This window comes from Neomonachus schauinslandi, chromosome 1 (assembly GCF_002201575.2).
Source record: "Neomonachus schauinslandi chromosome 1, ASM220157v2, whole genome shotgun sequence".
In the NCBI taxonomy this organism is placed as follows: Eukaryota; Metazoa; Chordata; class Mammalia; order Carnivora; family Phocidae; genus Neomonachus; species Neomonachus schauinslandi.
Window position 1 is genome coordinate 61,305,273 of NC_058403.1, and position 72,089 is coordinate 61,377,361.

The following is a 72,089-nucleotide window of genomic DNA, read 5'->3' on the forward strand; positions in this document are numbered from 1 at the left end:
GATAATCCACACTGTATATGTTTTAAGCAAGCCTATAAAAAATCTACACCTGTAACTTAAGCAGTAAATTTGCAGTATCCTACAAAAGAGTGCTTAAAAGGAGTCAGGTCACAGATTGTTTGAATAGATTGTTCGGTAGTCCAAATTTTGGTGTTTGAAAGTTTTTGTGGAAAACTGGCCATGTCATTCATAGAAAATATCCTTCTGTCCTTGGGCCAGCTCAGATGGAAATAACATGAATTTCTCTTCTTCTCTGACCCTAGATGCACACTCCATCTGCAGGGCTCTGACTGATGGCTCAGTCTCACCAGCAATGTGACATGGACCCAGGTCCTGGGAAGGTATTAATAAAGAACTCCAATCTCAGAAGAGATGGCTCAGGAACAGATTCAGTTTGAACTCAGTTTTCTTGCTCTTGGTCCAGAATCATTTCCCGTATTCTGACCCCTTCCACCTGGACACTCAAGATCTGTTTATTTCTCCTATTGCCTTCCTTCTCCAGGTCTATATCCCGGCCCCATATTTCCAGTTTCTGGACTCTCAGAGGAATAGCCTGAATTCTGTGGGGCCTACACCTGAACTTATGTCTCAGGTTTGAAGACCACACAATGGTTACTGTGGATAAGAATTTAAGAGTCAAATTTAAGAGAAACATGGACTAGAGGAGTCTAGTGACTTATCCTACAGTGACTCTGAAACTGGTGCCAGGGAAAGAGCTAGAACAAAACTCCCTTGTCTCCATGTCTAATCCTTTCCCACTGTATCATGGAGACCTGGTTACCCTGTCCCTATGAATCCCAGACTATAGACCCTACCTTCCTCACCTGGCTAACATGCCAAGTCCCGAGTGACTTCCTATCATGTTCCAGGCTAAGCAGGACTTGCATATCACCCCACTCTTCTGGTTTTTCTCAACAGCTGGGCCTGCTCTCTTTTTTCCCTACTAGATAGTCTTTCAAAGATTTGGCACTGACACACCTCTCCCACCTCCAAGTCTCAGGTAAATGAGCAACCAGTGTGTAAGTAGGAGATGCAGAATTTGTCAAGTCTGACAAATATTGGAGTGCTTGTCATGGACATAGTTCTGACTTAATTTAGCTAAAGAGAATTCTCAAGGGAACATATACTCTCTTATCTCTCACTGATTTTTTACATTTATTTGAATGACTTGCCTGGTTTTGGGCTTTAATATTCCAAATCTCAACTTCTGGGCATTTATTTACGCAATTTCTCCATGCTTTATCTTGACCTACTACTATTTACGCACCTCTCTGTATTTCAAACCACGCATTGTTACATACTAGTAAATTATACAATCAATTTAGCAGGTTTCAATAAATTTTTTAAAGAAATGGAATAGAAAGGAAGGGAAGAATAGAATATGTCATGCACAGAACTGTCAACACTGCTTTGTGAAACTTTAAAATGTGTGTGTGTATACGTATGTTTCTGTGTATCTGGCTCCTAAGCAGTATGTGTTTTTGTTTGTTTGGTTGGTTGGTTTTTTATTACAGGTCATGGTCAGAAACACTTGAAAGCCACTGAACCTAGAATGTATTTACTTCTAATGACAGACTAAAATATTGGCATGCCATTTTTCTTAAAAACTATTCTGTACTTTATTTTTTTTAAAGATTTTATTTATTTATTTATTTGACAGAGAGAGACACAGCGAGAGAGGGAACACAAGCAGGGGGAGGAGTGGGAGAGGGAAAAGCAGGCTTCCTGCAGAGCAGGGAGCCCGATGCGGGGCTCGATCCCAGGACCCTGGGATCATGACCTGAGCCGAAGGCAGACGCTTAACGACTGAGCCACCCAGGCGCCCCTATTCTGTACTTTAAAAAGAAAAAAAGAAAATGACACTTGTAAAAAAGAAAAAGAAAAACTTCAGTGATGTTTATACTCAAGTCTTAAAATCAAGTATATTTGCAGAAACAGGAGGAGTAAAGTAGGAGTCACAATCCCCGCTTTAGCTTTCAGATGCACAGAAAATGTATGGTCAAATTTCTAATGCTATTCCAGTGAACCAAACACCTAAATCCATTTTTAAGGATATGATTTATATGTAACTTTCCAGAACACCAGGTACTATATAGAGAAGATACATGGTACTTGCTAGCCTGCTTCAGTTAACACCTGCAGATAAGTTAATTCCTAGCTCTCTTTGGTGCTTTTCTTCTTTGCATATTGTTTGCTACTCTTTTACTACATTAAAACCTTAAACTATTTTTTTTTAAGATTTTTTATTTATTTGCGAGAGAGAGAATGAGAGAGAGCATGAGAGGGACGAGGGTCAGAGGGAGAAGCAGACTCCCCGCTGAGCAGGGAGCCCGATGTGGGACTCGATCCCGGGACTCCAGGATCATGACCTGAGCCGAAGGCAGTCTCTTAACCAACTGAGCCACCTAGGCGCCCAAACCTTAAACTATTTGACTAGTATCCCTGGAGCATATAATGACTGTGGATGTGTGCTTGAAATACACTTACCTACTTTGAGGTAGGTGCAAGCAAAAGAGATGAAGAGAAAAACTGCTGCGTAAATCCTTTATGCATCTGAAAGGTACATTAGTGAAGAAGGAAGAGAAGAAGAATAAAGAATGTTCTGAGACTGAGGATTTTAAAATCAGAAAATAAAATATCTCCCAATCATCTAGAGTGTTTGTAAAGTTTTTGATATTTTGTTTTCTTATATTTAAAGGAATAATAGACACACAAAATATAAGATAGAGTAAACAGGAATGACCTTTTTTGGAAGACTAGCAATAGAGAGGAATGCAGATATAATTAAAAATCTCAGAGAAGGAGGTGCTTGTAAATCTAGTCACTTCCATCATACTCAGTGTGATTTATGAATCATTACAGCTACTTCTGGCAACAGACCAAGAATGGCTTGGGAAATGTCCTCCTCCACTTGTTTTATCACATTTGTTTGTTTCAGTTTGAGAGACATTTCTTTTTCGCTACTTGTTACAACAAAACTTCACGAACCAGAAAATGGATGAATCCCAGATAGATCCTAGAGCACACATCCCGCCAAACAAGAAATTCAAACCCATGCCCCCCAGATCAGCTCTCTCTAGCTCTCACAGGCTCTCAAACAATTCTTAATCTTTTAAAAAAATATTTTTATCTTAGTTTTCTTTTTATTTTATTTTACTGGATAAGAACACGCAACATGAGATCTAACGCTGTAACAAATGTTTAAAGGGCAGTCCATCATTGCTGACTCTAAGTCCAGGGCTGTGCACCAGATCTCTAGAGCTTATTCAGGCTGCTCAACAGAAACTTTATGCCCCTTGATCTAGAAACTCCGCATTCCCCCCGCTCCTCCCCACCCATCGCAACCGCCATTCCACTCTGATTGTGTGAATTTGAGGCTGAGCTGATTCTTAAGCTTCCTCAAGAAGGGGGATTCTTGTGTTATTCTACCACCCAGCCCAAAAGAGGAAGAGTCGTAGAGTCCAGAGAGGTAGAGGACCTCAGACGTCATCTATCCAACTTCCTTATTTGGTCAGTAAGGACACTGGGGCTGAGAGAAGTGAAAGCACCTGTCCAAATTTACACTGGTTTCAATGGTAATGCCAACCCTTACCACCCTTCGGCCAGTTCTACAAAACCACCACCACCCCAGACTTGTCTGGATAAACATTTTAACTCTGATAGTGCACCTACAAATTTTAAAGGAAAAGCTCATGTTTTGAATTAACCAAAACCAAAGATCATGTTCCCCACTGTCATTAAAACTGAAAGGATAGGGGCGCCTGGGTGGCTCAGTCATTACGTGTCTGCCTCCGGCTCAGGTCATGATCCCGGGGTCCTGGGATCGAGCCCTGCATCGGGCTCCCTGCTCAGTGGGGACCCGGCTTCTCCCTCTGCCACTCCCCCTGTGTGCGTTCCCTCTCTCGCTGTTTCTGTCAAAAAAATAAATAAAATCTTAAAAAAAAACAAAACTGAAAGGACATTTTGCAAAAGAGACATTCATTCTAATGCCAAGCAAGCCCAGGGTTCCACGTTAAGACCACTAGTTTTCTCACACTGGTCAGCAATGTTTACTCATTTGCCCAAGTTCACACTCAAAGTAAGGGGTGGAGTTTGGGACTACAGTATTATTTGATTCCAAAGGCTATTCTTTAACCTCCGTGCTGTTCTGCAAAGGTGATATTAGCAATAGCAGAGCTGAGAAATAAAGTGCAGATACAAGCATAATCTATCTCCTAAAACTTCAGTTTTACAGTCAGATGTGCCTACAGTGAGAGAGAGCACCTTTGTGAACTGACATTCATTGAATGTGATTCTCATTATGGATTTTACAAGCTAGGGTCCACATGTTTGAGTTGCGTGCAACAGACAGCCCTTAAATTGTGTGGCAACTGGAAATGCATGGATTTTCCTGAGTGACTTCTTGGTATTTACTGCGGTCACAAATGCAAACCTCATTTCAGTGGACTGACCATACTTACAAACCTAGGTACCATTTTAGGGACTGCCTCCTTGATTATAAATGGTGCCCCTTCTCTGCTTCATTTCTTATGAGCAAAGAGGGGCTTTCTCTTAAAGGTCTCCTGTCTGTCTTCATCTCCGAAGATCCCCTTAAATCCCAACAGCAACTTGTCTACAAATGACTTCAGTCTTAAATAGTGACTATTTACTCCTAACATGAGGTCTACTCTTTTCTAAACAAAACACAATAAGATATAATTGAAAGAGAAAATAAACTTCACAGTGACCTAAGTTGATCCTTCATTATTCTTAGGGGGATATTTTCTCTGATCAAAGCTGTTGTCCCTTTGGCCATAGAACAGGGTCCTCTATTCCAGCTAGCAGGCTAGACTGTCAATTATTTTTTCTGGTCCTTCTAGTATCTGTCTTCAAGTCAGTGAGATGAAAGTGTTTCACTTAAACAAATATCAGAGTGGCACCATCACCATGGCAACTAGAAACAAGAGCTTTTTAACATGGAAAAAAAAATGAATGAGGGAAGGAGAGGTGTTATTATTTATTTTACATTAAATAAAATACATGCAAGTTTAATAGTTGAAAATAGCCTACAATACCACAAAGAGATAATAGACTATCCTCCCTCAACCCGACCCTCACACTTTACCTGCTTTCCGTTATTATGAACAAAATAAGAATGATCCAGTGGAAGAATTCCGCTTCCTTTGATAAGGAATTCCAAATGATATCCATTATTTCAAGCCATTTATTATTAAAAATCTTACAGAGTTCATTTGGAAAATAAATGGGCATATGCCCTACATTTTCAGAAAAGAGAAACCGATAATAAGAACATGAGACTGTCAGTGGAGTTCTTAAAAATCCAGTTCTGAATCTTATATAGATTATCAGTCAATGTGTGGATCTTAGTAACCTCGTTTGAGGATGAAGAAAGGGATTTACATTTGCCAGCAGAGCTGTTTTTGAGAGCACATTTCAGAGGTTAGTAGGCATTAACTCTGAACACCTTAATGGCTGGATATCAACCACTTTAAACTTGTTTTAATCCAAGTTGCATATTTCATACGCTTGCATCTTTCACCTGTTTTTCTCCTCTAAATTTTCTAACATACATACATGCTTAAATGTATTTAATGCACTTGCCAGCACATTTCTTGAAATATTGATAATGAAAGAGTTTTATTGTTTAGTCATGTAATACAGATATTTAGAAAAAAGCTCAATCTTTATATTGTTAGAATGTCATTATTTTCATTGTCCTGGAGAAATTAAAGGTAAAACTGGAAGTACTAGTGAAAAAATTACTGACTTTGCTTTTCCTTGAAAATAGAGTTGTGTGACTACCTCTGTGTGAGACAAGGACCCTGCTGTCTTAGTGACAGAACAGGGGGTGAAAAATAAGGGGATCGTTTCCTCTCGTTTGTTCTTTGGGATTCTCTAGACACTGTTTTTTGGTGCCATGAAAATTTCTAAATGAGGGAGTCTGAGACAGACTTCACAGAAACCATCTCCACCTGCTGATTTGGGGAGCAGAATAGTCTTGGCCTAAAACAAAGACTGAAAAAAGAAATTGGCTGGCAATTCAATATTCCCATGCTTTATTTTGTCTGAGTGGAACAAGACCTGCTATTTCCAAATAAAGTTTTTAGTTTACATACAGCTCACCAGCAAGTGTAAAGCGGATTCCTCTAACGACCTTCGCGGATACTCCGTGCTTTATATAGAACCTTCAGTCATGTAAGCACTGTCTTTGAAGGAAATGTCTCTAGAAGAAGAAACAATAAATTCTGGCAAATTCTTTCCTGGTCAGAATTAGGCCAAGGGACTTTGTTGTCCTAGAAATTCTTGCCCGGCAGCCTGTGGTGGGAGTTTTAGACTTGTCATCATAAAGCAGCACAAAAAAAGATCGGATTAGTCTTGGTGCATGGTAAAGCAATGGACAAGGAGTTAAGAAACCCAGCTTCTCATTTCCCTTCCTCCATGCTGTTCTCTGTGAATGTTCAAGGGTAACATCTTTCAAAGCAGAGAGGATGTTAGAGCTGCTAGGAATTTAAGAGATTATCTATTTCAGGGTTTCTCATTGGTTTTTTTAACATAAGAATTTCATGAGGTGTTAGTTACTAGAAGATTAATATGCAAAAGAATTCTGAAGCAGATGACTTTGGGAAATGCTAGGTGACCCAAAGTTAAACAGGGCTCTTTACTAGAAGAATTCTCAGAACTTTTAATATGATACTTACATGCAATTCTCCAGGAGGGAATTAAATACTTCATTTTCCACAACCATATATATAAGATATAGTATATATAATATCATATTATATATAAAATATATCTATTTTAAGGACCTTGGAAAGACTGTATTTCTAATATAATTTGACAAGCCTGATCCCACGTAAACTTTTTACCTTACCGAGATGGAAACTGAATCCTAAAAGGATTAAATAAAATGATTTGTTCAAGGTCCTCTAGTACTTGAATTAAGAAGACATGACTACAACCCTGTGCTCCTAACCCCAGTTTTGGTATTCTGTCTGCTAGCCCATGCTGTCATTCTAAGCTTTGTTGAGCTCCATTTTCTGCTACTATAAAATGGGGAAATTAAATTTTTTTCTGACTCCCGGACAGAGATACTATGACTAAAATGAGAAAAAGTATATAAAAGATCCTATGTGAATTAGTATGTGAAAAATACAAGTATTTCCCATTAGTATATGAAGTATGTGAAAAAAAGTATGTGAAAGTATGTGAATTAGTTAGCCTAACACAAATGCATAATTTTAAAACTGGTGACTGTTATTACGGAAAATCTATCCACTTATAAGTCACTCATTTTGGAAGCTCCAGATTTTCCTGGTGAGGATGAGTTGTAGTCTCTCCTTCATGCCGTGTAATTTGCATAGAAAAAAGAGGTCTCTTGAGCACTAGGGAGTCCATGGACAAGCCTGAGGGTGACCCAGACCATTCTGAAATTGTATTTTTAATTCTTTGATCATATGTGTGCTTCCCAGATTGTAAGGGACACTGATTTTTCCCCCCAATTTTATGGGAGCTATAATTAAATAGAACCTGAAGCAAGGAACAAACAGCTCTGAGTGCTCCAATTCTGAGTCAAGTCATTTCCTCATAAAACTTGCTGAAAAGGTGTTATTTCAGCTGAACCAGCAATACTGCCCCTTTCCCCCATGGTAAAGAAGTCTACAGTTATATGATCCACTTATTTTTCTCCTAGGTATTTACCTAAGAGAAAAAAAAAAAAAGCACTATCCCATATAAACACTTGTACATGAATATGCATATCAACTTTCTTTGAAATAGTCCCAAACTGGAAACAACCCAAATGTCTATCATTAGATGAATGGATCAACAATACATGGTATATATCCATACAGTAGAACAGAACTCAGCAATGAAAAGAATGGACTCTTGAAATGTGCAATAACATGGATGCATCTCAAAGTAATTATATTGAGTGAAAAAAGCGAGACCAAGAGAGTACATACTGTAAGATTTAATTTATATAAAATTGTAGAAGATTCAGACTAATCTATAGGAAAAGAAAGCAGATGAGTGGTTGCTCTGAGATAGGAGATAACAGAGAAGGTGGGGATGGGGTGGATTATAAAGAGGCATGAAGAAACATTGTGTGGGGGGGTGATGTCTGTGTTCATTAACTTGATTGTGCTATGGTTTCACAAGTGTGTAAACATGTCAAAATTTATCAAATTATAGACTTTAAATATGTGCAGTTTGTTGTATATCAATTACACTTCAGTAGACTTTATTGAAAAAGGAAAATAAAAAAGAAAGAAAACTAAGCTTCCTTTGCCAAAACTGGGAAGACCACTGGGGAAAGAATGATACATTTTTTTTTTAAGATTTTATTTATTTATTTGACGGAGAGAGAGAGAGCGAGAGAGGGAACAAGCAGGGGGAGTGGGAGAGGGAGAAGCAGGCTTCCCTGTGAGCAAGGAGCCCAATGCAGGACTCGATTCCAGGACCCTGGGATCATGACCTGAGCTGAAGGCAGACACTTAATGACTGAGCCACCCAGGTACCTATACTTTTTGTGAATTATAAAGCTTGAGCAGTCTCCTTCTCCCCCACGACAGGCTGCCCACATTACGTCCTGTGCCTTTCAGCAAACCCCCAGAGCCAGGAGAACCCCTCTTTTTCCGTCCCTATTCTGGAGGACACAGTGTCTACAGAACAGAACTGTTGATCCTCTTTTTCTAAATGGTGTCTCTAGGAATTACTGCAGTATATACATAAAGGCAGCTCTCTTAGCAATTAGTTCTCTGGTGTGCTCCCAGCTCTAACCTTTCTTCCTGTGAAATTTCATTGTTGCTCAAAAGCTTTAAAGCTGCTGTGTCCAGGAATATTTTTGCCAGTAGCATCCAAACATAAAAGAGCTTCTAGTGCTCAAAGGAATGACTCCAAGATATGTTTTCTTCCTAATTGACATAGTTACTGAGCATCATCAGATTTTAGAAATTCTGTTGAAAGTGCCTGTTTTCCACACTTATATGGTGTTCTCAGTGTGGGAGCACTAACAAGATAGAAATTTTGCATTATTAAACTCAGAACATATTTTTATTCATATTATTTGTGGCATGTTTTTAAATGAAATGAATCCTTTTAATAAAGCAACTTTAAATTAATGCACGAGGCTAGGTTTTTACTATTATTCCTATTCTGCTGGATGGAATACACAGTAGCATACTTGAAGATGTTAACTCTCACAAAACCTCCAAAAGGAAGACAATTTACAAAGAAATAGCAAAGTCCAGAAAAGGCAATGTTGAAGTGGAAAGTGCATGAATCAGGGGTCTGAAGAGCTGAGTCCGAACCCTAACTTTGGATTAATTAACTGTAAAACTTTGGCAAAAAAACAATCCTCACTGGGACATGGATCCCTTAGCAATTGAATAAAGGGTTATAATAGATGTTCCAAAGATACTTTCCAGCTTTCCACTAAAGGTCAGTACCTTCCTTGTGGCATAAAGCGGGACAAGGAAAAAAGTCAAACTGTCCTTAATTGTAGGTTCCTTTTATTTATACCACCGTATAAAACCATATAGTTTTCTTCTTGTATTACTTAGAGCAAGAACAAGTGTCCTTTCTTACTGATGTTTCTAGAGTAAGGTACTTCTACCATTTGGTACTCTGCACTAGAAGTTATTTATGCAAATATGTCTTTATATATGCATAAATATAAATGTCTTATAGTAAATACTCTGGCAATACTGAGTGTGGTACCCATTAGCTATAGTTGAGGTAATTTAGGACAAATGTCCACACTGCACTGACAAAATGAAGTTTACTATAGGAACAGTAAAATAAACATGACAAGCCCTTATTAAACAACAGCCTAGCAGGTACTTTCATTAGATGATTTCAGGTTTGAAATAATACCATCAACTGGGAACTGCAATCTGGGAACACCGGATGACAATTCAATGCCTGGAGCTTAGAATTAATGTTTGTTTGTTTGTTTTTTTTTCCCCTTGGTATATGGTGTTTGTACGTACACGCTGCAGAGACTCTAAAAGATGCATACAGTCTAGTCTATTTTTATTCCTATGACCCATGATAAAGTAAAACTTCTTTGCTTTAAGGACCTTATTATTTAGGTTTTTTTTAAAGATTTTATTTATTTGACAGAGAGAGACACAGCGAGAGAGAGAACACAAGCAGTGGGAGTGGGAAAGGGAGAAGCAGGCTTCCCGCCGAACAGGGAGCCTGATGTGGGTTTTGATCCCAGGGCCCTGGGATCACGACCCAAGCCAAAGGCAGATGCTTAACGACTGAGCCACCCAGGCACCCCTATCCCTATTATTTAGTTTTTGATCATTAATGTTACCTATGCAGTAAATTTCTTTTTTCAATGGAATGGTAAAAACACTTTCCTGAGTACAGTGATGGATGGACATGACAGAGAAAATGCCAGAAAAGTGATCACAGATTGTCCTTACATGACACCCAGTGAATAAATGAATGACCCACCTCTTGAACCTAGGGTTTTAATCTAGAGAAGAGGACTTGGAGAGGTACATGAGAGAGGTCTAGATATCCCGAACTACTGTCATTACCATTACCATTATCTTCATCCCCGAAGTTTTCCAATAGCCATCAGGAATTCAGAGAGCAGTAAAAGAATTTTAGTAGACTCCTTCTTCATAATTGACCATTTCTTTCTAAGAATCTCTAAGGCATGAATCACCTGGCTTTTCAGAATCTCTTTCTTATTGTTATCATTAGAAAATTTTTAAAACTTTCCATTTTATATGATTATTTTCCAGAACTCCCTAGGTAAGAATCTGCTGTACAAGAGAATTTGAAACAATGCCCCTCAGGTGGTCTGCACCCTCCTGTTGGCCCTGGTTTCTTCTCGGCATCCTTACAGATTAAGCCTGTATGCTGGGCCTTGAAAGCCCTGCTTTTTGTTTATTGTTCAAACAAACTCTCTTTAATAGCAGCACATGTAAAAGAAGACTTTAGAATTTAATTTATTCCAGTGTAATGAGGCTGCCAAGAAGAGATCAAGGTAAAAGTCAACCTTCCTTTTTTCTTTTTTTTTTTAAGAGTCTGTAAGAGCCTGACTCTCTCTCCAGCCTCCTCTGTAGCCTCCCTCTGACAAGGCAGCTTATATTCCATCCATACTAAACCACTTACAGTGCCCGTCAAGTGCCTCTTGTTTCATGCACATGTGCTATTTAAAATGCCATTCTCCTCTTCCTCTCCTTTTCTCCCAGCTACCTCTAACTTGTCTTCCAAGCCTTGATTCAGGGCTACCTCCTGGGAAAGTCTCAGTCTTCCCCGAGGGCCCACCACCAGCTCTGCTGGGAAAAGATGTGTTTGTGTCTTGCACTGTATTCTCATTTTGTACATATGAAAATCACAGCGCTTGTCTCTCTGTGAAGATCTGCATCACCCGAACAGAGAAGGATCTCCTGTAGATCTGGGATTATTTGTTCCTGGCTCACCTCTAGAACTCACCATACACCTGGCCCCTAGCAGTCACCCGTCAATGTTGGATGAGTGAATAAATGAATGACCCACCTCCTGAACCTAGGGTTTTAATCTAGAGAAGAGGACTTGGAGAGGTACATGAGAGAGGTCTAGATATCCCGAACTACTGTCATTACCATAATAATAGCTAATCTTTATTTATTGCTTAATAACTGCCACGCTATCTTTCAAGTTTTTCATATCTATCAAGTCATTTATTCCCGGCCAAGACCCAATCTGGTGGTATTATTACCACCCTCATTTTGCACATGGAAAATCGGAGGCACACCGAAATTAGGTAACCTGCATAACCTTGAACAGTACAGGGTGGATTTAGGTTTCAAACCAGATCGATGACCCCAGAGGCCATACTCTCAACCACCAATACAGAGAATCTGACTAGGCTGCAACTGCAGAAGAAGAGATTATCTCCACCATCTGAGCCCAAAGCTGGCATATACTGTAAGCTCAGTAACTGTCTCTGTGATTTGTTCGGAGTGTTCTAAAGGTTGGAATCCCATTGAATTGGCAATGGCTTTTGTCTCAATAGGAAAAAAAAAAAATAGAGTTATCCAACAATGGAATGGGCTAGCTCTGAAGTCACTCATTTGTAAAACTGTTTAAGCAGAGACTGAGCTACCACTTGGTGGGACATTTTGGAACTAGAATGCATACCTCCGAGAAAGAGTAGATATTGGTGAGTTGTCAACATTCATGCCAGTGTAGTGATGCTTTGGTCAGCCACATGCTGAGATACAGTGACTACAATATGAGAGTTGTCCAGATGAAGTCACTGAACTCTTTCAAATAACCAAGACGCTATTCGAGCCCAAATCAAAAATTTTCTAATAGTAAGGATATAAGGCACTGTGGAAAGCACATAGACTAAAAGGGTAGAGGACATAACATCCATCACTCACTAATCAAGTGACAGTGTCTGTATCATTTAATCTTTCAGAGAATCTTTGTTTTTTCAGCTATAGGATGGGGAAAATAAGAGCTTCCATAGTTTCAATAGGTGGGGATCAAACAAAATTTTGGAAAGTGTTAAAATGTGTTGTAAATATAAATTGTCATATGCCTGGCTGGCTCAGCTGGTGGGGCTTGTGACTCTTGATCTTGGGGGTGTGAGTTCGAGTCCCAGGTTGGATGCAGAGATATCTTAAAAAAAATTATATAGATAGATAGATAGATAGATAGATAGCCAGCCATGAAGGAGATATGAAAGAGATACAAAATTATGAAGCAACCATCAATTAATGTCATGCATATTTATATATGCACATGTTTATTCAGCCTATAAGTATTATCAGCTATGGTGACTCTCTTAAAGATTTTCCAGTATGATTCAGGTACCTTTGTCAAAAATGTCTTACTCTCGTGGTCTGAATACATTGGTTTACCTCGTATGAACTAGTACCTCCTCCTGGATGATATTTTCTGTGTCTCAGCCTGTATGCCATAATCGTGGTATATAAGTTGCCTTGACTGCTTAAAATTCTTACATTGCTGAGATCAGAGACACATTCAGAATTTTAAGGTTGGTAGTAGGAGAATCATTCTCTTTCTTTCCTGCATTTTCCTATGTGCTCAGATAATATCAGCAGAACATGTGCGGTGATGGCATGTGTTTCATCATGAAAGCAGCAGGAGCGTCTGTATGTGCAGATTGGGACTGTGGTTTAATCTCAGTGGCAGGCAGCCTGGGTCAAGGGAAGAAAAATTCTGACCCTAGGTTACAGAGTTGCCATGGGTGAGAAGCACACTTTACATACCAATCACACAAATCGTCGAGTAATCTTAGATGGGATTAAAGAAAAGAGTAGCACTGAGAATGGTAAAGGACAGAAAATAAGAAAGAATAATAGGAAGAGGTGAAATGAGAAGATGAAGTTCAAGGGGAGAAAAGACAACAGAATGAGAAAAGGAAGGAAAAAGCCCATTAACGAGGTGAAGAAAAGAACAAGTCCTCTACCTGTTTCACTGGACAGCTGAAGGGGCTCCCGAACCCCACTGGTCTCCAAATTCTCAGAGATGGATTAGCAAAATTATATCAACTGAGCATAAATTTGCTGACTGTGGTAGTGTAGAGTCACCTTGGACCTCATCAGCATTGCTAAACATCACCCGTAACCTTTCCATTATCACTGAGGGTCTGCTCAGCACCAGGCTCAACTGCTCCAATAATTTCAATTACTTTCCCTGACAAATTTTATGTTTCATGTATTTTAGTGGCCTGATAATTATGATTTCTCTCATTTCTCGCTATCGAGCTTAATGGGTTCCAGCATGAGTGTGCAGTTTCAGAAATGAAGTTCCACTTGAATTCACAAGTTATTATCTACTTTCATTAATGGAATTGGAAAAGAGAGAGTGGAAAAGAAATAAAGAACGAGGAAGAAGGAAGAGATGAGTGAGGAGGAGGAGGGGAGGGGAAAAGGAAAACAAAAGGCCAGGATGAAAGAAAAAAAAAATCAACCAAATGGGAAAGAAAAAGTCAGACTAAGTGTAAATGGAAAGTAGAAAGGAAAATATGTTAACAATCTTTTTTTTTTAAATAGGAAAAGCACCAAATAGATTATTTCCATTATTAGACCCAGGACTGATGAAAAGCATAATGTGTTGGAAAATTCTCAGGCTTTGCAGCTAGACCACATAGGGTTAAAGAACCTAGTTCTTTCATTTACTAGCTGTGCGATCCTAAGCATGTGACTTGACCTCGCTGAGATTCATCTGCTGTCTTCTTTGTGTGAATAAGAACACTGACTCTATGAACTAATTTCCCTTCCTCTTTCTCATTCCTTTGTGTGTGTGTGTGTGTGTGTGTGTATCAACAATTTTTTATGGAATGACAACTATGGAATGACAGCTGAGAAATTGTGCTGGTGCAGGCAAATGGGCTTTCCGAGAGGTTGCAGAGCTGGGGACAGAGATGAATGAGAGCTTAGGCTGCCTGGGCATCTATACAACTTTCCTCCCCCATGAAGCTTTGCCTCCGCTCCCACTTGTCTGGCTAAGGAATGGGAATGTTCAATTTTGAACAATGGAAGCCTTAGTAAAAAGATTATTTGTGTCAGTTCTACCTGATTACTATGTAAGCCCTCATGAAGCCAGGTGACACCAGCAGTTGCATTGACACATGTTTGGTGCAGATATGCTCAATAGTTTGCGATTTCTCCAGCTTTGTGGAATTCTGATTTCTGGCCAATTGATTCGTAACTTCATCTGACTTTACAGTGGGCTTATGCATGTCATCTCTCCCAACCAAAATTTCATCCACCTGAGAAGATTTATCTGGGAAAAGGAGAACATAGAAAGATGAAGAATTAACCCTTGACTTCAAGAAGCTCATAACCTAGTTGGGGACATAAGATAAACATATAAATAAGTGTAATAGAAAATGAATAGGATAGGGACATCTGGGTGGCTCAGTCGGTTAAGCGTCTGCCTTTGGCTCAGGTCATGATCCCAGGGTCCTGGGATCGAGTCCCGCATCGGGCTCCCTGCTCCGCGGGGAGCCTGCTTCTCCCTCTGCCTCTGTCTCTCTGTTTCTCATGAATAAATAAATAAAATCTTTAAAAAAAATGAATAGGATAAATGCTATAAAGTGGTATGTTGGATCACCTAAGTTTAAGAAAGGAAAATGTTTTATCTATTATAAAAATTATCTTTTAATAAGGGCCCAAGGTTTTTTTTTATTATTTTTTAATTCCAGTTAGTTAACATACAGTGTAATATTAGTTTCAGGTATACAATATAGTGATTTAACACTTCCATACAACACCCAGTGCTCATCATGACAAGTGCCCTCCTTAGTCCCCATCACCGATTTCACCCATCTCTCCACCTCTGGTAACCATCAGTTTGTTCTCTATAGATAAGTTTGTTTGTCTGTCTGTCTGATTGTCTCATCTCTCTTTCCCTTTGCTCATTTTTTGTGTTTATTAAATTCCACATATGAGTGAAATCATACGGTATTTGTCTTTATCTGACTTATTTCTATTACTGTAATACTCTTTAGTTCCATCTGTGTCATTGCAAATGACAAGATTTCATTCTTTTTTATGACTGAATAATAGTCAATTGAGGATATATACCACATCTTCTTTATCCCTTCATCAATTGATGGACACTTGGGCTGCTTCCATATCTTGGCAATTGTAAATAGTGCTGCAGTAAACATGGGGGTGCATGTATCCCTTTGAATTAGTTTTTGTATCCTTTGAGCAATACCCAGTAGTGTGATTGTTGAATCAAAGGGTGTTCTATTTTTAACTTTTTGAGGAAACTCCATACTGTTTTCTACCAGTTTGCATTCCCACTAACAGTATAAGAGGGTTCCTTTTTCTCCACATCCTCGCCAACAGGGGGCCCAAGTCTTAAGCCAAAGGAATGGATCTCTAGTTTTTACAATTTCAAGCATCAGTGAGGTATTTGGGAAAATAAAAGGAGGATTACAGAGTCCTTCCCCATTTTCCTGAAAATACATCACACAGATGAGCCCTGTACTGCAGGCACTTAAGGTGATAAAATGATAAAGATTTAGAAAGAAAAAGAATATTCAAAGAAACATTAGAATTAATTAAACATTTTAAAGGTAACAGAAAGCAGCAGTAGTAAAGAAAAATTTAAAAATAACCATGCATGGAAAAAGCTACACTGATGAATCATTTAAAATGTGTTTACTCTGTATTCTTCAATTGAAAAGGGAATCAGTTTTCTCCAATGATCCTAACAGGAACCACTGCAAGACAGCTCATCTTCACTTCAGTTAAAATGAAGTCAAAATCGCTGGTCTGTTTACTGCAAACTGAAGGAAAAAACTAATTCACTGGACAACATGTTTCTCTCCCATCAAGTACCTTTCTGCCAAGGCAACTAAAGACAACTTGAAATTTCTTAAGGTTGTCTATACTTTTCTGCGAATACATTTTCAAAAACCATTCTGTGGGCGGGATTAAATCCGCCTATCAATTGACTGACCCAGTCATATTGGCCTTGGCTTTCAGAAAAAGCACCCACCCTTTCAAACCCTGTGTGCATGTCTATCCCACTCCAGGACTGTGCATGGCACACAGGTTACAAAGACAAATGAGCAAATCTTGTTCCTCATGCTTCATTTGCAAAAACAATCACACACAGAGTGCTGTGGTAGATGGTGGGGGAGAGAGGTAACAATGAAGTGTGTGACAGGAAAGCAACAAGCTTCACGAATAGGTCCCATTTCAACTGGGTCTTGAGGAATCCCAGGAGCTTGCTTTGTGGCGAAAGGGAGGAAAGGAGTTCAAACATCAGAAGGGTCTGTACAAGCTGTAGGCAAGATTCATTAAGTATTCAGGTAGGTGTTGTTTGTCCTACAACCTGTTTATTGACCGTCTCAGGTTACTACTTGACTAAGATAATGTTAGTAGCCCACAGATGGTTTGGGTAGTAATTAAAAAATATATATATGTATACACACACACACACATATAGATATACACACATACATGATTTCAAAATGCAGTGCCAGCTCTAGGGACCTTCATGGTTCACACACAATTGAATTTGGCTTCTTTGGGCCACAAGTCTATTTTATCTCAGCAGGATCACCTTAGGCCCAAATTAGGAGATTTGACATTATTTTATCATAACCTACATTGCCTCAGATAATCATGAGAGAGAAGCACTGAAAGGTAGAATATACACAGTGAATAGAAAGAACCTAAGGGAACCTGGACTTCCTGTGCTCAGAAATCACCAGTCAATGGTGGCCTCTCACGGAGGCATTGGTCCCAAAACTCAATTAACAACCATGAATCTTGGATCTAAGAGGCATGTCTTAGGTTTCTTTGGCCTATTTGAGCCACTTAAGAGTCCTGCCTTAGTTTCTATCCTGTCTACTTTGGCCTTCCAAGGGTCAGCTCAGAAATCTTGAAAAGTAGAATATTATATTTAAAGCAAAAAAATTCCTTAGTCTACTAAAAATGACTCCGAAGGCACTTTGAAGAATAGAACCTTTCTCACCTCTCCAACTCTGGAGTTAAGAAAATTAACAAAGAATTTCTTTCCTACTTTTTGGAAGTTATTCTGTTTCTTAAACTATAACTGTATTAATTTTGGAGAATCTCAACCTATTTGTATGTATCCCTGAGTACACAGAATGTAAAGAATCCCCATGTTGTCTGAAAACTTTTGTCTCTTATTTCTTTTTCTAAGACCATGGGACCAGTTGCCTTCTGTGATTAAACATAATATTTGATATACAATGTGTGCCAAAAGTATTCTTTTAACCTTTAGAATTACATCTTTAATGTTCTTTACATCTCGGTATCACTCTCAAAGTTTTATGGATATTTTTAATATGCATCTGTTGAAAATCAGACCCACAATAAAAATCTAATGGAAATAGAACTGATGGAATTGAAGCACAAAAGGTGTAGAGGATGTTTTGTAACAGACTGGTGGAATTTACATGTCCCCAATGTCCACCTTAGCCCATGGTCCCAGTCCCAGTCGTCCCAGTGAATTATTTAGCAGTATGATTTATCATGTGAAATAATACTTGGACCACTCATTAAAGACCTGTTATATGTCAGATGCTTTACATAAATTAAGTCTAACTTTCACAAAGACATATTTGCAAAAACCAACTCTGAGAGCTCAAGAGACTTGAGTAACCTAGGGTTACAGATTCAAGTTAATGCAGTGCAAGGATTTTAATCTACATAGACTACACAGATTTGAATCTACATAGATTACATAACTTGAATCCAGAACCAAATGTTTTCCCCCTTATGCCAAAGTCCTATTCACAGGACTATTAGAGGTCAGAAGAAGAACTGAGTTCAGTTCTTTCTTCCAGCTAAGTGGCTATGGGGTCAGGTTGCTTAACCACTTTTTTTTTTTAAAATCATACATGATATACACATTTTTAGAAACATTAAAATGCTATTTCAATCATCTTGCTTTAAAAGAGGTCTTAATATTGTCCATGCTGCAGAAGAAGGAAGAACAGATCTGCCTGAAAATGGTGGAGCTGTAAGGAGGACTGCTGAGATGAGGGAAGAGGATTTTGTTGCAGGAGAAATTTGGAATATGGAATTTGAGTCAGAGAAAAGTTCCACCACAATGCTGTCCTATAGAAATACAGTGCAAGCCACGAATGCAAGCCCATGCTTAATTTTAAATTTCTTAATAGCCAGGAATAAAAAGTAAGTAAGTGAAATCCATTTTAACAATTTTTTATATGTACTCCAACATATCTGAAGGATTACCATTTCAAGTCACAGCAACACAAAATATTAATGAGATACTTCACACTTTTTTTGTATATGAAGGCTTAACGAGGTCCGGTGTGTATTTTATACTTAAATCATATATTTATTGGGGCGCCTGGGTGGCTCAGTCGTTAAGCGTCTGCCTTCAGCTCGGGTCATGATCTCAGGGTCCCGGGATCGAGCCCCACATCGGGCTCCCTGCTCCGCAGGAGGCCTGCTTCTCCCTCTCTCACTCCCCCTGCTTGTGTTCCCTCTCTCGCTGTGTCTCTCTCTGTCAAATAAATAAATAAAATCTTTAAAAAAAAATCACATATTTATTTAGAATAGTCACATTTCACATTCTCAGTAGCAACATGTGGCTAGAGGTTACTATACTGGACAGTGTGGCTCTTGTAGCTTAAGAAGAAGGCTTGAACAGAAAAGGTGGTCAAATGAATTTGACATTAAAATGAATTAATTTCAGAATGGGGTGCTTGAAGTCTAGGTATTTATTACAGATAACTGGAGAAGGATAAAACTTCCACAAGCTAGGAGCTACTGTAAGGAGTATAGGGGATAGTGTGGAGTGAAATGAAGAGAGGAAAACTAAACGTTTGGAGAGGAGGCACTTAATATTCATTTTCTAACCCTAACTCAACAGAAAGGTACCCTCAACCTATTCTACTGAGGAGACCACTAATGTTTAGAGACAGTCACTTGCTCAGATTTCTACTTTTTACTACTCCATGAATCTGTGACTACCCTAAATCAGTAGTTTGTATCTATCTTATTCTCACTGCCTGTAGTAAAAGAAAGAATAATCAGCCAGCCGACCTGAGTCTACATGGTTGACATGAGGCAGACGGAGGGGATTTGCAAAGGGCAAGGTGGGAGGAGGATATAAAGCTTGCAAAGAACTGTGTTTCAAAGGCTGTGGCTACAACCCCGAGGCTTTAAGGGGTTGAAGGCAGGGAGCCAGGCTCCAGGCAGCTGTTCTGTGACACAGTTGATATTCTGGGGACATGTACCTGCTCTTCTCTTGGCGCAGCTCAAGATAAAAAGCAAAGGATCAGCTTTGACATGTAGTCAGAGAGCTGGGGTAGAAGAACTGAAGAAACTCTTGCACCTGAGGTTGGTTAAGAATCAGAGGAGCTTGTCCAATGGCCAGCTCTGGATATTCATGCACTACGATAGATTCGTATCCAATTTACACAAGCTCAGTATGTTTCCTGGCTTATATTTTTAAATATAAAATAATAAGCATACTCTCAACTGTACATGTGGAATGCAGATAATCCACATTCTCTGGCCACAGGTTGTAAAGTGATCTGTTTGTGTCACGGTGGTGAGAAGATTTTTCAGCCCACTGTTCCCATCCTGTCAAACTCTCTTATGAGAACTTAGAGAAAGAGAAAAGGGACCGCATACAGCTCCAATTAGCCTTACTTTCATGAAAACAGATTTTAGTGAAAAGCAAGTTATTTTCAGGTAAGGATCCTTGAAGAGAGGAAAGAAAAATCAAACGAGCTGCAAAGTAGTAAGACCTTCTTTAAAAATGGAATCATAATGAATTCTCAGTTCTATTTGGATAAGTAGTTCACACTTAATGACTTACCCTATAGGATTGTAAGAGTTGGAAGGACAGACTCTACTCCTTCATTCAAAGATTCCCTCAACAGTTACTTTTTTTAAGCACCTATTATGAGCCAAACACTCTTCAAGGTTCTGGGTACAGAGTAGTGTGGGAGGGGCTGCTGGTTGATCCCTGAACCCATGCCTTCTCCTAGAGAACATGACTAGACTACTTCTTCGTGGTTAGGTTTGGATGTATGACTCCGTACCCGCCAATGGACTAGAGAAAGCATTACCTCTGCTCCTGCCATGTGTGACTCTCCACAATCTCTCACCTACCACAGTGACCTCGGAAGTTGCAGTGAAGGTGGCAAAACCACCTGAAGAAAGATACAGACTCCACACTTAGAGGAGAGCAATAAGAACACTGGTTTTAGACCTGAGGTGAGCTAGAAATAAACTTTACACATTGTCGCAGCTGGTGTGACCTTAAATAACATAAGTGTAAACAACAGACTTGCTCTGCGTCCTCTTGGTCTTACAGAGGTCTTACAAATGTACAGAGACATTTGAGCACATATGAAAATGTTAAGCCTAGATATAAAAGAACCCCACATAGCTCAGGTTCATGATAAAAGATTAAAACTGGTGTGATACCAATAATTTACATTTGACCGTAGAATAAAGTATCTCTTTCTTCATCCTTCCCCCTTCCCAACATACACACATGCTTTTTTTTTTTTTTTCCCCCTTAGTCAGGTCTATTTGCTGGGACAGTGATGGACTCCAAAGTATGCAGAATAAGAAAAATCATATCATCTTAGAGATTTCAGTTCACTGTTTTCTTTACTGAATGCTAATCCGCTTGTAGAAAGATATAAATGCATCTTTTTTTTTCCCCAGGCAATAATGAAACATTGGTTGCCTGTTAAATTTTCTCCCACGAACAAAAATAGAAATGCTGACTACAGTGCCTGGTGGTAGAGCAGCAGAAGGATAACTGAGGTGGTAATCAAAGAGGTCTCAGATCTGGTCCTAATTATGTGATGTTAGTTAAAGTAGTTACTTCTGAAGGCTTAGTTTCCATATCTACAAAATTAGAGGTTTGGGTTAAATGACCTGTAAGATTCATCCCAGCTCTCACGTTTCTATTTCTATCTCCCAACTTCTAAACCCAAACTTTTTTTTTTTGACAGAAAACTGTAGAAGTATGGCTAAGATTCAGTGCTTGGGAGACATGCTGCATGGTTTACAGGTTCAGATGATGGGACTCAGTATGTGAACTGAATCCTTGACTCTCGGTTAAAGGCCTGATGCCTTATCTAGAAAACAGAGACCAATGAGACATTGGAAAATTTCAGGTGAATGCAGAGATTCTGTGTGAATTACTAAAAAACTGCCCAGGACTTTTGCTTCATTTGACCCCTATACTTCTGAAGCAGAATACATACACACACACATATAGATAGATAGATATGTATGTATTTATGATTCTGATTTCCCAAAGCTCTGAGCCTCCTTTGTCCTTTGAAGCGTCAGCCTTTCAAAATAAGGACTGTATTGTTTTTAATAATTGGGTCTCTCTCTCCAGCATTCTACCCCCTGCTCAGCATCTCTCTTCTCTGTGTTCTAACTCAGGTCCCTCTCAGCTGTTGGACTCCTGCTGGTGCGCATTGTGATTGAACACACTCGATGCTTTCCTTACCATGGTGCCTTTGATTCAGATACAGATGGATACATTATTGATCAGGGTTTGGCTGCTACTCTTAGCTTGCTGGTGCTGCACTTGTAACTAACAAGCAAGTAAGAGAAGAAAAGTGAGGAGAGCCTGTCTCCTTTTAAAAAGCAAGTAGATGACAACCCCACGGTCTCCATCTTGGAACCATTAAGAGACTCTACCTGGTTTCCTGCTAGGAACTTGGTTTGTCTGGTCAAGCACCATCACCACACAGAGGCTGGTTGTTCACCCACCAGGCAGTGAAGATTTGCTTGGAAGAAGAAAATATTTGCATAGATGGCGGCCCATTCTTTGTTCCATACTGCATGAGTGGGTGAGCTTCTTTGCTACACCTCGCATATAAACCCTATGGAGCCATTTTGAACCTGATTCTTTATAATCCTATTTAATTTTTGCCCCCAATCTGTGATCAGGGTATCCGACTCTGAACCTACAGCCTCCCCTCGATACTAAAGCCTGCTATGCTGGGAACTCTCTCCGGCTGTTCACTCTTTGGCATCTTCTCTGGGGCCTTAGAGAGATGACAGAAAAAGCTATAATAAAAGCCTTCTTTATCTTAAAGTTTCCTTCCTCCTTAGACATTTAAATGCCCTATTTTAAAATATCATATTTTCAAGTGCTCATATCCTTTAATCCAACAATTTCACTATTATAGTTCTGTTTGCAAAAGTGCGTATAGCGTGTGCAGGTGCTCATGCAGACAGACCCACAGACATCAGGATCCCTGCTCAGTGGGGAGTCCGCTTCTCCCTTTCCCTCTGCCCCTCCAGCTGCTCGTGCTCTCTCTCGATTTCTCTCTTTCAAATAAATAAATCTTTTTAAAAAAATGGAAAACATACTTATATAGGCTAAACTCTTTTGTCAAAAACTTTATCAACTGAACATAATAAACAAAATTTTTATCTACTACCTACTTATCTGTCCGTCAGATGGTCTACCCATCTATCCATCCATCCATCCAACTAGCTATGCTGGTTTATGCATTAAAGCATTTTATATTTTGCTGAGTTGGAGATAAAATCTGTTAATAACAACTTCCACTAGAGCAAGTGACTATGGGAAAAGGAAACTCAGATGTTAGAGTTTACCTTCCTGGGTTTTTTGAATTTCTAACTTTGAGCAGACACTGCTTTTATTTTTGAAAGATGTCCTGCCAACTAAGGTGAGCTGGACTCTGATATTAGGAGAATCCTTCTTCTTTATTTATCCCTATATTTCAAAATCAAAGTCTTGTTTAAATGCCCTAATATTAAGGCTTATTGGTTATATAAAAATATGGTGTGAGTCACTTTCCTAAAAATGAATTTTGAAAGATGAAGAGAGACCCATGGGGGTTATAAATCCCTGAAAAGTGAGACGGCACCTAGGGGAGCAAAGGAAAACATCGTGAAGGGGAGAGGAGCCCCACTGAGCTCGCTGCTTCTCTGGGGCATATGGAGGCGGTGAGAAGGAAGGCTGACTGGTAGTTAGGGAAATTGGATTTCAGCCCCTCTCTGCCATTTCCTACCCTCCTGCCCATGTCACTTAACCTCTCCTAACCTCAGTTTCCTCATTTATAAAATAAGGGAATTGTGTTGGATGATTTCTGAGGTGCCTTCTAGCTCAGAGATCTATTAAATTCTATGCAACATCATCCTTTCTCCCACCACATAATTGGCAGGAGGTGGTAATGAAACAAGGTCCAGGACATAATTCATCTTTCAATGTACATTTTCTCTGTCCTTCAAATAGAAATAGTTGGTAGGTCTCATTTTCCCCCTGCTGTTACCCTGACCGTAAGTGAGGATAAACTCCCCTACGGGACCCAGTGGAGACTTTTATATGCTGGGAAAAACTAAGCTGGCCCAGAAATACCCTTCGACAGAGCACACTTCTAGTCAGAGCCAGCAAAGGCAGGTACAGTGAATAAAGCATAGGCTAGAAAGATCAGGGTTTTTTGTTTGTTTGCTTGTTTGTTTTTATAATTTTTTAAACCAGGAAAAAATACATCATTTGCCATGTGGAATTTTGTAGTCTGTGCTATTTTTTATTTTATCTGATTCAGCCCACTTGCCCTTTTTTAAAGCAATTCAGCCCTGCTAATGTTTTCTATTCCAAACCTATAGAGATGAAAAAAGCCTGGCCTGGTCCCCACCATTCCAGCAGACTATCAAGTTTCCCCAATCCTTTAAAGCCCTTGGCTTGCAGTTATGGAAAGAGACAAAGGTACAAACCTGGATAAGCACTATTTAATGATATGACCCAGGAAGGTTAATGCACTTTGAAATAACTTCTTGAACACCTACCACATACTTTGCATCATTCTAAGCACTAAATATTCAAAGGTCAAGGCCCTCCCTGAGGAAAATAGGGGGAAGATAGAGGAAGAAAGGGGACGGAGTCAACATGATATAACCACAATACAAGTCGTACATCAGAAGGATGGGCCAGAGCAATGGAAAGACAGAGGAGGGGCCATTTAACCTAAAGAGGATTCATTTGAGCTGGGCCTTAAAGGCAAATAACCAATATCCAGGTTCTTTTCCTATGGCAAGGGAAATCTCTTCATCCTTCCACATGTGATAGCCCCAGAAGAGAGCAAGGATACGGAGAGCAAATAAGTCACCTGGAAACCACGGGATGAAGAAAGAAGACCCAGGAGTAGCAGAGCTGGTCTGGGAACATGAAAGAGTAAGGCCATGGTGAGCAAACCAGGGAAGAATGGGCCCTCGAAGGAAGAAACAGGGAAAGAGAACAGGGTAGGGGGTGGGATGAAGCCTTGGGACAGGGCTGTGTCTCTTAGATATTGCAGATTTCATTCCAAAAATGGTCTTGTTTACCTTATCTCTTCAGAGACTGAGTTTCATTGGTTTTACCCAATAAAACTCAGTTTATAGGGTGTATCTCCTTTCATATAGGGCCCCCCCCACCCCATAAGCCATCATGAGCATGGCAAGTTTTGTCCTGAAGCCTTTGGCAGGACAACTAAAGCGCAGACACCCTGCTGGGTTGAAGATGAATGGAAATGCAACTGGGAAATATTTCATAATCAGGTGTGAATAAATGGAGGAACAAAGAAAATATTTCTGTCAGTGAGTGATTTGCACTAGATTCAGACTAAGACTCATAGCCACATTCAGGAATCAACTGGAAGTCAAACATGAAAGAGCAACTACTGTATTTTTTCTTCAAGTAACATGTACATTAAAATCAAATCAACAATTACTTTTTTAAATAATATGATTGTTTCCCAAATGTTGTCATTGCTTGATTTATTTACTTTCCTTCTAGCAGAGGTCAGAGTCAGATTGCTGGAGTCTAGGGGTGAGGGAGAAGAGACGGGTATTAATACTTGACCAATGCTTTTTTCTAATGAGTAATAAATTAAGGGGCTCTGCATCTTTCCAAATCCTAAAAGGTGTCCCATTAGCCTGAAATTTCTGAGGCCACAGGTGTTCCTGGGTATAAGGATGATAAGTTTCTACAAAAGTCCTATTCAAATGCCAACTAATAGTTCAATACCTGCAGCTACTAACGTATGTGTTCCAGCTAGGCATTTTGTGAAGTCATTATGCAGAAGGAGTAATTTTGCTTTGTGATTATACAGGAAGAATCAAGGTAAAACACTACTCCATTTTAATGCTCAGTAAGACATCAAAAAAAAAAAAAGAGAGACATTAATGACAGATATTGTCTGTGTTTTTAAGTGTTGACTTGGGGATAGAGAAATATTTACCAAGTCATGAATGATTTCAGAGTTACAGTTAGGATACCTAAAACTTTGCAAAATGGGGTCTTATGTTTTAGGTTCTGGAGGACTAGCAGGGCTCAACATTTTTTCAACTTCTTGACAATATGTAGTTTTATGGGTTCAGCTGCAGTGCCCTAAATCCATGTAACTAGGCTCCATATTATCATTTGGTTCTAGCTCTATTGTTTATATGAAATTAAGGACTTAAGATACATAATTTTATTTATCCTCCAAATCACAAAGTAGAATAGTCAAGGTCATCCTCAAGGTCCTTAATTGTGTGGTGATGAGAACACAAAGGCAGAAACAAAAACAAAACCCTGAGCGCCTAAGTCTCAGATCAAAGTTTTCTGTAGATTCCACTGTTTTTGAAATAGAAGACTTCGAGAGAAATCACAATGGAGAAATCTGAGGGATTTCAGAAAAATCACAACCTTCAGAGAAATCAGAGGTTTCAAAGCTATGTGGCTGACACAGCCGTGCCTTCTCCCTGGCTTCATCTCAGCCCCTGGAGCTGTCTCATTACGAGGCTGTGTGATTTCATGCAGAATGTGTGATCAGCAGTGTGGCAGGCAACTTGAGGTCACCTGGGAACACAAGGGAGTGTGATCATGCATATGTCCCAGGAGCAATTCTAGAAAGGAAGAAAGAATAATAAATAAATAAGAACTGTGGGTGGAAAAACCTCACACTGTGGCTTTCTGTCTGTAATAACCAATCTGATACTTAGTAAGTGAGCAAATATTTATTTTGAACAATGTATGTATCCTCAATATCATGTAAGGAGCTATGGAAGGTAGAGCCAAATAATGAAATGTCCCCTACCCTAAAGCAGCTTATGATTCTATTTTAATGAAGCATTCTTGTTTCTGGTCCACTGAAACGTAAAAAAGCTACTTTCACCTTATCTTAGAATCCTCAGATGTTTTTGCTTTGGATGGGATATAATTCATGCTGTTTTGGCCAGGACCAGTATAAAATGTGTGGGTTTTTTCACTATAAATATTAAAAGATATGAAAAGATAATTGATGTGAGCTGTCCTTCCCAAAACAAGTCCAGGCATATTTATACACAATGATGCTCAAAAGGTACCGGAAATCAACTTTCAATTGTCCATATGGCACTGACTTGAGGGGAACTGGTGTATGTTAGCATGAAGGGCAGTTTTGTCAGATGACTCTGGATGGATTTTCATAGAAAATAAAATACATAAAGAAGAGTGGAGATGGAATTCTATCTTCTCTGAAGTGTGTTGATGCTCTTCCGGGGGAAAGGTTGCTCCCTTTCTAAAGATGGGAGTTAAGTATCGGTGACGACCATGTAGGAGAATATTCAGGATCTGGAACTGTTTTCTGGGTTAATTATAGACATCATCTCAGTAGATGCACCCTTAATCTTGATAATAAACTATTCTGGGCATAAGATGGTAGGTATTCTAAAGAAAACCAGAAGGTGAATGATTTTTCATAACTCTTGGCAACCCTCAGGATGTCTTGATATGGATTAGTTATCACTTATCTTCTTGCCTGGTTTTGGGGAGGCTCATCACCGATGCTCAGCCATTATATTAATTCCTATAAAACTGTTGAAAATAAAGACATAGTATTGAAAGTACTTATTTTGCACAAAATGAATTAATGTCTTACACCTCAAGCTTGCCAAGATTTAGCCTCTAAAAAAAGTCATTAATGCTATATGTCACTTTCCATAATATATTCCCAAAAGTTATGAGTAAATATTTTGGGGGCATATCAATCACATATAAATGCACTGTGAGAGTTGGCTATTTAAAATGGTTCCATCTAATTCAACAACTTTTGCTAAGAATTGATTTCATTGCAGGCATTGAACTAGACGTGGCTGTACAGATTAATATGACTTGGTTCCTGTCATCAAAAATCTTAGTTTAGTGTAAGGGAGAGATGCATTAATACCAAATGTCAATATCATATGCTGAGTGCACACATAAGGTAACGTGAGAGAAGAAAGAAGGAGCAAACTGTTCATCCTGTGGAGATCGGTAATAGTGTTTGGAAGAAAAAGAAATGGCTGAGCTGAGATTTGAAGGGAGAATGGAGATTATTAAAGAACCCTTTGGTCCAGTAATCATTCCTTATTTTATTCATAATGTTTGTGTAACCTTAGCCAAAACACAGCCTTATTTCTCTTTAACTCTTCATCTGTAGGACAGGGACCTAGAGACACATTCAGCAAATGGTCTGTTCCATATTGATGGTGTATACATTCTTTGGTTCATTCTTACATTTTTTTTTTTTCATGTAAGTATTAATGCAAAGCACCAATGCCTTATACTTGTACTGTAAATATGATCAATGTATTTATATTTTACCTGAAGCTACAATGGGAAATGAGTATTATTGATGCCACTAACAAGTCTGATACAGAAAGTCTAGACCAATCTGGGGAAAAAAGAGCTGTGCATTTGTTTTCTTGGCTACATTAATGAAAAGGACTACACAGTCGGGAGGGGATGACCTCCTGGAGAGAAAAAAGCTGAACAATCACAATACATCAAATTCTGTCTTCTGAGAAGTGTCTGTGACTATATGTCTATTATCTTTGTGTATCAATCTTCACTCTCAAATGGCTCTCTCTTAATTTGCATATTAGTGAAGAAAGAGCTTTTATTGACTCAATTTACATTTATTTTCCTCAGGCTTCTTTGGGGGGTGAGGTTGTGGGGCTATGAAGGAGGATGCTGATGACAGAATCATGTATACCCAGAGGTTCTGACTGAAAAGCCCTTTTTCAGCCACGTAAGTAACAATAACTAGTGTGCAAGAGCATGTGGTATTGGTGCCGGGAGCACGGGGATCATACCCAGCTCTGGCTTATACTGTGCCGTGAGGACAGGCTTCCTTGGTCCATCCACGCATCCTTGCTTTCACCACATGTAAAACACAATGGCCTACATATGTTAAAGATGGGCTTTCCCTATCTTTATTTTGTTTGGGGTGTTGAGTCGTTAAGACACCATGTTATTGATTTATTAAAGAATAATCTACAGGATAAGGAAAATATCTCACAAATACGTTAATTACAATGACACTGATGGGCGGAGCAAGATGGCGGAGGAGTAGGAGACCTGGATTTCGTCTCCTCTCAGGAATTCAGCTGGATAGGGATCAAACCATTCCGAACACCTACAAACTCAACAGGAGATCAAAGAAAAGAAGAGCAACAACTCTCTCATCAGAAAAGCGACCACTTTCTGGAAGGTAGGACGTGCGGAGAAGTGAATCCGAGGCGATATTCGGGAGGATAGACGGCGGGGGAGGGGCCTCCGTCCGCCGCTTCTGGCAAGTGATAGAGCCGCGGAACACAAAATCAGAACTTTTAAAAGTCTGCTCCGCTGAGGGACGTCACTCTCGTGGCTAAGCAGGGGGGGGGGGGGAACCCCCCGGGGAAAGGGGGGGCCCGGGGCCCCCAGGGGCCAAAAAAAACCGGGGGGGTCTGAGTGCGGCAGAACTCCCAGGGATCGGAGCGGGAAAGCCGGCTGCAGAGACGGAGCCCAGGTGCGGGCTCTCAGCTCGGGGTTGCCATAAACCGTGATCCCCGGCACAGTCGGGCCCCTGCTCCTCCAGCAGGGACCCAACAAGCGGCAGATCCAGGGAGACTCACCTTCGTCCCCGGGGAGGAGCCGCACCGGAGTGCACCGCAGGGATCTGCTGGTTTTGGAGACTCCACACGGCGTGGGGTGCCAGAGATAGAAACGCGCGGTCGCAGGTCGGGTGAGCACCGAGTGCAGCCGGAGACCGGGGAGACGGGAGTGACTGACGGCTTTTCTCTGGGGGCTCACTGAGGAGTGGGGCCCGAGTTCTCAGCTCCTCAGAGGCGGAGATTGGGAGGCCGCCATTTTCACTCTCCACCTCCAAAGCTGTACGGAAAGCTTGCAGGGAACAAAAGGTCCCGAGAGCAAACCCCAGCAGATTACTTAGCCCGGACTGAGCAAGGGCGGGGCAATTCCGCCTCCGGCAAAGACTCTTGGAAACCACGGCAACAGGCCCCTCCCCCAGAAGATCAGCGAGAACAGCCAGCCAAGACCAAGTTTACCGATCAATGAGAACGGCAGAACTCCAGCGCTAGGGGAATAATGCACATAGAATTCATGGCTTTTTTTACCGTGATTCTTTAGACTTTCAAAGTTAATTTTTTTTAACTTTTTTTTTTAATTTTTCTTTTTCCCTTTTTCAACCAACATCTTATCAATCCCTTTTTTTAAAAAAACATTTTTGTTTTTCATTTTTTGAGTCATATTCTATCCCTTCATAGTAGTTACCTGTATTTTTGGCATATATATATAAGTTGTTCTCTCTTCAAAATTTTGAGATAGTTTCGGGGCGCCTGGGTGGCTCAGTCGTTGGGCGTCTGCCTTTGGCTCGGGTCATGATCCCAGGGTCCTGGGATCAAGCCCCGCATCGGGCTCCCTGCTCGGCGGGAAGCCTGCTTCTCCCTCTCCCACTCCCTCTGCTTGTGTTCCCTCTCTCGCTGTGTCTCTCTGTCAAATAAATAAAATCTTTAAAAAAAAAAATTTCAGATAGTTTCTTCTAACAGATCAAAATATACCCTAAATCTCTAGTGTATGGTTTTTTTTTACTCCCCTGCCTGATTACATTCTCTCCCTTTTTTTCTCTTTTTTTAATCCTCTTCTTTCTTTTCTCAAACAACTTCTTATCAATTCCTTTTATAAAATTTTTTATAATTTCCATCTTTACAGTCATATTCCATCCCTTCATCATATCAACCCTGATTTTTGTACATATATAAGTTTTTCTCTCTTTAAAATTTTGGGAGGCACTTTCTTCTAACAGACCAAAATACACCCAAAATCTAGAGTGTGGCACTGATCTATATACCAGCCTGGTCATATTTGATCACATTCTGTTTTTTTTGTTTTGTTTTGTTCTGTTTTTGTTTCTCTTTCTCTTTCTCTTTTCTTTTTCTTTTTTCTCTCTTTCCCTTTCTTTTCCCACTGCTTCAGGTCTTTTCTGATTTGTTTAGAGTATATTTTCTGGGAACATTGTTACCCTGTTAGCATTTTGTTCTCTCATTAATCTATTCTCCTCTGGACAAAATGACAAGACGGAAAAAATCACCTCAACAAAAAGAACAAGAGGTAGTACCGACTGCCAGGGACCTACTCAATACGGACATTAGTACGATGTCAGATCTAGAGTTCAGAATCATCACTTTAAAGATACTAGCTGGGCTTGAAAAAAGCATGGAAGATATTAGAGAAACCCTTTCTGGAGAAGTAAAAGAACTAAAATCTAACCAAGTAGAAATCAAAAAGGCTATTAATGAGGTGCAATCAAATATGGGGGTGCTAACTGCTAGGATAAATGAGGCAGAAGAGAGAATCAGTGATATAGAACACCAAATGATGGAAAATAAAGAAGCTGAGAAAAAGAGAGATAAACAACTACTGGATCATGAGGGCAGAATTCGAGAGATAAGCGATACCATAAGATGAAACAACATTAGAATAATTGGAATCCCAGAAGAAGAAAGAGAGAGAGGGGCAGAAGGTATAATGGAGCAAATTATAGCAGAGAACTTCCCTAATTTGGGGAAGGAAACAGGCATCAAAATCCAGGAAGCACAGAGAACCCCTCTCAAAATCAATAAAAATAGGTCAACACCCTGACATCTAACAGTAAAACTTACGAGTCTCAGAGACAAAGAGAAAATCCTGAAAGCAGCTCGGGAGAAGAGATCTGTAACCTACAATGGTAGAAACATTAGATTGGCAACAGACCTATCCACAGAGACCTGGCAGGCCAGAAAGGACTGGCAGGATATATTCAGAGCACTAAATGAGAAAAATACGCAGCCAAGAATACTATATCCAGCTAGGCTGTCACTGAAAATAGAAGGAGAGATTCCTTTAGTTTCATTTGTCCTGGAAGCTTTTTATCTCTCCTTCCATCCCAAAGCAATGGAATACACATTCTTCTCTAGTACCCATGGAACATTCTCCAGAATCGATCACATCCTAGGTCATAAATCAGGTCTCAACCAGTACCAAAAGATTGGGATCATTCCCTGCCTATTTTCAGACCACAATGCTTTGAAACTAGAACTCAATCACAAGAGGAAAGTCGGAAAGAACTCAAATACATGGAGGCTAAAGAGCATCCTACTAAAGAATGAATGGGTCAACCAGGAAATTAAAGAAGAATTAAAAAAATTCATGGAAACCAATGAAAATGAAAACACAACTGTTCAAAATCTTTGGGATGCAGCAAAGGCAGTCCTAAGAGGAAAGTATATAGCAATACAAGCCTTTCTCAAGAAACAAGAAAGGTCTCAAGTACACAACCTAACCCTACACCTAAAGGAGCTGGAGAAAGAACAGCAAATAAAGCCTAAACCCAGCAGGCGAAGAGAAATAATAAAGATCAGAGCAGAAATCAATGAAATAGAAACTAAAAGAACAGTAGAACAGATCAACGAAACTAGGAGCTGGTTCCTTGAAAGAATTAACAAGATTGATAAACCCCTGGCCAGACTTATCAAAAAGAAGAGAGAAATGACCCAAATCAACAAAATCATGAATGAAAGAGGAGAGATCACAACCAACACCAAAGAAATACAAACAATTATAAGAACATATTATGAGCAACTCTATGCCAGCAAATTAGATAACCTGGAAGAAATGGATGCATTCCTAGAGATGTATCAACTACCAAAACTGAACCAGGAAGAAGTAGAAAACCTGAACAGACCTATAACCACTAAGGAAATTGAAGCAGTCATCAAAAATCTACCAACAAACAAAAGCCCAGGTCCAGATGGCTTCCCAGGGGAATTCTACCAAACATTTCAAGAAGGATTAATACCTATTCTTCTGAAACTCTTCCAAAAAAATAGATATGGAAGGAAAACTTCCAAACTCATTTTATGAGGCCACCATTACCTTGATCCCAAAACCAGACAAAGACCCCATCAAAAAGGAGAACTACAGACCAATATCCCTGAGGAACATGGATGCAAAAATTCTCACCAAAATACTAGCCAATAGGATCCAACAGTACATTAAAAGGATTATTCACCATGACCAAGTGGGATTTATCCCTGGGCTGCAAGGTTGGTTCAACATCCGCAAATCAATCAACGTGATACAATACATTAACAAAAGAAAGAACAAGAATCATATGATCCTCTCAATAGATGCAGAAAAAGCATTTGACAAAGTAGAGCATCCTTTCTTGATCAAAACTCTTCAGAGTATAGGCATAGAGGGTACATACCTCAATATCATAAAAGCCATCTATGAAAAACCTACAGCGAATATCATTCTCAATGGGGAAAAACTGAGAGCTTTCCCCCTAAGGTCAGGAATGTGGCAGGGATGTCCACTATCACCACTGCTATTCAACATAGTATTAGAATTCCTAGCCACAGCAATCAGACAACAAAAGGAAATAAAAGGCATACAAATTGGCAAAGAAGAAGTCAAACTCTCAGTCTTTGCAGATGATATGATACTTTATGTGGAAAACCCAAAAGACTCCACCCCAAAACTGCTAGAACTCATACAGGAATTCAGTCAAGTGGCAGGATATAAAATCAATGCACAGAAATCAGTGGCATTCCTATACACCAACAACAAGACAGAAGAAAGAGAAATTAAGGAGTCGATCCCATTGACAATTGCACCCAAAACCATAAGATACCTAGGAATAAATCTAACCAAAGAGGCAAAGGATCTGTACTCAGAAAACTATAAAATACTCATGAAAGAAATTGAGGAAGACACAAAGAAATGGAAAAACATTCCATGCTCATGGATTGGAAGAACAAATATTGTGAAGATGTCAATGCTACCTAGAGCAATCTACACATTCAATGCAATCCCCATCAAAATACCATCCACTTTTTTCAAAGAAATGGAACAAATAATCCTAAAATTTGTATGGAACCAGAAAAGACCCCGCAAGGCCAGAGGAATGTTGAAAAAGAAAAGCAAAGCTGGCGGCATCACAATTCCGGACTTCCAGCTCTATTACAAAGCTGTCATCATCAAGACAGTATGGTACTGGCACAAAAACAGACACATAGATCAATGGAACAGAATAGAGAGCCCAGAAATGGACCCTCAACTCTATGGTCAACTCATCTTTGACAAAGCAGGAAAGAATGTCCAATGGAACAAAGACAGTCTCTTCAACAAATGGTGTTGGGAAAATTGGATAGCCACATGCAGAAGAATGAAACTGGGTCATTTCCTTACACCACACACAAGAATAGACTCCAAATTGTTGAAAGACCTCAATGTGAGACAGGAGTCCATCAAAATCCTAAAGGAGAACACAGGCAGCAACCTCTTCGACCTCAGCCGCAGCAACTTCTTCCTAGAAACATCGCCAAAGGCAAGGGAAGCAAGGGCAAAAATGAACTATTGGGACTTCATCAAGATAAAAAGCTTTTGCAAGGCAAGGAAACAGTCAACAAAACCAAAAGACAACCGACAGAATGGGAGAAGATATTTGCAAATGACATATCAGATAAAGGGCTAGTATCCAAAATCTATAAAGAACTTACCAAACTCAACACCCAAAGAACAAAGAATCCAATCAAGAAATGGGCAGAAGACATGAAAAGACATTTTTCCGAAGAAGACATCCAAATGGCCAACAGACACATGAAAAAGTGCTCAATATCGCTCGGCATCAGGGAAATCCAAATCAAAACCTCAATGAGATACCACCTCACACCAGTCAGAATGGCTAAAATTAACAATTCAGGAAACGACAGATGTTGGCAGGGATGCGGAGAAAGGGGAACCCTCCTACACTGTTGGTGGGAATGCAAGCTGGTGTAGCCACTCTGGAAAACAGTATGGAGGTTCCTCAAAAAGTTGAAAATAGAGCTACCCTATAATCCAGCAATTGCACTACTGGGTATTTACCCCAAAGATACAAAAGTAGGGATCTGAAAGGGTACGTGCACCCCAATGTTTATAGCAGCAATGTCAACAATAGCCATGCTATGGAAAGAGCCAAGATGTCCATCAACAGATGAATGGATAAAGAAGATGTGGTACATATATATAATGGAATATTATGCAGCCATCAAAAGGAATGAGATCTTGCCATTTGCAATGACATGGATGGAACTGGAGGGTATTATGCTGAGCGAAATAAATCAAACAGAGAAAGATATGTATCATATGACCTCACTGATATGAGGAATTCTTAATCTCAGGAAACAAACTGAGGGTTGCTGGAGTGGGGGTTGGGGTGGGAGGGATGGGGTGACTGGGTGATAGACACAGGGGAGGGTATGTGCTCTGGTAAGCGCTGTGAATGGTGCAAGACTGTTGAATCTCAGATCTGTACCTCTGAAACAAATAATGCAATATATGTTAAGGAAAAAAAAAAGAAGAAGAAGATAACAGGAGGGGAAGAATGAAGGGGGGGAAATCAGAGGGGTAGACGAACCAAGAGAGGATGGACTCTGAAAAACAAACTGAGGGTTCTAGAGGGGAGGGGGGTGGGAGGATGGGTTAGCCTGGTGATGGGTATTGAGGAGGGCATGTTCTGCATGGAGCACTGGGTGTTATGCACAAACAATGAATCATGGAACACTACATCTAAAACTAATGTTGTAATGTATGGGGATTAACATAACAATAAAAAAATTTTTAAAAAAAAGAATGACACTGACTGTTCGTATGTGGAAGAAAACCATTTTCTAATGAAACGTCTTAGGTAATAGTTGCTTTACCCAAAATTTGGTAGTGTCAAAATGAAAGACACAGACCCTTCCCAAACAGAGAAAGTAATAAGCAAGGGAGTGCTGTTAAATGCATCACTATCTACTGAAGTCCACATGAAGATATATATTTAATTAGCCTTTGGGCTGTCTCTAAACGCTTGCTTTAATTCCATAGTATATGGGGAATCTTAATTTGCACACGCTAATGCACCTTCATAAAGACCTCCTTTGGAAAAAACTCTTAAAATATTGAGACAGCTTTGGCTGTAATGCTTTACAATGCTTCTGACTTTAAAAACAAAATGTATACACAGGTTTTTTTTTTTTTTCTTTAACGTGTTAAACTTGTATCAGCCAATAACAATCTTTCTTTTTTTCTTTTTACTTTCTTTCTTTTGTTCTTTTTCTTTTTTCTTTTTTTTTTAAAGCAGGGAAGTTCGAGTTTACAAATTCTTATCAGTTATGGAACGCAGAGTAACAACAGTTAAGATGCCTGATTCATTTCTAATATAGAGGGCATCCATGCTGCAGGGCTTTGTTATACATATGGAAAAGAGAAAAGCATTTCTTCTGTTCTATATCTACAATCTAGAAAGATCAGAAGGATAATGAAAAATAGATAATAATCTTTTAACAAGCGTATAGATTTTTGATTACACAACAAATCTCCTCTCATGTGGATAGACCAGTTCTTGCTTCTTAGCTTGCAACTGACCTTGCAGGGAGAGTAGCTCAGAGCCGGCAGGGCTCCAGGGTTTTGTTGCCCCTCATGCCCAGGTGGCTTTAAAATTTTTTTTAGTTATTATTTTTTTCTGGAGCACTAATATTTTCCCAAATATTGAGATCTAATACCTAGGATGCGGGGAGTGGTGCTTCACCCCCTCCCAAGAAGATAATACACTGAAAGAAAAAATCTTTGGAGTCAGCATTACCTAGGCTCAAATCACAGTATCCTTATTCTGATTCAGGCCACTAGTAAAAATGATAATATAAGTCCCTGCGTGTATATGTATATAAAGGAGCTCGCAAGAAGAGATGGGTCCTGTCCACGCAGGTCTACTACAGTTGGGGAAAAACTGAGGCTGGATCCCATTGGTAGTCTTCCATGCCAACGCTACTCCAACTACCTGAGAATTTGATAAGAAACAGAACAAAGGGGATGAGCCACAGCTGTCACTGTTCCAGGCTTTTATTAAATTATACTTTTAAAAACCTGTGTCTCTAAAACTCAGAACATAAGAAGGCTGTGCAGAAAAGCTCCAGGCGGCTGGGAGAGTTACAAAAGGGAAGTGGGAACAACAGAAATATGCCCAGATGCTCAAATCAAAAACAGTTTTCAATACAGCCCACTCAGCTGACTCCCAGCACAGAGATGAAGAGCAACAGCCCCCAGGAGCTCCCCTTCCTGTGCAGAAAAGCAGATCGGGTCAGACAAACACATTCACCTGCGGCTCTGGGCCTGCCCATATTCAGTCTGGTGCCCTGACACCCTGCAGAGGTTTTACTTGTGCTCAGACTCTGTCTTTCTCATAGGCCACAGGCCCCTGAGATTCCAAGGAGTATTAATGATCTCCTCTCCCTGGGGCAACTGGCCGCCTTCCTTCCAATGTATGATTACTTTAGGTAATGTGTCTTTTGAGTACACAGGCGGCGGAGTTCAGTTTTAAATCAGACTTTGCCACTTCATATTTGCACGGCCACAATGAGGGCATTTCATCCAAAATTATTCTCTCAGAGCAGCTATTAAAGAGCAGCCAGAGAGGGGCAAATCGGGGAACCCTACTCTGCTCTTCCTCCTGCTGAAAGCCCTGACTCTGGGTATGCTGGCTTATTACGCCAGGGTTCCATGGGTCCTGACACTGTATGAGATTCCTCTCCTTTTGTCCTCCTTCAAGCAAATGTTGTAACATTTTTCAATCTGGCTACACAAGGCAGATGGTGTGACATCAACACACAGGACGCATTTCGAAGAGCATACCAAGAATTCTACACATTTTTTTACTTTAGGCTCTTTTGCCACTTTCCCGCTGAAGGAAATGGGTCATAACATAAAGGAATGAGAATGGCATTGTTACCTTGAATCTGTTCTAAATTATTGAAAACTTTGTTTGCAAGCTTTTATATCTTAGCATCAGACCCCATCATTTCGAGACATCTTACAACTGATCTTGACCCATTCTTTAAAAATTAGCATGAATGAAACAACTTACAGCACCACACTCGTCTACAAGGCTACAGTGTATGTTTGTTACTGAATTTGCAGAAATCCAACATCTCAGTTTTACTTATCTTCATACTGGACACCTGTCTGTGTTTTCATTGCTTTTTAATACCTCAATGCCATAGAACACCAAGGGATGAAGAAGTAGGAACCTTTACTTAATCTGAGAAACACCAAGATTTCTATGGCCCTCTGCCAGGCAGAACACTAAGTGAGAAAAACCCTGGACAGCAAAGTGATGATAAAAAGACCACTTATGCAGATAATTGATAAGCATATGTTAATGAACTAGCTTCCTACTTCTTCCAATAGAATATTACTACATTTCAAGTGCTTGGAAAAGCGTGAGTTGGAGATATGCTCATAACTCTAAACCAGTTCTTGTGTAAATTTTAGATGTTTGGGGGGGAAATCTGTTGTTTTTAAATCATAATTGAACGCTCCTAATCTGCAAGTATTGAGTTGCTGAGACAAAGACAATGACGAATGGAGAGTCTAGGATCATCTCTGAATTTACAGAATTTGCTCTCAGGCTTCACTCTGTCAATACAAGGAATCAAGGACTAACCATAACCCTGGCAAACAATCTATGGTTCTCCTGCTTGTCCTTTGTGATTGTTTTGCATGTATGATGTATGGTACTCATCTGATATTAGCAGTTAACAATGTTAACTATGGTGAAAGTGATGATGGGAAGTAAAAATTAAAAATAGAATATAGCCTTGCCAAATTAGAAATTTAATGAGAAAAGATTTCTCTCTCATTAAATTTTTTTGTCTCTTCTGAACCAATCTTTGTACCTCCTATTGTTACACCCATTTGATTCCTCAAACTGAGCTTTAAGGAAGACGTTCCACCTTGATTAAGGCGGTCCAATTATTTCATTAACGAAATGACTAATTATGTCAAAACTTACATAATATACCTGTATTATTCTTCTCTGAAATGACATTGGGTTGAACTAGCTCTCCCCTGAAGCAAAGTAGTTGAGAATAGTTGCAGCTATGTTTAGCTAATTAGGTAAATCCTTTTCAAAATTATAGAGTTTTATAATTCTGGACCAAATGAGCATCTATAGTAACAGAGTATGCAATTATTTCCAGAGTAAAAGAATAAGCGAATTTTAACAAAGTCCATTATAATGTTCCTGATCAGGATTTGGGTTATAGAACTCTGCATTGTGACTTTGAAAAACAGCTCACACTTGGGCAAGATTTATTGAACACAGCCTCCGTAGACAATAACTAATAGCTGACCTTAACAAACACTAGTGACCACTGTGATAACTGTTGTCTGGTCCAGTACAGAATTGACAAGCAATGTAAATGAGATAGGAGGAGGCAGCTAATTTCTAGGAATCTTGCCTGTTTATTTTGAGATGGAGATTGATGCATTCTATCAGGGTGATGAAGAGCTTGGAACCGAAGTCAAAGAGCCTGGGTTCAAATTCTGTTTCTGCACCCATCAGTTACAAGCCTCATAAAGATGTCACTATGATTAAAAGAGATAACATGTTACTATGATTAAAAGAGATACTGTTGAATGTATCTAATAACTGAATAAATTAGCATTAGAAGTAATTTATTTATTTTTATTTATTTTTTTTTAAGATTTTTATTTATTTATTTGACAGAGAGAGACACAGCGAGAGAGGGAACACAAGCAGGGGGAGTGGGAGAGGAAGCCTCATGCGGGAGCCTCATGCGGGGCTCGATCCCAGGACTCTGGGATCGTGACCTGAGCCGAAGGCAGACGCTTAACGACTGAGCCACCCAGGCGCCCCTAGAAGTAATTTATTAAAAAAAAAACCCAAGATGTAATTTATTGCAAAGTTGTGTCTATTGAAGGGACAGACATTCCTGGATAGTAGAAGCATCTTACCCTTCCTTTTCCAGGTTTGCTCCTGCGTGCAAGTAACATCACTTCTACTTGTTTTTAGTTATATCCTTTGAGCATTTTAAAGGTATGGCCTACTCTTGAGGGTCAGAGTTTAAATTATCAAACACCCTAAACAATGACACCAGTTGGACATGAGAGGAACGGCAGGAGACAGCTAGGGCAGGTGCCCAAGAGCCTACGTTTGAGATAGTCTGGCTTAGTAACGGACACTGTGGGGCCATGGAATTGCTCGGACTTCCCAGAATTAACAACAGAGCATGATATTCCTCAAGGAAGGACTTAGGTAAGGTATGCATAGAGATGTGTGTGTGTGTGTGTGTGTACATGTACCTGTGTAGAGTTTATCACTGTCTTCTCAGGTGCTTTACTTAGCAAATGAGCTCAGCAATATTCTCCCTGAAATTGCTTGCTCCGGGGTGCTTAACAAATGGTTGGCCATTTAATGGCCTGAGGCAGAGGCAGGGAAGGTTAACACACTGACAAAATGGGCATTAACTATGGTAACAACTGTTTTCATGGGGGATTATTGCTATTATAAACCTTATTCAACATCATAATGCCAGCAATAATTTTTCCTTTTTCTCCCATTTTACAATTAAGTCATGCTCCAGAATGTACATGACACAGAGGAGACCTGAAAACTCAAAGTGTTAGACCTTTAATGGCCTTTTCATAATTCTCTGTTGTTGCAAAATAAAAAACACTTAGATGTATAACCCAATGCTTAGGTAGATCATATTACTCCAACTAGATGAAGTGTATTTAGGAAGAAAGATGTCAATTTATTAGATCCTACTGTGACAGAAACTCACACTCATCCCTTCCAAACCCCATTTTGACTGGGTTTGAAGTCCATGGTTAGAGCAGACACTCTGGCTTGGACAACAAAAGATAGGGCATATTTATAAGGAAAACCCCTGTCCAATTACACATTGCCTGACTGTGAAAGAAACAACCTGAAGACTCATCTAAGCAAGATCATCAGCACAGAACATGGATAATTTATCATAGTAGCATTTAGAAGATCAAGTGTCTGCTTACTACGAATAAGACGTTTCCCTGGTACTATTCTGTTTTGGAGCCCAAGGCAAGAATGACCATACAGGCTGGGGCACCATCTGAAGGAAAGGGTGGTTGGCCTGGTCTCAGAAAGGGCAGGACCTAGGCAAAGGGCTCTTGATGGAGCCTGTTTCTAGCTGCAAGTGACCTATCCCAAAAGAGGAACAGAAGGGGCAATGTCAAGCACCTCACTTCCTAATTCTGCTAAGACTAGGGTGAGAAAGAGGCCTAAGGTGAACCTGCTGACTAAACATTTGCAGCTGAGTCTCATCATAGCTGGTTCTCAAATGAGCCCACTGGCTGAAGAGGTGGCATTGCTGACTCCACTCACAAACTGAATTTTTCCTTTGCCAAGTGAGCCAGGGTAGATTTGGCTTATCATTTTGCTTTTCCATGTGTATTCTGTTCATTTCTTTTAGATTCCTCTTCATATCTTTTTTGACCTCCATCTCCACTGTGGATCCTCCCATTCTTAGTTTTGAATTATCTCCTTAGGCTATTCCCTTTTCCTCTCCTTTCTTAGAAATTATTTTCACTCTCTTACACACACACACACAGACACACACACACACTCCCAGAACCCAGAAAGAAACTTCAGGATTCCTTTTCCTGTTGGACCATTCTATCATTCTGATCCAATCCCTTTGCTATACCAGCTCACAGCAACTCCCTGCTGACTGGCAGGATGTTCCCTCACTCACCACCAACTTTGGAAAACAGATAAGAGGCTATTTTGTTTTAATTCTTTCTTTCCCTCTGCTTGTACCTTCAGCTCAACTTCAATTGTCTAGGGTCAATTCACCAGCACCAAGTTCCCTATGTACTTCACCATATTAAATTTAAGCCTCCTTCACATTATCCTGTTTTTGGATCAAAGATAGGACCAGCACTTTACTTACATTTATTGAAATTTTAAATTGTATTTGTATATTCTAAGGCACCTCTTATTATTAGGAAACAGTGGCATTTCGGAGTGTCTCTCTGATGGGTGGTCAGGCAATCCCTACTTGATCACTTCAATTGAAAACAAATTCACTACCTTGCAAGATAGCAAGCTTCATTTCATTCTTAGTTTGACTAACCAAAATATTCTCCCTTGCTCTTAGACGAAATTTGTTTTGTCTAAGACAAAACACCTGTAGACAACAGTCCTTCTATACAAAATATATCCTGTAGACAACAGTCCTTCTATATAAAATATATCCTTTTTCGTTTGGCATAGCTTCTACTATTTTTAAATAGGTATCTGCCCCGAGTCTTCTCTAAGCTAAATATTTCCATTCTCTTCAGTATTCATCATAAGGGAGATGCTGCACAATTTGGACCAGTCCCATCTGTCACTCTTGACTCCAGATGTGGTCTAAGTCATAAAAGAATGCAGTCCTTATTTATAAAACAAATTAAAAAAATAAATAAAACTCACTAGCATATTTTGTAAAACTCATGAACTCAAGTTGCCCTAAGCTGGAAACCACCAAAATTAAAAGAGAATGAAATTTTTTTCTTTAAAATTTAAGCATCTATAAAAGTCTTAATATTTTAAGGTTAATCAGAGCGATACCTACCATGCTCTTCTTATATATAACCAATATCTATTAGAATGTATGATGGTATGCCTACCATTTCATCCAAAATAAGACAACTCAGTCCTCAGTGGAACAGTCAGGATCCTTATTTTACATTGGTCAGAACCTAGGTCTGACTCATTATAGCCATCATGCTGCAAGTCCCTTGAGTCTTGACAGCCTGATCAAGCCCCCTCAGGGTGTTTTGGTCCTCAAAGTCTGGGGTCATCAGAAATTTCAGCTGGTGTATAGTTGATCCATCACAAGATTAAGGGACACAGTGTAGAGTCCAGCCTGCAAATTCCACAGTAAAAGCTCACTGGTATTTTAGAGCGGCCAGTGAGGTATTCTGTTTTGATATTCTACTTGGCATGCCTGTGAACCTTAACTCCTGCTATCTGACCAAATGTAAGGAAATGAATATTTGATTGGGTCTGAGAAGCTTAGAGATCACCAGAGCATCAAGGGCTTTCCATTCTTTTGTGAAACATTGTTCCTCTGATCTCTCGCAGCATCTTTTAAATGGTCATGTGTTTGGGCTCACAATTCATCCTGTGTGAGTTCATAGTTAAGACAAGAGGACTTCTCCTTAGAGAAAAGAGTGTGACTTTATCAAACCTAAAAAGGTGCCATAAATCTCCCCAGTCTCCTGTAGGAGGCTTAGCTCATGTTAACTTTGCCCAACTCTGTGAGAGCCATGCCAGGGGCACAACCTAGGGTCTGGGTATGCTAGAATCCGGGAATTAGAGATGATGAATCAGCACAGACCCACACTTAAAATCAATGTAAGGTCCATCTGAACAATGCCTTTGAAGAAATTAAACTCCTTTTTTGTTTGTTTGTTTTTGCTCTGAGATAGGTTGCCCAACAGAGGTAAATCAGTGACAGACAAATGGCTAGGTATGTCACTGCCCTTTGAAGTGAGCTGACTGTGGCTGGCATCTGCACAATACCCAGAGTGAAAAATCACTTACATCCTGCAAACTTGTCAAACGGTCTACCCACTTATCCTCATGTTCTGTCGTGCTGAGCTCCAGACTCTTCTAGCTCCTGTTTTACCATTCCCTGAGAAGGTTTTTACATCACAGTTTTCTGTACCTCTAAACAAAATGTTTTCTCATTGCTCCTAATTTCTTAAAACCACTCTGTCTTATCTCCCTAACTGCACTGTTTAGCTATTAGATGGCAAAATGGATTTGTCTCTCATGCCAATAGTGATTGATTAGTAGTAGCTGCCTGGAACACAGTTTTGAGAAAAATTGTAAGACAATGTTTAGGCTTACTATGATTGATTGAAAATGCCTGCAGTGGGTACACAGTGGTGAGGTGGTAGCATGTGGGCCACTTTTCAATAATTTCTCATGCAATATTCTAAGACAAATGGATACCAAATGCATATCCTGACAAGTGGTTTGTACAGGAATCATTTTATCCCCATAGGTTGCCTCTATAGTAAATCCATCATCAGTAATAGATAATACAGCTGCCATTTACTGAACAAGAACAACATGCCAGCCATGTGCTTGGTGGTTTCCATGCATTGTCTCAACTCTTTCCATCAACTCTGTGAAGTAGGCATTGCTATACACATTTTAGAGATGAGAAAATGGGACTCAACACACTTGAATGACTTTCCAAAGCCACATAAATAAATGAATGGCAGAGGCACAACATAAACTCTGGCTCATCCTGGGCCAAAATGTAACAATAGCAAGAACTAAGCATCCGGGGACCCTACTGCATATCTGAAGGACACTCTATTTTGAAGGGACAAGCGGGAGTTGGGTGGAGAGACCTGAGCTCAGGTACAAAATATGACCTTCTGATCCCAAGTGGAGGGTCATAGATAAACCTTTATATTACTCTTAACTTAAAACATCCTCTAGAGTTATAATTATGATTTATGACCGAGGATGAGATAAGCAAAAATAGACATTGTTTCCTTCTAGTTTTATAGTATGATTTCAGGAGATAGGAAAACTACAACCTTCCCAACCTTCCCAACCTTCCCAACTAGATAGTATACTCCATGAGGCCAAGAAAGTGTATTCTCAATTTTTTCACTCTCCTCATCATTGTTAAGGCCAAGCACAATTCCTTAAAAATCCTTGCATAAATGTTTGTCATCTAAGTATACATTCAGCTAAAGCAAAACAAAAACAAAAACAAAGGGACAAAAATAATATAGTGGCAGGATGCTTATTTTTCTTAATCCCTAGTTAAAACATGGGAAATAGAGTGGATAATTTATAGTTCAGATGACAAAGAAAAGAGCTAGTTTCCAAATTCTGATGCTTTACCATTAAAGAGTCCATTTGTGTTGAGAAGCTCCTATCCTATAAGAAAGAAAAGAGCCTTAAGAGCTGGATGACAGTCTTTAAATATGGCCTAGTAACATTAAGATGTGGCAGAGTCAGAAACTCCATGGCCAGGGCCATAATATTATTCTATTTAGCATTCAGTAGACAGGAACAATGAAAAGGACTGCATGCTAAGAGTTAAATAATTCAAGCAGAAATAGCAATGCTATCCTACAAGTTGTAGGGACACTGTAATGCTGCATCAACTTATTTTAGTAGCTGAAGTAATTATTTATGTTAAATAACCACAAAGCGATTATTGCCAACATAATGATTAAGGTTTATGGTGCAATGTAGAAGGCCAAACTTGTTATATAAGTGGTAAACCACAATAATTCAGTTTCTTAATAACAGTTTGAGATTTAATCAGCACAGAGTAATTGCATTAAATCTGAATTAAGTTCACATTGGAGACACGATAATATCAAGCAAAGCATCTCATTCTTTTTTCTAATATTTAGAACAGATCCTGTGATCCTGTGAATCAATGAAGTTCAGTTCAAGTTCACTGAAGAAGCAGTTTTCGACTGGAGACCATGGGTAGTATATCCCCGCCAACCTTGACACATGGATCTTACCAATTAAGGCAGAGATATGTCTTTGGAATTTATTAAAATAATGGATTTTTTCTATACCCTTTATTCAAAATATATTAAAATAGCTTTTAGCGTTCCCATGTGTTATTTTGCTATTCTAGGCTAAGGCATCTCAAATTTTAGCACCAAAGAATACCTATGACACCTCAGGGATCTGGGTGCACAATCTACTAAAACTTTAACTTCTAACATCTGGTATTTTATCTTTAAAATTACTGTAAATTGGGGTACCTGGGTGGCTCAGTCAGTTAAGTGTCTGCCTTAGGCTCAGGTCATGATCCCAGGGTCCTATGTTGGGACTCCCTGCTCAGCCTGCTTCTCCCTCTTCCCCCATCCCACCTTACCTCCGCTCATGCTCTCCCCCTCCCCTCTCTCAAATAAATAAATAAAATCTTTAAAAAAAAAAAGGCATATGTATCCTGGAAGAAAATGCAAAATTTACTGTAATTTTATTTTATCTTAAAATTTTTATTTATTTATTTGAGTGAGAGAGATTACAGAGGGAGAGGGAAAGGGAGAAGCAGACTTGCCTCTGAGTGGAGAGCCAGATGCAGGGTTCAATCCCAGGACCCTGAGATCATGACCTAAGCTGAACGCAGACGCTTAACCAAATGAGCCACCCAGGCGCCCCTTGACTTTGTTCTTATACCAAGAATAATATTTTAAATTATTTCTTACCAAAGAAAAAAATTGTGCAGTTTGTCCTTGAATTATGTAAATCTCCAGTTTGAGAGGCCCAGTCAAATAATTCATTTAAGTAAAATTAATAGAAAATAAATATTTACATAGTGGGTCATAGTAAACTCACTTTACTAGTTTTCCTGAATTGCCAAAAAGTGTTATTTGAATGGCCAGTTGATCTCGAAGTTTCCAACAAATGTTAAAATGTACCTCAGCATTTTAGATTTCCTTATGTATGGAACATACAAACATTTAATAAATGCTTGCTTGAACTTACTTATATTTACTTTCAGTTTTCATCACTTTGGGGTGTCAGTAAGTCTAGACATTTGTTCTTTCTACTTTAAAGGGTATCCCTACCATGGGGAAAAAAAATTCTTGAAGATTGTCAGTTGAATTCCAGTCTTGTAAGATGTTCCAACACACAAGAAAAGGACTCCATGGTCAAATAAGGTTGGGCAACCAAGAACACCACATGTTTCTTGTAGATTAAAAATAAATACTAGAATATCAAACTCTCTGAGAAGTCCTGTTGGAATCCAAACAATTCTCAATTCTTATTGTCGCAAATTAGTTATAACCACTAGTATAACTACTGCTCCATGAAACACACTGTGCAGAAAACACATACTTATTGATCTCATATCCTCATATTGCAATCAGTCTCAGTGTTTGCCTTTCTAAACTGAAAAAAAAAAATCTGTTTTCATTTGGCTGTTTCTTCACTCTTTGGTTAAATTCAGGAGTGCTAAATCTCACTAGCTCATTCATGCATGTTTTGTGTTTTGGCAACAAGATCTGCATAGAGGCATTTCAGTTTGGTTTCTTATAACTTTTTTTTAATTTTATTATGTTATGTTAATCAGCATACATTACATCATTAGTTTTTGATGTAGTGTTCAATGATTCATTGTTTGCATATAACACCCAGTGCTCCATTCAGTACGTGCCCTCCTTAATACCCATCACCAGGCTAACCCATCCCCCCACCCCCTCCCCTCTAGAACCCTCAGTTTGTTTCTCAGAGTTCACAGTCTCTCATAGTTCGTCTCCCCCTCTGATTCCCACCCCCTTCATTTTTCCCTTCCTACTATCTTCTTTTTTTTAACATATAATGTATTATTTGTTTCAGAGGTACAGGTCTGTGATTCATCAGTCTTACACAATTCACAGTGCTCACCATAGCACATACCGTCCCCAATGTCTATCACCCAGCCACCCCATCCCTCCCACCCCCCACCACTCCAGCAACCCTCAGTTTGTTTCCTGAGATTAAGAATTCCTCCTATCAGTGAGGTCATATGATACATGTCTTTCTCTGATTGACTTATTTCGCTCAGCATAATACCTTCCAGTTCCATCCACATTGTTGCAAATGGCAAGATTTCATTCCTTTTGATGGCTGAATAATATTCCATTGTATATAATAATGTCCATCATTTGTCTTTTTTAGCTATATAAACACACTGGGTTCATACTACTGATTTACAATTACTTTTCAATTCCTCCTGCTTCAGTAGTAGAGGTTTAGAACTCATCTTGTTTACCGGTGTTTTACATTTATATTTTTCTTTCCATCAATTATCTTAAGTAGACCATTTTTGGTGCTCAACAGCTATTTTTAAGTCCATACACAAACACTTTTGAAGCCTTCCTGAAATCTACATCCACTAACTTGGAAATTTTGTTCCCTCTTTAGAACACATATTTGGGGAGGTTGCATTGCTCCTACTAAATCACTGAATCCAGTAGTAATCTTTTTGCCTGTCCCAAAGATGTACCTCTTCTTTTTTACCCCTTATTTCCTGTCTTTAGAACATGAAATGGAAACCTGAAGGAAATGGGGAGGAAGAGGGCAGAGGGCAATGATACATTTCAAAACAAATAGACTATCAGAGAGTATATGAAAAAAAATCATAGTGGAAGCAAATGGAATAGAGAGAAGCCTAGGAGAACTGATAGGTAACCTCAAAGTTAGCAAAGGACGGAAGAGTGAAATGCACTCTAGCAGCCTCGGGAACGCCAAAAGAAGAAAGGGAAATGCAGTCTGGGAAGTCTAATTTCACAATTCAGCAACAATTGCATTAATTTCATATATATTCTGTCTAATAAAAATAATTCAGCATGAACTAGGGATAAATAAATAGTTATAAAGTAAATTTTCTGGCAATTATTTACCCAATTCAGATTTTTTATGAATTTGTTTTATTGGGTGTGTAGGTGTACTGACAAGGAAGGGACACTCAACTCAGTGATGTGAGACTTAGGAGGCTTCTGTTTAAAATAAATGCTTATTGAGGGCAGTGATAATGTTGGTGCTATGTGTTATGTTTTTGGAGTACCCAATACACAACATAAATTCAGTAAATATTCAATACTGAAAAAAATAATGATAAGGACCTTGTTTCTCCCTGTAATGTCTTCTATAACTAAGTCAATCTGCCTCATGGTTTTGTTACAAGGATTTGTAATACACTAAGTGTAATACACTTAGAATTCCTTGCAAGATGAAATTCCCATTTCGCAGATAGCTTTGAAAGCAGATACACCTTGCTCAATGTATGACCCTGAGGAAGTCTTCAACTTCCAAAATCTCTACTTCCACACCTGCAGAATGGGAATAATTATAATAATGGCGATGATTCTGAAACATCTACAGGATTGGAATGGTTGTGAAAGCAGGCACACAGAGAAAGCTGAGCTCAGTGCCTGACGTGAAGTAAATTTTCAGTAAAATATTTTTCTTGGCACCAATCATGCTACTACTATTATTAATGTTACCACACCTAGGTGATCTGTCCACTCCCACACTGTTTTTAACTCCAATATGCTTTTTTCTCCAATATGCTTCCTTCATCCAAGGGAAGAAGAGATTGAGAATCACAGGGGCTGGTGATACAAAGCTGGCCAATTCCAAATTCCAGCAGAGAGTCTCTAAGTGTTGGTGTGCTTCGTGCTCAATCTTGAGCTATATTATCTCAACTAGCCTTGTGGCTTTAATATGCTGGTGACTCCTAAATTTGAACCCTCAACCTAGACCCTTCCCTCCAATCCCATAGATCTAATTCCTTATTTGACATCTTTCCTTTGATAGGCTCAAGCAACTCCAGTGGCTTACCACCTTACTGACAGCAAAAGCTCAAGGCCTCATGAAGAGTCTCCAGGGTCCTTTCCCATTCTGACTGTTGCTGTCTCTCTGGCCCTGTCTCCCCCTTACTCAGGCCACAGTGGCCACACCATCCTCCTTAAGGTCTTCACACATACCAGGCCCTAGTTCTTTTGAACTTGGAATTTCACCCCCCCAGGAGCCTAGATGACTTATTCTTAACTTATTTCAAGTCTTTTCCTCACCTGTCACCCTAGCCGGGAGGTTTCTAAAATATCAGCCAGCGAATCTGAAAATTTTCCCACACCTGATTATTTCTCTGCCCTTCTCTTCCATATCTTTCCTTTTTTTTTTCTTTTATCACTCTTAACATACTATATGGTTTATTTTGTTGTAGATGTTTTGTTTTCTGTCTCTCTTCCCTAACCTGTAAGCTCTTGGAGGACTGGCTTTTTCTCTGCTTCTGTCACTGCTTTTCCCTCCACATCTAGAACAGTGTGTGGCTCAATAAAGAATGAATACATAATTTTGGCTCCAAAACTTCTTTATCATTCTCTTCAGTTCTCCCCATATTTTGTATTTATGCCATTGTCTCTATATCTGTCCCCCTAAAAGAGGTTTGTTATATGTATATGCACATATATACATATGTGCGTAGGTATATATGTAAAGGTCTACCTGGCGGACATTTGTTTAACTGTCTGTCCCAAGTGTATCGTGCTAAGAATAATTTTTCTAAATGCATATAAATGCTTAATAAAATGCTTATAATTGATTTGGTTGAATCAACTACAAGCAAACTTCTTCATTGTGTGACGTATGTTCCCATTCTCTCTACAAAAAAAAAAAAAAAAAAAAAAAATACGGCAAAAACCATAAACACAGTCTCCCATTAGTCACTATGAATAAGCCTTCACATTTACCTTCATCTTTCTTCAATCTCCCTTCTCGTTTCATTTGCTTTTTTTTTGTTGTTATGAAAGTAGTATTTATAGCCAAGGTAGGTCTGAGTAAGATGCAGTGATTATGGCTGATTTTATCACAGCTGTATTACTTAGCTGCAAGGTGAAGCGCCGTGGTAAAATGGATCATGAATCCTTGAAATTGACTATCCGTCACCTTTATAATCCTGATGGAAAGGCAGGTCAGATCAGGCCTGACAACTTCCCATGTAAACGAGAACACCAAAGCAATGTTCCTGACTCAATTTGTCTAAAAAAGTAACTACTAAACAATAAGCTAAAGACAAAGAAGAAGCCACAAGAGAGAAGACTGGGAACACTGTATAGAATTTCACTCTAATACATAGACTGGTTGAAAATCATGTAAGTTTTACAAATGTAAACAATTCAGGTATTTAAGACACATACATTTAGAATTGCCAAACTTTATTGATTAATTCCTGCCTTTCCAATTCTTGCCCTAAACTCGGAAATTCTATAAAATTTTTGAGTTGACTACACCTTTGATATATGTAGCTTAGTATCCCTTACACATAACAAGAACCCAGTATTTGTTAAATAAATGCATGACTGAATAAATCAATGAATGGATACTTAATAGTCATTTAGTCTTTGCTTTATCTTTATAATGATGTAGAGCTCCTCGCTTCGTAAGAAAAGTCATCTCATTATTGAAGAGTGTTTTAATTTTTAGCATATTTTTTCCTTATAATGAACTAAAATCTTTGTTACAACTTCTATTAGAAATCATCATGGCTAAGAGTCAATAGTTTTGATTTTATTATCTCTTCTGTACACCAGCTTATTGAATTTCTTACTATGGAATTATCTACTATATTTAAAATTCTTTCTCTCTACCCTTCATGGGATACACCCTTCAAATGTTTGGGAGAAATACCATAAGAGTAATGCAAAGTCTTATTCCTAGTGACTGGAATGGGTGTTAGAGAGGGACTCTCCAGATCACCTAGTATTAGAAATGTATTTTGTTTTGTTTTGTTTTTCACTTGTATGGTACCACATTTTTTTCCTCCCCTTTCAGCTGAGATTTTGGGGATGTACTACATTTCTATTTTAATATTCTTTGGGAATTCAATTCAGCATTGACTGGCAGGTGTGCATTTCAACACTGAACAATCTCTCTCAGAGAGCCCTAATCTTTGCATATAAGTTTCTGCCTTATTCTGCCTTTGTCTTGAAATTTTATAGAGATTAATTCTCTCTCTCTCTTTTTAAAGATTTTATTTATTTGAGAGAGAGAGAGAGAGCGAGAGAGCACAAGCAGGGGGAGAGGGAGAGGGAGAAGCAGGCTCCCACCTGAGCAGGAAGCCTGACACGGGCTCGATCCCAGGACCCTGAGATCATGACCTGAGCTGAAGGCAGATGCTTAACTGACTGAGCCACCCAGGCGCCCCAGAGATTAGTTTTCTTAATCCAAGATTTGTTTGTACTTATCTGCTATTCAAAATCCAAGATCTTTCTCTGATGGGAATGCACTGGCTTTTTGAGACAATAACAATGCTGTAAGGCCCAATCTCATCACATTTGTGAGCTACTGCAAGTTTGGCTCCATTCCTTCACAGGGAAAAATACAGAACTCCATTATGTGATTGGACCACCAATTACTTGGAATATAGTCTATTCAAATAATGATGCAAGAGTAAGCCCCATTACCCCAAAGGTACGTCTCATTCCTTTATTCTTTCTCAGGAGAGAATGGTTTAGTTGTCTTCTCGTGTGTGTGTGTGTGTGTGTGTGTAGGATTAGCTGTCTTTGCAATTCATTTGTTTCTTGCTAATGAAACCTCTGCATCGTTGCTAACAAAGCAGAAAATACAAAAGGTAAATAGCACTCCCCAGAACAATTTGTTTCTTGTTACATGCACTCTTGTTAAACACCATCTGAGGGACTTTTTGCAGAGCAAAAAAAAGAGGAAAAGACTGCAAACACAATTAGCTGAGTCAAAAAGAAATAATAATTACAGTCACAATGCATCAAATGGATATTGAGACACAACGCCTGTGGGCCAGAAAGGAAATGGAGCATTGCAGTTAGGGACAGATACAGAAAAGATGATATATGAGGATGATATATATCAGCACACCATAGGTGCTGATTACCAGGAAAGTCTTCATACAGATCTCATTAAAGGTCACAGGGGGCTCTGTTACTCCTGACCCTCACACCCAACTACCTGAGGTCAAACCAACCCTGTACACCACTCAGTAGGAAGAAATAATTGTTTTAAAAATATTACTGAAATATGTTTTTACTGAACTACTATATGCAAAGCAACGAGCTGAAAGCTAATGACAATATGTCAGGATAGCAATGCACTGGAAAAAAAAGGAATCAGATAAAGTAGTTATGATGGGTATAACAAACATCACATTCCTCAAACATTAATTGAGAATTGATGACAATTCACCATGTTTGGCTGAGCACAATTCATAAACTTTCTTGAAAACAACCAAAGCAAAACGGCATTACCTTAAACCCTGCAGATGAGCGAAGAGACAATGTGGATATGTACTCATTACACCATGTTTTCCAATTAGTCATTCATCCAGAATGAAATCTTTTAATGGCTGGAAGTATGAAACTAACATTCTACTAAGTTCTAGATACTGTATTATGGCACATTTTTAAAAACTAAAATAATCAGTATCCTGCTGCCCATGTTTGGAGCCAGGACTAAGTTATAATCCCTTAGATCACAGAGTGGACAGTGCAGTAGTGAAAGCACTTCACTTCACCTAGGGGCACAGAGGGCCTCCTCAGTAGAAGCTTGGCGCTGGAGGATATTCGCAGTTTTGCCAGAATTTCAGGAAAGAGTACTCTTCAGCTTGTTTCTACTTTACTATGAGGTCCTGTAACTGGAATCTGTCCAACCAAGGTTGTGATTTCCTTCCTTGAAGGCACAATATCTTTTCTGCCAGTGCTTCCACAGTGCCTGACCATTAACATGGGCCTCAATTCATTTGGGGAAAAACACACATCGTAATTCACAGTCCTAAATCACACCAGTTTCCATAATTTTTTTTTAAAATGTGTGTTTCATGGGAACCTGTGAACATTTCCGTCTCTGCTAAGACTGAATACGCTGAACATCAGGCAAGTTTTAAAATTATCAAGATAATAGAAGAACTCAATATGTACTTTAGTATTAAATTCCCAACCAGCATCACCAAGAATGATATTCCTGATCCCAGCATTCAGTTCCTGGGACACTCACTCCTACCCCAAACCTTCTGCCACATCCCTCCTTCTGGGATCTACCTGCCAATTCTACGATAGAGCCCACTGGGAAACTTGAACAGGAAATAAAGGGTTCTATGCTAACGTCCCTTTCCTAAAGTTTTGCAGCACATACAATGAATGACTTGCTAAACATCTATGCCTATATCATCCTGGGAGATATAAGCTGAAGATCTTTAAAAAAAAAAAAAAAGCATGGTTTTAGATCTAATAATTTTAGTGGCAGCTTCCTGAAATCACAACTTCCTGATCAAAGCGGACTGGGGGCAGTTCTCGTGGTGACAGCTGTGATAACAGCTTCCTAACTGGGTAGGTAGCTTCCTGATTCAGCAGCTTTCCAGAATCTAGATCATAGCAAACACAGCCGTTAACTTGACGACCTAGTTCTATGGTATGATTTTAGAAGTCATTCTTGGGAGTTCAGAATGGAATGTTTCTTTACGGTTCTCAACAATTCTGAGCTATCTTTATCTTCTAATAAATTCTTTCATGCTTAAAAAAAAAGGTAGGCTGGATTCTTCTGTAGGTAAATAAGAGTACTGACCACAACATATAGCCAATTTTTCTCTATCTGCCTAGATGAGGAGGGACATTCTATCTTCTCAAATGTCTTTGACGATATTTATGTAAATAAGAGCATTTCCTGCAATACTGTGTTCAGACTCCAAGTCTCTTCTTGGACAATCTTTTTGATTTTTAGAGAATTGTAATGGACTCAGTTTGGTACAGACTCAACACGGTAACATATATACCAAGATAATTATTACTGTTGCCTCTTTTTTTAGAATTTCAGAAATCTAATAAGGCTAATTCAGTTGACCTCTGCTTACATTCATTACTGGGAACATAATATCGTATACCAAGAAGGATTATTCATAGAAGTTGATCTTCTAAAATGGCTGATGGTGAATTTAAACAAGAATATTATAGATTATTCACTTAGCTCAAGAGATTTCTGATAATCTTTTTAAAAGATTCCCTATTGATAGAGAATCTAGCCCATATATCAAGTGCTAGAGAATCAATGGCTTTAGTACATTTAAAGAATATTCTCAACAATTTCAACTGCTAGTCACAATTTCCAAATTCATTTAATATTTCTGGAACTCTCGGCTTCACTTTTTCTTCAGGGTTATGCTCATATATAGTTTCATGCATTCAATTTGCCTATTTAAGCTTAGCATAGCATTTGTGGAAAGGGGTAGAAAAGATCACCATCTTGAGATTTCTGCCCTTTTAAATGTGTTTTTCAGTGACTTTTGAAATGATTTCCTCTTTCCCCATACCAATGGAGTCCGGGCATTTTTTATTCTGGTCGTCAATAATTGGCACAAGAACCAACCTAGTGTTTGATGTCACTGCCTTTTTGGACTTAAGGAAACATAAAATGTTAAACAACCCATTCCTTCAGAAGGAAATTTTTTTTTTTTTTGGCAATTATATTTCCTATGTAGTTTTGTTCTGCTTTTACAAACCATTCCAACATGCTTATACATGTTCTCTAGTAACACTTATTATCAGCAAAAAATGAAAATAGAAGACAAGAGGTATTCTTATTCTACTTCATAAAAATACCATTTTCAACAGTAATTGGAACCTTGGATATCTATGTCCCACATTGATATTTTGTTTTACCTTAAGTTATTTGGGCTATGTTAAGCTTGGCAAGGTCATTTCATTGAATATAAAACAGATAACTTCAGGGATTAACTGCATTAACATGAATTTAACATGTAATAATTGCTCATTAAATATTATTTAAATAACTACTGAGCTTTGTAATTGCAGAAGCAAATCATGTCAAATATTTTCTTTTTAACCAGATGAGGCTATGGTCCATACATTAAAGATAAGTTTTGTGCATTTCTATAACAGAATTTTTTTATTGCTAATTGTACTTTCTGAGATATGCTGTAATGCCTCACTCCTTGAGCAGCTTATGGAATACATCAGATAAACACCTTCTTTCATGCTAGCTGTAGTTTCCCTTAAAATCTCTTGATATTTTCATAAGATTTCTTTAAGTAGATCTGCTTCCCATAAGACTTACGCTGTGAACATCTATCAGATTCAATTCATTTTAATGAATGGTGTGGGTTATTTTAGTTAAGCTTGTATTAGTTAAGGTAAAGGCTAAGGTGCTATTAAAAAAATTTAAAAAGCTTAAATAGTGGCTTAAAATAAAAGGTTTGCATGAGAGACGATGGACTCTGAAAAACAAACTGAGGGTTCTAGAGGGGAGGAGGGTGGGAGGATGGGTTAGCCTAGTGATGGGTATTAAAGAGGGCACATACTGAATGGAGCACTGGGTGTTATACGCAAACAATGCATCATGGAACACTACATCTAAAACTAATGATGTAATGTATGGTGGTTAACATAACATTAAAAAAAAAAAAAAAGGTTTGTTAATTGTTCACCGAACAGTAGGCAAGTGGTCCAGGTTGGTAGGCAGCTTTGCTCCTTGCAATCATTCAAAGATTCAAGTTCCTGCAGCACCTGGATGGCACGGTCAGTTTAGTGTCCAACTTTTGGTTTCAGCTAACGTCATGATCTTAGGATCTTGAGATCGACCCCCAGTTGGGCTCTGTGCTCAGCACAGAGTCTGCTTGGGTTTCTCTCTCCCTCTCCCTCTGCCCCTTCCCCACACACTTGCGCACACTCACTCACTCTCTCTCTCTCAAATAAATAAATATTTGAAAAAATAAAAAGATTCAAGTTCCTTACATTTTGTTACTTTGCCCTTAGTATCCTATATTCATCTACCTAGTTGGCATGAGGTTGTGGACTCTTCCATGTTTTGCTTGTGAGAAGACTATGGAGAGAACATGAAGGAAAACACAACTGATGTCTCACAGCCTAGACTAAGGGATGGCACTCACCTCCACTCATATTCTACTGGCAAGGACTTAAGTGGAAATGAAGGATGGGAAATAATAGGCTCTAAATGAGCAACCATGTACCCAGCCCTACCATGAGGGAGGAAGGAGAACATGAATTTTAGAGGGCAAGGAGCAGTCTCTGCTATATCTGCCATCTTATGACCTAGTTCAGCTGGTTCACCTCAATTAAGGGGAAGAGATGGTTTTTTAACTATCCATGATTCATAGTTGGATTTGATCCTTTATAGTTTCCCTGCAAAAGTACTCTGCTGAGGAATGTTTAAAGACATCCCTTCAGTCTTCTTACTGACTTGTTAAGAATCTGAATAGTCCTTATTTTACTGATAAACCATGGAAAATGAAATTAAGGGATAAAGTTATAGGATTATTTATTTTTCTATTACCTTCCTACAACTCATAATGGCTCCAGAGAGGAGAAGGTTTGAATTAAGAAGAATATCCCTTAGTATAAACACATCAAAAGTCTGCCTGGCCTAGAAAGACTCGCCACTGATCTTTTGGCTCTTTAAACCACTTTAGAAAGGCTATGAAGGATGTGCTTTATGAAACTCTTACTGCGGCACTGCAAAATTTTTAATAACAAAGCAACCATAACAATGCTGTTAAAATAATCAATAATTCACTTGGTCCCTATTTAACTCACCATAGCTGCCTAACTTTACATAAAGAGATCAGGCTTCAGAGGTGAAACTAGGCATTAACAGGTGTTGCAGGATCAGAAAGGTGATTTGCCATTAGCTATGTGGTAAATGTCCTGGAAACAGCAGCAGGCTTGCTGCAACTCAGTGCTGCCTGTGTATCAAGTCGTTATGTTAACTGAAATTATTATTATGGTTAAATAAATTCCAAGGTATTATTATAAACACATTAATTAAAGTTGATAGTGTAATGAAACAGGTTTACTGTTAATTTCACACATTACATAGGTAGAACTTGGAACAGTTTAGCTCAAATAAAGGTCTCAAAATGACACTTTGCACATTAAAGGGCACTGCACCTGAGACAGAAATGTATTTTCTGTTTGAACAGGGACAATGTCCAGACCCAGAGTTAGTAAACTTTTGTCAAAATAATTTAGTACGATGATTAAGAGTGCACAGGCTTTAAAATGAGAATGTTTTATTTATTTTTTTTTATTTTTTGCAGAGGTTCTGTTACTTATTTCTGTATGACCATAGCAGTATTACTTAGCACTTCTAGTGTTTTTTTTTTTTTTTTTTTTTTAAGATTTTATTTATTTATTTGAGAGAGAGAGAATGAGAGACAGAGAGCACGAGAGGGAGGAAGGTCAGAGGGAGAAGCAGACTCCCTGCCGAGCAGGGAGCCCGATGTGGGACTCGATCCCAGGACTTCAGGATCATGACCTGAGCCGAAGGCAGTCGCTTAACCAACTGAGCCACCCAGGCGCCCTACTTAGCACTTCTAAACCTTAGTGTCAACATCCGCAAAATGAGGATATTAATTCCCTTATACGATTGTTGTGAGAGTTAAATTAGAACTCCTATGTCAAACATTTTGCACTGTGTCTAGAACAGTAAAGGGCTCAATAAATGTTAACACTCATCATTGTTATTATTATGATCTCCAAAATATTTATATTACCTGTCCATTCATATTGTTAAACACTGGACCTATGTTTGAAATAGATGAAGAATTGTATTACGTTGCACATAACTGACAAGGACAATAAACATTATTTTTTTTTTTTAATTCCCCAAGGGGAAATACTCACATTTTAACCATCAGATACAGGAATGGAGGCAGAAGCAGTCTTTAGGATGGGAGATCAAAATGAAGGACATAAATAGATGACACATGGGTGAAAATGTGTTTGAGGAACCAAACTGCTGATTCTACAAACTATCAGAGAGGATATCCTAGAGGATGGTGAGTAGTTTTTCACTTCTAAATGGGAACTGAGGAAATGAGCTTTAAACGGCCACTGAATCACACATATGGAGAAAAATTGTCTATAAATATCAATAGAGGAAGAGAGTTTGGGCCATACATGTTTAGCACGTTTGAAGAAATGGTCATTGTGAAATACCTTCAAGATCTGACCTCACTAAAAACTTAAATGAATAAATAAAAGTCATTGAGACTGTTAAAATATATATATATTTCGCCTCTGGGTTTGCTATAAAAGGAACTCAGGGGTTATTACCATCTTATCAAATATTCCATTAAGACTAACAGCCCTAAAAGAGAACTGTCATTTGCCAAAATTTCCTCTGAGCTCTAGGAATCCTTTTTGTCAGTGTCATGCCTGGACCAGGATTCAATATGGAGAAGAATGAAGTCAGAACCTGGTTAATATATAATTAGCAATAAAAGAAGTTGGGGCATTTCAATAATACATCACATGGTCACATGAGAAGAATACCAAGAAAATAGAGGGAACATGGGCTAAAGATAAATCATGTATAAGTGGTAAGAAGAGAATTAGATGGTAAGCAGAAAAGAGATGACAGAAAGTAGTAATAATGTCTTCTATTTGTATCTACTCTTTCTTAAAAACTCTCTCAGTCCTTTGTTAATACTTACTCCATTTGTGAGAGAAGCCTGGGACAAATATCTGAATCCTTATTTTGGAAATTAAAAAAAAAAAAAAATAGGACGATGAAAGGACTTGTATAGGGCTTCTCTAATGAATCAGGGGCTCAGCTGGTACTTGCTCTCGATCCGATCCTGTACTATAACAATTAAGACACACTACTTCTGAATAGTCATGGGGGAAACTCAACTACATTCCCCACATGCAACTGTATCCAAGCTTTTCCGAATCCTGTAATATTGAGGTCATAGCAAAGTTTAGAGGTCCCTGTTCACCATATCTCCTTGTATACTGATGGTCCTATTATCAACACAAATGGAGTATATAGTGCTCTAAATCTTTGCTGGTACAATCTCAGACACAGCAGAATTCACATTGTCTGAGGCTTCTTAGAAATGTAGAATCTTAGATCCCACCCCAGACCTACTGAATCAGAATCAGTATTTTGGCAAGATTCCCAATTGTTTTCTATGCTCTAAATCACTCACAGCCAGTCTTCCATTGGGTGTACCATTCAAAACACCTCAATTCATGTTTCCCCATCTTAACTTATTTTTACTTGCATTGACACCAGGCAGAGGAGTAAAAATATAAATTTTGAAGTTTTCTTTTTCTGAGATGCTGGAAGGTATGTCAACAATAGCCACTGGGTCTAGCCTAGCCCAGCTCCTCAACAGAATTTTCCTACCGATGCTCTGAGAAGTCCAGGCCGGTGGTACTCCCTCTGATGCTCCACTGCATTCCTATCTCTGAGATTTCTCCAGCAGCAGAGGCCTTGAAAGGGAAGGTTGAGAGAAGGGGCACATGGGTCCTTATTCCCTATCATCCACCCCTAGCAAGGAGAGCAAACTTTGTAAGTATTCATCTTTTAACAAGGAGAGTAAACTTAGCAATTGAGCTTGACCAGGTAGTCAATGAGATACCCTAAGATGCACGTTTATGGAATAGATTGAGTGGCCTGAGCATTCTGTACTTCCCTCAAGGAAGAGGATGAGCACTAGTTTGTTATCTCTCAAAACTCTGGAAAAGACAAGTGGTCTGGAAAATATATCATAGTGTTCTGAAAATTTAAATGGATAACAGCATGCTATTATGGAAACTCTAACAATAAAAAATATGTTAGATAAGTTTGGTTAAGTGATTCTGCTTTCAAAGAGTTTAATATCAAATTTAAAACAATATCATAAGATTTCATACATGAAAAGCACATTAGGTATTAAGAGAAGCACAAATAAAGTGCAGTAGAAATTCAAACACAACCCATGTTTAAGTGAACCCTCTGTAAATTGTTCCATAAATCCTCCTCTGTGTCTATCTAGCTCATTCTAGTTCTTCATCCTGACTCAGCAAGTAATGTATTTTCAGCCTGAGAACAAAAGAGATTAAGGAGACAACCCCCCATTTGCAATTAAGTTCATTAATAAAAAAATTATTGAACTTGTGGACTTGTGCTTCCCTAGATGGATGAGGGAGGAAAAAAAATCAGTCCTAAAGTTATATAACAACAGTTATACAATTGCATATTTGAAGGTACAGTGGTAGTGTGCTCATGAAATAATACCTCACTCTTGACGGAGAAACAGAGTGATCAACTGGAGAGACAGATTATTTAGGGAAGTGCTCTTTGTGAATCCTGTTAACTCTATCTGGACTCTTCCTTGCTGTAATAGGCAGAATAATGGCCTCTCAAGGGTGTCCAGGGCTTAATCACTAGAACCAATGAATATGTTACTTGACCTGGCAAAAGGGACCTTGCATGTATTTAAGTTAAAAATCTTAAGATGGGAAGGGGCCCCTGGGTGGTGCAGTTGGTTAAGCATCCGACTCTTGGTTTGGCTCAGGTCATGATCTCAGGGTTGTGAGATGGAGCCTTGCATTGGACTCTGAGCTCAGCAAAGAGTCTGCTAAAGTTTTTCTCTTCCTCTGCCCCTCCCCCCATACTCTTTCTCTCTCTCTCTCTCAAATAAATAAATAAATCTTAAAAAAAAATTCTTGAGATGGGGAGATTGTTTTGAATTATATGGGTGGGTCTAATACAAGCATAAGTGGCCTTAGAAGTGGAAGAGAGAAACATAAGAATATCTGACTACAGGTGGGAATGTCTGAGTGATGGAATGTGAAGAGGCTTCAACCCCATATTGCTGGCTTTGAAGATGGAGAAATGAGGCCCTAGGCCAGGAAAGGCAAAGAAATGGACCCTCCCCTAGAGCTTCCAGGAAGAAATTCAGCCCAGGCAGCATATTAATTGTAGCCCAGTGTGACTTGCATCAGACTCCTGACATACTGTAGGATAATAAATATTTCTTGTCTTAAGCCCTTAAATTAGTGACAACTTATTAGAGGAGTAATAGAAAAGGAATACATTTGCTTAGTCTATTGTACTAGTGAAGAGAGGGCTCTTGCATCACTTCCTAAAACCTAGGTCTTGGGATGCCTGGGTGGCTCAGTCGGTTAAGTGTCTGCCTTCGGCTCAGGTCATGATCCCGGGGTCCTGGGATCGAGCCCCACATCGGGCTCCTTGTTCAGCAGGGAGCCTGCTTCTTCCTCAGCCTGCTGTTCCCCCTGCTGTGCTCTCTCTCTCTTTCTCTGACAAATAAATAAATAAAATCTTAAAAAAGAAAAAAGACCTAGGTCTCTATGTTTCAGTAAAGAAAAAAAAAAGGAGGGGATTTCGCAAATTTATTAATACACATTGTTCCTGTTTTTACTAAGTAACATCAAGGATTGTTAGAAAAAAAGCACACAAAAGGGACATTTATGTAACAGAATTCATAGTTAGAAATTTACATCTTTTTGATCCAGAATCCATTTAAGTCATCAAAACATCAGTGTCATAGTTGAATAAATGTGATAGAACAAAATCTTTGAATAAAAAAGATGACATAAATTACCCTACTACTATAAAATGACTTTCTAATTATATGGGATTTCCATGAGGTTACATGGCTGTTCAAGATTATATCCTGTTTTCTGCTCTAGTAGGTCATGCCCAACTAGTTTACACCATGGCAGATACAATCTGGTTTAGATTGTTCTAGAGAGTGGTTAGTCCTATGGTACACCTGAGAAATCCACAACATTCAGCAATCGGGAATAGTAGAGGAAGACATATACAAGTCCTTATACTACTCTAGGGAGGTCTTACAATCAAGAGCTAATTTGGGACCAGATGAGATTTCACAAGGATATACCAAACTGAAGCAAATTTCTTGAGCTAATTCTGGTCTGGACTAGACTCAGAGGAACTTTGGATGAAGCCCAGGCTGCAAGGATAACTAAATCCAAGACATAGAATTTTTATGACAAATCAATTCCTCTTAGTCAATCATGCACCCAGCACTATCTTCGAACTACCAGCCCCAGCAAAGAACTCAGTAACATTTCTATAAACAGAGACAGACACATCAAATTATATACCATAACACAAATGTTCTGACCATATTTCAGGCATTTTTTCAATATGAAAGTAAATTGCCTTTTAGCAAAGCCCTGATCCCAGGTATTTAGCAATACCTGATCCCAGGCACATTTTGTGTAAAGATTCTAGGAAATTCAAGAACTATGCTATGAAAGAGCTGAACTGTTTGATTAGAGATCCCATCAATGATTTCAAACCTAATGTTACTTAATGAAAGAAAACACTACAAGGAAAGGACATTCTAGAGATGAGAGGTGAAAGTCCATATGAAACAGAAATTTATTACAGAAGTGCCTGGGTGGCTCTGTCCATTAAGCATCCAATTCTCGATTTCAGCCCAGGTCATTATCTCAGGGTTGTGAGTCAAGCCCCGCATCAGGCTCCACATCCAGCAGGGAGTCTACTTGAGATTCTCTCTCTCCCTCTATCCCTGCCCCCTCCACCTTGTGTTTGCTCTCTAAATAAATAAATAAATAAATAACTTAAAAAATTATTACATGTCATAAATGGTGATGCAGTCCTCAGATTTTATTTAAAAATCTTCAGCCTTATAGCATATTTACTAGTGACTGGTATATTCCCAGCAAATTTTTGGAGTGTTGATAAAAGAACAACGTTTCTCCAGCAATGAATTAAAAAAAAAAGAGAGATCATTTCTTTACATCAGAAAAACTCAATAACAGAAGTGATTCAAATTACAGGATATTTGTTTCATCCGGAATGCCTGTAGCCCTCCATAGAGTAAATAACGTGTCCCTGAACAATGTTCTTGGATGTCAAAATTCAGAATGTATTGATTCATCTTAGAGTAGTAAGGTAATTTCTGTCATCTTTTTTTTTTTAATTTATGAAATTCCATTTCTGGAGCCAACAGCAATTTATAAACTGGGCTAAAAAGGAGTTATATAGAGACTGGCCTTGCCTAAGAGGAAGAGAGAAGTCTTTATTGAAAAGGCAGAGCTTGTTTCTCATTGAATGTCTTTGAAAATAGATTTGCTCATTTTTTTCATCCAAAATTTTCCCTTTTCTTGAAATCATTTGCAGTGAGAAGTTGGTTGGTACAGATGGGAAAATGCTTAACATACAAATAAATTGTCCACAATTTGGTCAAGAATGTTTTTGAGATTTCAAGATAACTTCACATGTGTTTGGAATCAAATTATACTGGTCTCATCCAGGGGGTAAATGGTGTTTGTATGTATGTGCACATAAGCATCAATACATTAAGCTGTCTGTCCTGATTGCCCTCCAAAGTTGTGTTACATGCTCTGATACACTATGTAGTTCTGCCTAATTTACATCTTAGTTTCTCCTGTATCATCTTCCGCATCTATAACAAATATTTACAGAGTGAATATTGTATACATTGAATGAGTTTTGCATGAACCTGGTCAGAGGGTGCAGTTTCAGACAGTGAATTTTACAACAGAAAAAAAATGTGATACTTTATTAGTTCCCTGGTCCATTCAGTGCTGCAACTTGTCCCTAAGACAGATACCAAAAAGGCCTGTGTGAACAGGCCTTCTAAGTCCCATGATTTAAAATTGACCAAAACTGCAAACACACTTAGCTTATCCTAAGAAGTTATAGTTCTGCATAATGAAAAAAAAAAAAAATCTAACCTAGCAGTTTGGCACAGGAAAACATAATGCTTAAATCAGAACCGGATTTAAGTTCTAAGTCCGCCACATACTACTAGCTGACTGACCTCAGGCTAGACCATACATTCCTTATGTATAAAATGGGTTTGTGAATACGTCCCTCCTCTGTTTATGGGCAGAACTGAGAGAAAACAAGTACACTGCCAATCACAGTGCCTGAAATTTGATTGCCGCTTAAATATTAGTTTTCGTTCCTGTCTCCATGGCTTCCTTTAGGAAGTATGATATCATTGACTGACTGTTTTATAAACTTTCTTCTTCCTAAGTAGGACTAATTTTTGTTTGTATTAAAAAGTCATTAATATATTAAAAATAGTTTCTAATTTGGGTGCCTGGGTGGCTCAGTTGGTTAAACATCTGCCTTTGGCTCAGGTTGTGATCCCAGAGTCCTGGATCGAGCCCCACATGGGCTCTCTGCTCAGTGGAGAGTCTGCTTCTCCCTCTCTCTCTACCTCTCCCCTCCACTCATTCTCTTTCTCTCTCTCAAAAATAAGTAAATAACATATTTTTAAAATAGTTTCTACTTTTAGTATAATGGAAATAGCAAAGATATAAATAATGTTTCATGATTTTGTCTTACCTTTCAATCCTTATATTTCCAAACTAAAGGGTAATATCTTCAATTATGCTCAGAGGAATATTCCTTATTTTCATTGATCATTTTTATTGGATTCCTCAAACAATTCTGTCTTTACTTTTCTTTTCTATACCATATATATTTCTTGCAGAGTAGAGACATGAACTATATGAGAAATTTAAGATATAAACTCCACATTTAATAGAAGTTAAGGAAATCAGTGTTCCAGGTACTTTCTAGCTTTCTGCTTCAATCCCTATTACTGAAATTTATTACCATATTGACAAATCTAAACTTTATTCTTTTCTTTCTTGGGCTCTAATTATTTACTCCTTTGTATAAACTATGCTTACCTGTTCCTCTTTTTTCCCTTCCCATTGTGCATTGTGGAATCCCTTATCTATTGGGGACAAATACCTTTGTTTTCAACCTTTTCCTGAAACAGTCCTTCCATAGGAGAACTAGGCTTGGCATAAATGAAATTTAGCATCATGGTTGTTCTGGCATAATAATTTGCCCCAAAAAGATCCATAAGCTGGGCGCCTGGGTGGCTCAGTTGGTTAAGCGACTGCCTTCGGCTCAGGTCATGATCCTGGAGTCCCGCATCAGGCTCCCTGCTCGGCAGGGAGTCTGCTTCTCCCTCTGACCCTCCCCCCTCTCATGTGCTCTCTCTCTCACTCTCTCAAATAAATGAATAAATAAAATCTTAAAAAAAAATAAAATTAAAAAAAAGAAAGGACTGAGGGAGAAGGAGGTGGGACAGCCAAGGAGCAGGAAACCAAGAAGTGGTCCGATGTTGTGCCCTTGCGAAGTGTGACTTCCAGCCTTCCTCACCAGGTCCTGTCCATCCCTTTGAGGGCCCATTCCAGGCATTTTAGAAAGAAGGCTTAGAAAAATAATGTCATTTCTATAAGAAATTACAAAAAAAACTCCGTTTTAGTAATTTTGGGAAAAATGTACAACAATGGGATAGGGCAACTCAGTGCGGAAATTAGAGCTCTCAAAATCAACTCCTGCTGACCCCAGACAACTCTTTCACACTCTTTAGACTTTGGTTTGGGATCTGTAAAGTAGGAGTAATTGACAGGTGATTTTCATCGGGCTCCCTGCTCCGCCGGAAGCCTGCTTCCCCCTCTCCCACTCCCCCTGCTTGTGTTCCTGCTCTCGCTGTCTCTGTCTCTGTCAAATAAATAAATAAAATCTTTAACAACAACAACAAAAAAAGATCCATGAGCTAATAAAAGCACATAGGAAACAGACGATGGTAGCAGAGCAGAAGAAAGAGATGGTAGATTTGGTAGTAGTAATAGTACAGGTAGATTGGAGAGAACAGTGAGGGACTAAGTTGGAAATCAAATATTCATAGTTCAGTTACTGAAGGAGAAAGATCCGAAGCCCAGGACTAAAGTTTTAATGGAAGAAGGGAAGTGACACTTTCTAAAAAAATATCTATTTATTTGGGGGAGGGGCAAAGGGAGAGGGTGAGAGGGTCTTAAGCAGACCCCACACTGAGCACAGAGCTCAACATGGGGCTTGATCTCAAGACCCCGAGATCACAGCCTGAGCCTAAACCAAGAGTCAGTCGCTTAACTGACTGCACCACTCAGGCACCCCAAGGGAAATGCCACTTTTTTTTTTTTTAAAGATTTTATTTATTTGACAGAGACACAGAGAGAGAGGGAACACAAGCAGGGGGAGTGGGAGAGGGAGAAGCAGGCTTCCCGCCGAGCAGGGAGCCGGATGTGGGGCTCGATCCCAGGACCTTGGGATCATGACCTGAGCCGAAGGCAGACGCTTAACGACTGAGCCACCCAGGTGCCCCGGAAATGCCACTTTTATAACTAAAAGTAAAGTGCATACAAAATACTAAAATAATTTTCCCAATAATTATCTAAGCCAGGGTATTCTCACTTTGTAGATGGAGAAAACAGAGAGCAGGAAAACTAAGCAACACATCTAACACGATACAAACAGCAAGTGGCCCAGCTGCGAAGTGAACTGTAAGGGTACTATGCATCCCAGAAAGAATGAGCAGTCTCTAGAAAGTCCCATGAAACAGCCCTATCCATCTTTGTCTTTGAGATATTTGAGGCATGAATGGCAGTCCTCCATTCTACCATACCTTAAAGATATTTTTCTATTTCTAAGACTAGCTTCTTTTTTTTTAAAAAAAAGACTTTATTTATTTATTTGACACACAGAGGGAGAACACAAGCAGGGGGAACAGCAGGCAGAGGGAGAGGGAGAAACCCAACACAGGGCTCGATCCCAGGACTCCAGGATCATGACCTGAGCCAAAGGCAGACACTTAACCGACTGAGCCACCCAGGCGCCCCTCTAAGACCAGCTTCTTAAACAAACTAAGATGTGATGCTTCAAGACCATTTGCTTAATAAAACCCTCTAGAGTAGTATCTGTTCCTTTTCCCTCAAACTCAGAGGATCAGGACATGTTGGTTAGAATGCTTATTCCTTGCTATTTACCACCATAACCAATCATTGGCCTGACCAATCCTTTTGAAATTAACCACATGCACTTGTACTAACATGATGACCATGAAAATGAGCTGCTTAGCTCTCCTGCTGCAAAAAATAGAGTTGACTGATAGTCCTAGATGCTGACCTCTGGATCCACCACCACATCTATACCAAGGCTGTCCTTTCTCTTGGTTGCTTTCAGCCAAAGACTGAACATGATAATGGCACTATTTCAACTGCCTTTTGAGGAATGTAGGACTCCTCAGATGAATGGCTATGGACCGAAGAATACAGATCAGTTTGGCCAAAACTTTTTTAGATCTGTACCATAGTCTGAGACTCTTACTAGCCAATCTGTCTCTCTTCTTTCTTTCCTTTCACAGATGTCAGACCTACACTCTGGTTTAAGCCTTTTATTTTTTTTTTTTTTTTTAAATCTGTTCAGGTCTCTTCCCTTTATCCTTTGAAGATATCTCCACAATAGATGTCCTATACTTCTATATCCATTTATCTGCTTCTTGGAAGACCCAAACTAATACAACCACCCAAATCTCTTCTTTTCCCTGAGCATGCCACATTCATTGATGGCTCTCACACGAGACTCATGCATGTTCTTTATACTCCTTCCACAGTCCTTATTCTACTACTGACTTTCTGTTATCTTCACTCCAAATGTTTTCAAACCCCAAACCATAAAATAGGTCTTTCCACCCTGATATATGTTCAGGAGCATTCTCTCTCACTACTTCCAATCATTACTGAACTTCTTGAAATAGAAGCCTATACTTGTTATTCACCTGCCCATTAATAAACTGTTGTTATCTAGCTTCTATATGAACTACTTTCTTGAAGCAATGATTTCACCCAATTCAATAGATATTTTCTCTCTTCTTATTTTCTTCAAGTTTCACACAGCATTTGATATAGTGGATCACTCCTAGCTTGAATTCCTCTGGTCTCCTGGCTCTTGTAGAACTCCCGTTTTTTTTGTTTTTCTGGGTTTTTTTGTTTGTTTGTTTTCCTACAACTCTATGACTGAACTTTCTGCAAACTCATTTCCTCTCTGGAACTCTAAGTGTAAATGATACACCAAGAAACTAATTATCAAGGGAGGTAATTTAAGAGGTTAAAAAAAAGGGGTAATCTTACTCAGTCTCAAGGCTTTAATTGTCACCCATCACGTATGACTACCAAATCAAAATTTCTGGTTTGTATTTCTCTCTGGATTGCTGTTCTCTACTTCAATTTGCCTGTTGAATTTCTGTTGTATAATAAGTTCTACAAACTCATTTTATATCAAATTGAACTCAATTTATTACTTCTTAAACTTGTTCTTCCTCTTGAATTTATAATTTATTTTAATGACACCATCTTCCTACTCAAATTCCCATTTGAATCTTCACTTAAGTTGTGACTGTTCTTGTGACTTCTGCCACCTACCACAATTCCCATGTTGTGCCTCATCCAATTAGGTCACAGAGGTATCATCCAATAATAACTCAACTCCAGGCTCCTCTCCATTTTCACTGCTGCTTCTCAAGTTCAGGTCCCCATTATCCCTCTACTAGATATTCTAATAGTATCTCATTGTTTTCTTGTACTCTGTGTTTCTACCATAAGCAAATTCATTTGCCTTCTAATAATTGCACAGTATTTCTGAAAATGTATTCTAATTATGACATTTTCATGCTTAAAACAGAATATTTCCATGGCCTATAGCAGTGGACCTTAAGCCAGTTACCTCAACATACTGGAGTGTTGCCATCTATTTTGACATCTGTCAAAACTAATTTGCTATCATTTGATAATTAAAATACTAATGTTTGAAAATGACTTATATTAAAAAATTAGAACAGATTCACAACTGTTCTTATCTTTAAAAATCACTCTTGTTCACCTATAAGATAATATGATTTCTTGAGAAGTCATACTTATCTGAATACAACTTTTGCTATGACCACATACTGCATGTTTTATCGTCCTCTGTCACGTGTGCTGAAGAAGAAAAATGTAAAGAACTCTTAGTCTCTAGGATCAAGGCCAAAATCTCTAACTTGGCATTTCATAGCTCTTCACAATTTGGCCCAAATTGTGTTTTCTACACTTCACATACTCTGTGTTAGCAAGAAAACAGCGATAACCACAAAAACCTAAATTCTTTACTGCTCACTTATATAATTTATGCCGGCCTTTTTCCACTCTACCTTTGCCATGTTTTTCTCTGTGCTTAGAAAGCCCTGGTACTTTATTATGCAGACTAGAGGACTAAAGGTCAGGTGTTAACTGCATGAAAATTTGACTCTCCTCTCAAGCTGGAAGTAAATGCTTTGCACTCTGAAAATACTTTTTTACCTACCTACTCCCCTGGTGGGACAGGTAATACTTTCTGCTTCACCTTCTAGTTTTAAAGTAACATTTTAATCATATACTAGACTATAAGCCACTTAAAAGCAGGAACTATTTATTTGTATCCTCCACAATTCCTGACACATGGTTGATATTCAAAAATATTGAATAAACCGACTTTTTAAAGTTCTTTGTTAAGTTTACTTATTGGTTCGAAACATCCCTCTGCAAACTTGGCAGTTTTCCTATATAACACTACTCCTAAATCATTTGTTCAAGTATTAAGTCAAACTAATCTCAGAATTTTTTTCCTGGGAATACCACTATTACCCTTTCTCCATTCAAGGAGACGAAAATTTTTCTCTAAACTTAGTTTTCTATTCCTCAGCTAATTCTATTTTTCTCTCAATCCTCTGATGGGTGAGAGTGACAAATCTTATGGAAATGTCTTAATTATAGTATATCTAATGTTCTTGTACTCATAAAATGCCTCAAGAAAAATAGCGGATTAGTCAAATATGATTTTTTTCCTTAAAAAAAACTATGCTCATCATCTTACGGCATAGGTTTTACAGAATTAAAAGCTATGTCTCTTGATTTCCAAGTCACCATCGAGCTTTTTTGTCTACTATACCCACAACCTCTGCTGGAAGTTAGGTTATTTTAACGTGAATGATTGAGCCTTACACAAAAGAATTTCAAAATTGAGTCATAATCACAGAATATCTGTTACTGTAGAGGGTAGAAAGGACTAGAACAGGACACTTATTTAATTCCTTTGTCCTGGGGACAGGAATACCACTTTTTCCAAAATAATGGTTATCTCCTATATTCCTTAGAAATCAAGGAATCTACAGTGTATACCATAGTTCCATTTTTTCCACAGATTTTATTTTCCTGTGCTGATTAACAACACAGAAGATTTGTCAACAAGCTCCTTCTGACAGAAGTATGCTGAACCCAACTCCTGAGCTATAACCTTGAGTCTGGCATAAAATATTTGATAATTTGATCCATTTGGCCTTTTAGCAAATACAGTGCATCACCTTTTTTCCACCAAAAGAACTTAATTTTCTAAAGCTGCAGTTGAAAATTTTGACGAAAAGTGAAGAGGCACACAACTGTTCTCCTTTGTGATAAGAGGGAAAAACATCAGAGGCAGACACAAAGTGGATACTTCTCGCAAAGGTTTGGTGTGAACCAACACCTTCCACTGCTCCTTGATGACTACAAGTCCAGAAAAGTGAAGGTATTTTTCCAGGGAGATAAAATGCTTAACTAAAAGCAACTTTGGATTACTTCTCCAAGGGGGAGGGAGTAACTAAAACCTTCCTAGGCTCTTCTCAACTTTAGCAACATGCATTTGTGTGATGAAAGACTTTTAGCATTTGGGATACCATGGAGACCACCTTCCTAAAACTGCTGATATGCAATGGAAGTAAAGAAATTTGTCAAAAAGATTATGATTTTCTTGCATTGGTGGGCTTTAATAAATCATGTCTATTGCAGACTCCATGGGCAAATGCCACAGAGAAGACTGAAGGTCTTTTTCAGTCTCACAACGGAGTTTGTTTCTCAAAGGCAGAAATGATCAGCAGAATTTTCAAGGCAAAAGGGCAGTCTCTGTGCCAAATCTCCCTAGATCATAAAAATAATAGGAAAGACAGAATCATGTTATTGAATACAGTATACATGTACACGTTTTTTTCTCTCTCTCTTTCACACACGTGCGTGCACACACACACACATTTATAATGCTCTGTCCTTTGTCGACCAAATCAATATTTCAGACACAAATGAGGTGAGCTCAGGGGAAGAGAGATTCATATTGAAGTGTGAAAACATTCCAGGCAGAAAAAGACAGATCTATTTAAGAGTACAAATACATCCAATAACTCATGGTGAGCTTATTGGGGGGACTGCTCTTCCTTCTGGCAGCTTTGTAATTACTCTCTCAACACAGCAACAACTTTCTTTGGAAACAGACACTCTATATGCAAGACAATTACAGCCCTGGGTATCACTGCTGGTCAAAGCCCAGGCTACATATGTCACAATCCATTAGTTAGGAGATGTATCCAAACAGCATCAAGTTTATTAAAACCAAGTGCCACTTTTCCTGATCACTTTTCTCAAGGTCTCCTAAGAACAGTCAGTCATCAACTATTTCTAATAGTCTATCAATCCAGTCTGCAAATAATTCTCTTCAAGTGCAGACTTGATAAATTATTAACCTGATCTATGGGATCTGCTAATTCTCAGTTCAGCTCCCCCAAATAACCTTCTAATCATTTGTTACAACTCACAATTAGAGATCCTCAGAAGACTACAATGAAGAACATTATTTCATTTTACCCTGTGAGAATATGATTTGTCTGGATTTATGTTTGAGCACTCTAGAGTGTATCTTGGGAAATTCAGGATAAACAGAGCAATGATACTAAAAATACAAAAAGCATTCTTGGTTTTTGGTACACCTGATATCTACCTTGTCTGAGATACATAAAATATGTCTCATTTACACTTACCTATTTCATATTTAAGTATGTAATATCTTTAATTATCCTCTAATTAGTTCACATGTAAAAACATAATTTTGCCAATTAATTTGTGAGGGAAAAGGCCAAGTTTTGAATGGTCTCATCTTGGCAGCAGTGATGTGCAAGAATTGGATTGTACAAGCTTAAAAGAGCCAAGTTTTAAATTTTCAGAAAATTCTGTCAGCCATTATAAAAAGTAAAAATATATAGACTTATAATTAGATAAATTACATTAAAAGTAAAGGTAATAAATATTCAGAACTCATTACCCCTTAATTACTTCACCATATTTTACTATTATTTGTGGCCTTAAGGGTATTAAAATCTGATGTATTTCTATGTTGACAATGATATAATGGTGTGATACTGTGCATCTTTTCACAACTTTGTGTTCAGCAACTTCCCATTCAATGT